Source organism: Amphibalanus amphitrite, unplaced genomic scaffold (assembly GCF_019059575.1).
Source record: "Amphibalanus amphitrite isolate SeventyFive unplaced genomic scaffold, NRLGWU_Aamphi_draft 001558F_arrow, whole genome shotgun sequence".
Taxonomy (NCBI): domain Eukaryota; kingdom Metazoa; phylum Arthropoda; class Thecostraca; order Balanomorpha; family Balanidae; genus Amphibalanus; species Amphibalanus amphitrite.
The window spans coordinates 70604-141382 of record NW_024883051.1 but is presented as its reverse complement, the minus strand read 5'-3'; the positions used below and the strand labels follow the sequence as shown (position 1 = coordinate 141382).

General features: G+C 52.7%; 4 protein-coding genes across 5 annotated transcripts in view; 3 read left to right on the top strand and 1 right to left on the bottom strand.

Annotated features, from left to right (window-relative positions):
- Positions 1 to 20294, bottom strand: part of LOC122373825 — a 20571-nt gene extending 277 nt beyond the window's left edge. The window contains exons 1-4 of one of the 2 annotated variants that reach the window (XM_043352196.1): positions 19995 to 20294; positions 11456 to 12038; positions 6327 to 6366; positions 1 to 1314 (exon numbers count right to left, since the gene is read on the bottom strand). The exon at positions 1 to 1314 is cut by the window's left edge and continues 277 nt beyond it. In XM_043352196.1, coding sequence (XP_043208131.1) covers positions 179 to 1314; positions 6327 to 6366; positions 11456 to 12028 — 1749 coding nt within the window. In that variant the 5' untranslated portion in view covers positions 12029 to 12038; positions 19995 to 20294 and the 3' untranslated portion in view covers positions 1 to 178. Of the gene's footprint in view, positions 1315 to 6326; positions 6367 to 11455; positions 12039 to 12860; positions 12968 to 19994 lie in introns of those variants that run through there. The other variant, XM_043352195.1, reaches the window with a different exon arrangement.
- LOC122373826 (ubiquitin carboxyl-terminal hydrolase 2-like) lies at positions 17964 to 19257 on the top strand. The gene has a single exon (XM_043352197.1). It carries the CDS (start codon positions 18038 to 18040, stop codon positions 19169 to 19171), a length of 1134 nt encoding a protein of 377 aa, XP_043208132.1. The 5' UTR covers positions 17964 to 18037; the 3' UTR covers positions 19172 to 19257.
- A 20-nt stretch (positions 20295 to 20314) lies between the features above and the next one.
- On the top strand, positions 20315 to 27342 carry LOC122373827 (protein FAM117B-like). Its single transcript, XM_043352198.1, has 8 exons — positions 20315 to 20343; positions 22177 to 22318; positions 22758 to 22921; positions 23248 to 23375; positions 23727 to 23970; positions 24441 to 24579; positions 24882 to 25017; positions 25265 to 27342. The coding sequence occupies exons 2-8, from the start codon at positions 22192 to 22194 to the stop codon at positions 25434 to 25436; spliced, it is 1110 nt and encodes a 369-aa protein (XP_043208133.1). The 5' UTR covers positions 20315 to 20343; positions 22177 to 22191; the 3' UTR covers positions 25437 to 27342.
- An 8145-nt stretch (positions 27343 to 35487) lies between these two features.
- LOC122373824 (ichor-like) lies at positions 35488 to 69942 on the top strand. Its single transcript, XM_043352194.1, has 2 exons — positions 35488 to 35966; positions 66545 to 69942. Coding segments are annotated over exons 1-2 (1497 nt in total). The 5' UTR covers positions 35488 to 35964; the 3' UTR covers positions 68040 to 69942.
- Positions 69943 to 70779: the final 837 nt, after the last annotated feature.

Below are 70779 nucleotides of genomic sequence, written 5' to 3'. Positions count from 1 at the left end.
CTTATATTTAGGTCACTCTTAAGCGTCTCTCTAAGGCACGTGATCAATCAAGGAATCAATGTCACTTTCACTCCTAAGCAACAGCTTTGAAAGACCGAACGACGGCAGGCGGAGACACATGAAGCCCCGACAACCAATTGTGGCAGCATGGAGAGCACAGTTGGCCATAAGCTCAGCGTCAGGCGCTTTCCATCAACGAGTGCGCCTGAATCAGATGCGCCGTCAGAGCGCTCCTCGGTCCGACGATCCGAGCCGGACACCGGCTGCACTGCCAGTCCGTGGCCGGGTCGTGCTGCCCGCTGTGCTCCATCAGGCGGTCCGCTGTGCCAAAGGAGCGCGGACAGAGGTGGCAGCAGTAGGGGCCGCTCTCGGCGCGACACTGTTGGAGTATGTGCTGCAGTAGCAGCTCCTTAGACGCCACGTCAATGCCGCACTGCGGGCAGATCCCCTCCCGGGCGACTGCGCCGACATTGCTTTCCACCAGTTCAGCACTGCACCGCCACGGCGAGACCGGCGTGGTTTCGCCGCCGGGGCCCTCCCGATGCGCTTCCCGCGAGTACATCGCACTCGATCGTGAGCCCGAGCCCGAGTGTGACTTCATGACGTGCTGACGGAGGTGGTTTTTGGTTTTCAATACCCGCGGGCACATAGAACACGCGAAGGCGACTGGACGCGGAGCCCCGCTGTGGTTTCCTGTGGCCTCTGCGAGTGCCGACGAGGACGACAGCAGCGAAGCTGTTGCCGTTCTCTGTACTGGCAGCACTTGCCGATCACGAGATGTCGGTGCCGCTGGCATCGGCGAATCTGGCTTGTCTGCACCACGACTACCAACAGCCGCTTGCGGCCCATCTGGGCACGCTTGTATTTTGACAAGCTTGTTTTTTGACACGCTTTGGGGGTTATGCACTTTCATGTGCTCGATCAGAAAGTGCAAGTCAACCACTGTGATGCTACAAATTCCGCAGCGGTAGAGAGTGGTGGCCACTGCGCGCGGAACAGAGCTATCGTTACCCTTCGGTGCTGTGACGATCCTTGCATGGTGAGTCCTAAATTGATCAACGTCTACAGCCTTATTTACATTTGTGACGTCGCCAGCAGCTCGCCTGATACTTGGCTGCGGCCGAGACGAGTCCTTCTTTGGCTTTTGCTGGGCGGTAGCACGGCCCGTCCGGCACCTCTTCCGGTCAAATTTGTGAACATGGGGAATGCAAACAGGACACTTCGGAAACGATAGTGTGCCGAAAATAGTGCCATGTAAGCCACGCGGCGTGCACTGGCAATGCAGTGTCTTGTAGCTAGTTCGACGTGAACAGTCTGAAAAGGAAACATTTGGTTACTTCAGACAACCAGAAGAGGCTTATCCCCCATCACATCTGCGGAATCAACAGTTGGATCGAAAAAAATGCAAATGGCATTCGAAAGGACTCAAGACGCACAAGATCGAGTATCCGTCAATTTTGACCTGTGATGTTACAGGGAGGTCAAAGAAGGTCAAATCTGTCAAATTTACAATAACGAGCAGCATTTCATTAAGACAAATATGGGTTTCTTAAATGAGTCTGGATATTATGTTTATCATAGATCTGACACGAGGGTAGTCATCTGAATGGATGATGACCTGTGATGTCACAATAGAGATCAGCCTCATCCAATCAAGACACTTTCGTGAATCGTTCGAAAGCCCTGTCAAATTTGTCGAAGGAAACCCAATTTCATTGACCTCGGGGTTACCGATGACGTCACAGGTCAAGTCAAATATAAATTATTTTGCCGTTCACGGGTCTTCTTGGGAATGCGCTATAACATCGAGTAAAACACATTTTATCGACAGTCAGCGATAGGGCGTCAGTTGCCTAGAACGTATGCTGCTATTAGAGGTCACTGATAATACCAGGTCAGGTTACAGGTCAGGTCACCAAGGGTCAGGACATTAACCCAATTTTACTGTGGCTGTGCGATGCATGTTTTATAGTCAATTTTTCATTTCCAACTCAATAGTATTGGTTTATGACCATCAGAAACGGTTTAGGTCACTTCCTGGTGGTCAGGTCAATGTCAGGTCAAATTTCAAAGTTGATATTTTGCATAAAATGGGTATCAATTCGATGCAGCTCGTCACGGCGAGTCTAATAGTGGTCTGTGTTTTGCGCTACGTGGACTAGAATTGCCAAAAGTTTAATTTTAGAAACTTTGACGTAATCATTTTTGAACGGTTTTTCGCTAAACTTGGCCAAAAAAAGAGATGATCTGAAATTTGGTATGTATATAGAACACGGTAGGTACTATAATATATATTCCGGTTTTTCCAAAATTCGAAAAAAAATTTTGGATTTTTTTGGCAAATATATCCAAAAATAGTTTTTTCATTTTTGGGGTCAAAACTCAAAAATTTCAAAAATCCAAGATTGCAGTTTTGTAGCCCTGTCAATTTTACCGCCTTTATGTCTTTACCATTTTTCTGTATCGTCAAAGCTATAGGCCTGACAGCTCTTCCCGCGAAACCCTTTTTTGGGGTCGAAAACGGCAGAACGTGAAGTCACTCTGACGTCATTTCCGGCCAACCAATCATAGCCTTTGGAATTTCTTTTTGGTCACAATATGTAAAATTGATGCCCGGGAGGGTACTGAAAATTTGGTGACGATCAGCGCAGCGGTTCTGGAGATATATCGAAAAGTCTGGAGGAGGGGGGGGGGGTCAAAAATAGCCCCCCCCACTATGGAGCGGGTTAAAGAATACATATAACCATCGCCGGACCTATTGGTTTTCTACATACGCACCGGGCGAGGGGGGGGGGCGGGTACGACCCCCCTCGCCGTTTCGCCCCTGGTGGAGCTAGCGTGTCGCGGAATAACAGGCGTATTCGCCGTTACGAAACGCAGAGATTGATACCCGATTTTAAGGTCCTAGGTCAACCGGTGACCTCTGAGGTCAGATCAAGTGCCTCAATGTACGGTTTCGTTTTTGGTAAATAACTTCGCAAAAAAGGCCGCAGAGCCGCGATTTTGGCAGTATCGTGTTCGCATCGCTCAGGCGCGTCGAATGATATACTTTTTGTTTGGGTGAGGTCAACTTAGGGTGTTGACCTCGAGTCACGGTCACGTCAGCGCCACTAGGTCACGAAGTTGGTCGAAAGAGGTCATGTCGCATATCATTCGATTCGGCAGGTCTTCCTGAGTCCATTGGTGGCTTCCCCGACTCGCTAGCTGTATTTGATCGGGAGTTATTGACGAAAAACTAATATGAACCTAATGACGTCATAAATGACGTCACGCAAGGTCAGCATGGCAAAAGTGACGCATCAAACCTTGCAAGGAGTGCATGAAATCACGATTTTGTGTTCTTGAGATAGTTGGAGATCGTTCACGGCGCCAGAATAGCAGTTTTCATTTTCCCCCATTGACATACCCTTCCAGGCGATGGGGGCATTTTTGCCCCCCTTTAGTTTTTTTTCGATATATCTCCAGAACCGCTGCGCCGATCGTCACCAAACTTTCAGTACCCTGCCGTGAATAGCTTTTACACATTGTGACCAAAATTTTTACCAAAATCTATGATAGGTTGGCCGCTAATACGTCGGAGTGACGTCATTTCTGCCATTCTCGACCCAAAAAGGTTTCGCGGGAAGAGCTGTCAGGCCTACAGCTTTAGAGATACAGAAAAATGTTTCGACATTTTAGGTGTACCTAGAATTAACAGGGCTACAATACTGCTATCTCGGATTTTTAAAACTTTTGGATTTGACCCCCAAAAAATAAAAAAAAAGATTTTTTGAATATAATAGCCGAAAAATCCAAAAACTTTTTTGAATTTCGAAAAAACGGAATATACCTATGTGATAGTCACTACCACCTTTTATCCACATGCCAAATTTGAGATCGATACCCCTGTTTTTGGCCAATTTATAGCGAAAAAAAAAACTGTTTAACCCGCGCCCCAGTGGCGGTCTCCGCCAACTTCGCCCTAGTGGGGGGGGGGGGATATGTTACCACCCACCTCTAACTCAAAAACTAAGAGGGCTAGAAAGACGCGGTAAAAAGCAGTCGATAGCTCTCAATGCGTACGTTTGAAAGTACTTCAGTCATTTTTCATCTTAGAGCAATATTGGGGTCACCAGAGGTCATCAAAGGTCAAAATTTGCCAATGGTCATTATATTTTTCAAAAAACATGCCGTTATCTCAGGAACTATGGTAGCTAGAAAAACGCATGGAAAAGCAATCGATAGCTCTTGAGCTCTTCTTTTGAAAAGGTCATTATCAAAATTGATCAGGTCACGGGTTTAGCCTCCAGAGGGCAAAAACTCCAAAAATAGCTGTTTTTACGAAAAGTGTTTTTCGACAATAACTTTCGACAACAAAAAGCCACGACATTTCTATTGCCAGAATCGTGTTCCTCTCGCCGAGACGCGTTGAATGAACTATAATTTGACCTTGAAAGGTCAACTTGAAAATTTGACCTCAGGTCAAGGTCATGACCTGACCGGAAAAGGTCATGTTGCATATCAGTCGATGCGTCTCGGGAAGACAAACACAATGAGACCATCCCCAGCGTTCTATCTCTTTCCAACCGCGAGTTATTGGCAAAAATTCGTTTGTAGCCTCAAATGACCTCGGATGACCTTTCTAGAGGCTATCAGCAAAAATGACACCCTGGTCATCACAGGTGGTCCAAATCATTGTGATTCTGAAATATTTGGACTGTTCCTATGCGTACACACGGATCTAGAGGCATTTTCATTTTTCTCCATTGACTTGTAATGGAAAGGTCACGCCACTGACCTGACCTTAGGTCACAGATATAAAAAATCCGAGATATACAAATTGTAGCCGCCCGTAACATCATGCAATCCACCAAGTTTAAAACCTTTCTGACAAACACTGCAGGCTGGACATGATTGCAAACTTTTTTTAGGCTTGGTCAGTTAACTTGACCTGGTGACCTGACCTGACATGACCTGGGGTCAAAAATTTCACACATTGTCCAAAATTGATGTACCAAAAGCTACCCCAAGCGGCGCGCGCGGTTTTTTATTTACACGCAAAAAACGCTACAGGGTGGTAACATATGCCCCCCCCCCCCACTGGTAACGATGAAGTCAAAATATTCAAACACAATTTCTAGCAATTCTAGACCACGTAGCGCAAAACAAAGAGCACCATTAAACTCCCCGTGACGAGCTGCATCGAATCAATACCCATTTTATGCAAAAAGTTATCAACTTTGAAATTTGACCTTTTTTACCCGACCTTGACCTGACCTCTACCAGAAAGTGACCACCTTAACCGTACCTGATGGTCTTATAACCAACACCATTGAGTTGAAAATGAAAAAATGGCCATAAAACATGCATCGCCACAACCTTAGTAAAGTTGGGATCATGTGCTGACCCTTGGTGACCGGACCTGTGACCTGACCTGGTATTATCAGTGACCTCTAATAGCAACATATGTACTAGGCAACTGACGCGCTATCGCTGATTTTCGACAAAATGCGTTTTACTCGATGTTATAGCGCATTCTCTAGAAGACCCGGAACGGTAAAACATTTGATCTTTGACCTGACCTGTGACGTCATCGGTGACCCCGAGGTCAATGAAATTTGTTTTTCTTCGACAAATTTGACAGGGCTATCGAACGCCGTTTGAATTTTACGGATCCGTCCAGCAGTTGCGGAGATACGGGGGGGGGGGGCAAAAAATGCCCCCTTCCCCCCACCGCGCGGAAGGTGGCCGGGAGGCCCACCGCCTGCCGGATTAAAATGGCGAGGCCACGAAAATGATCTGACCTCATATGACCTTTAGGAGAAATCCGAGAGATAAATTGTGAGACTCCTAATGGATACTAAGTCATTCAAGTTTTATTTCCCCATGAAAGCTTCTCTGGCAGTGAGGACGTTGCTAATTTGCTACATCTGAAGACCGTGCAGAGGTTCACTTATGACATCATAGGTCAGTGACCTGACCTGACCCGAAAATGCGGTTGGTGTCCGAAGATCCGGCTTGAATCAAAGGTCAGGTACGCCAAGTTTCAGCTCTCTATCGCCAGCGTGTTCGGAGCTATCGCGAAAAAAAACCCTATGCGGAGGAAGGGGAGGGGCGGCACCCCTCCGCGAGGTGTTTCCCTTCGGCCGGCGAGGGAAACACCAAAATAATTTGACAGACTTGGGGTTACATATTTGCAAACCCAGAGATCAATCTGAAAAATGACCATCCATATATAAAACAATTGCTTAGACAAAATACTTTCTATCATATCTTTTACGGAACAGCATAGGTAGGAAAACTATGTGATGTCAATTCAAAACAAAACGAAAACACAGGATACTTACTACTAAGACTGTCAGGCATCCGAGAGTGAATCTTGCTGGTCTGAAATAAAAAAGAGCTGGTAAATCGTAAGTGAACATGACGTGTAATTACAAAAAAAAAACATAAAAACGAAGAAGTGAGAGGAAGGAAAGGAGTGACCGAGACCATCGGCGCCACGAGATGCCACCATCGGCGACCCCTTCACGTGGGGGTGGCGTCTCCCTCGGGAGCCAAGTTCGCCGACACACATCCACACCCTCGAAGAAGACGACTACCACCGCCTGCCTCGCCGGACCGGCGCGGGCGGGTTTTTGGCGGCGGGACGAGGGCTGGCCCACCTCGCCCTGCTACTGATGCGGGCCGGGGACGTGGAGTCGAATCCAGGCCCCCCTCCGCGCTACCCGTGCGGAGTATGCGGCCGGGGAGTCGGCGGCTCATCGGTGCGCTGCGGCGGGTGCGCCCTCTGGCACCATGGTCGATGCGCCGGACTGAGGCCAACGGACATTACCCGACTCGCGCGCACACGCGACCTCTGGTGGTGCCCGAGCTGCATCGCGCCGCCGCCGCCGCCGCCGCCTCGGACGCCGCCGTCGGCGCCGCCGGCCCCGCCTGCGCCTGTCACGGTGCCGCCACCGCCCGCTCCTCCGCGGGCTGTGAGACCGGCGCCGGGAACCCCGCGCACCGGGCGGAACCCAAACCAGACAGGACCCACAGCCATCAGCGGCCTCCTCAAGATCCTGCAGTTCAACTGCAACAGTCTGAAGGCCAGGAAAACCGAACTGGACAAGAGAATTGAAGACGAGAAACCCGACGTCATCCTACTCCAAGAAACCAGACTCCTGGAAAGCGATGAAAACCCACGCTTCCCAGGCTACAACATAGCAGCGAGGCAAGACAGGCCACACCAGGCAAACCCGAGCCCGGCAACCACCGGAGCAGCCCGCCCCGCTGACAGTGGGCAGGGAGCACCGCCTGGACCGAGCTGGACCTGCAAGCGCCGCGGCCCGTCGGACCGCAACTCCTGGTGCGCGGGCTGCAAGAGCCGTAAGAAGTGTACGGCACGCGCCCCACCAGCGAGCGGGACCGGGCAGGCGGCCACCCAGCCCCAGCCCCCGACCGGCAACGACGGGACCCGCGGCGTGAAGGGTAAGGGAGGAGTCATGACCCTAGTGCGGGACCAACTACCGTACTCGCGGACCACGCCTCGGTATGCGCCAACTGAACCAGACGAAGAGACCTACATCACGGCCACAGAGCTTCACCCGCAGGGAACACCGTCAATAACCGTTATCAACCTGTACTCACCTCCAGCAAGGTGGGTGGCAGGGCAAGGCACCCAAGCTCAACCGTTCCAGCCTGCCCGCATCTCCCTTCCTCCGAGATGCGTCATCGCAGGCGACCTCAACGCTCACGCCCACGTATGGGACCCACACCAACCAGAAGACGCGATGGGCCACGAGGTCGAGGACTGGTCGATCGACGCCTCACTGACCATCCTGAACGACGGCTCGGCCACGCGCATCAACCCAGCCACGGGCGGCCTGTCGACGCCGGATGTTACCCTGGCGACCGCTGCCGTGGCGAGAGGAACAACCTGGGAGATCGGCGAGACGATGGGATCGGACCACCTCCCGATCACGACGAGCATCCCTGTAGCTCCACCGAAGCCGCAGCGCCGAGGGAGAGGCCGCCTGTCCCTGAGGAAGGCAGACTGGCAGGAGTACCGCAGGACCTTCGACGACATCACAGGCCGCTGGAACGACCACGGAGACCTGACGGCGAGAGAACTCGACAAACGACTCACCGCAGCCATCACCCCGCGCCGCGCGCCGCACCATCCCACACGGAAACGGCGGAAGGACCAGGGAGCCGTTCTGGAGCGAGGCGTGCGACGAAGCAATCGCGATCAGGAAAGAAGCTCGCGCTAAGGTGGCCGCGCCAAACCACACCGCCGAAGACGTCCGGGAATATCAACAAGCAAAGAAGAACGCGGACACGGTCCTGCGCGAGGAAAAGACAAGTTTCCTGCGCAAGCGCATCGCGGAACTGGGGCCCAACACCGACCTCTGGAGCCTCATCCGCACCCTGGACGGACGCAAACCACCGGCGAAACCAGCAGAGCCCCTCAACCGCGCTGGCCCACCTGGCCGCCCAGCTCGACCAGCAGTGACAGATAGGGAGAAGGCCAACGCCCTATGCCAGGCATATGCGGCAGTATCCCGGATCCCACACAACAAACAAGAGGATCGCGACATCAAGCTGGAGGCGCGCGCTGCAGTGAGTGCATGCGCATGCGACGCCCAACGCAGTGGACCGTGCGCGCCATTCACACCCGCCGAACTCGACGCAGCCCTGGACAAGCTCCAGAACGGGAAGAGCCCGGGACCGGACGGCGTACCCAACGAGCTGCTGAAGCAGATAAGCCCAACAGGCAAGACTCTCCTCCTGGCCCTGATCAACAAGTCCTGGACAGCAGCGGACGTCCCAGCCTGGAGAACAGCAGAAATCGTAGCCATCCCCAAGAAAGGCAAGCCGCCGTCAGAGCTGTCCAGTTATCGCCCGATCAGCCTGCTCTCCACCACAAGCAAGCTCGCAGAGCGGATGATCCAGGCCCGGCTGCAGCACTGGCTCGAGACGAGAGGGAAGCTCAACCCCAACCAAGCCGGTTTCCGCAGAGGTCGCTCCACCATGGACCAGCTCGGCCGAATATCCCAACAGATATTCGACGCGTTCGAGGAGAAGAAACCTCACCGGGCGGTCATGGTACTGGACTTCGCGAGAGCCTACGACCGAGTCTGGAGGGCCGCCCTGCTCTGCAAGATGGCTCGGCTGGGAGTCCCCGGCTGCTTCATCAAGTGGCTGAGGGCCTTCCTGTCGGACAGGCGCGCCCGCGTCCGCTGGGGCGCTGCCCGCTCAGACCTCAGGGTCTTCCAGGAGGGCCTCCCCAGGGCAGCGTGCTGGCGCCGCTCCTATGGCTGGTCTACGTCAATGACATCGACGTAGCAATGCCGGAGCACGTCTCGCGGTCCCTGTTCGCGGACGACGTGGCGCTGCTGGCATGCGCCCCCACTGCCAGAGAGTGCGACGCCCTCCTCCAGCCCTGCCTGGACGCGGTGGACACGTGGCTGCGACGCTGGAAAGTCATGCCCAGCGTGACGAAGTGCACCGCCACCCTGTTCACTCTCGACCCAAGAGAGAGCGGAGGGAAGGTCAAGCCGCACCTGACGCTGCGCGGAGAGGAGCTGCCCTACTCCCGCAACCCGACCTTCCTGGGCATTAAGTTTGACCCCCAACTCACCTTCGCGGACCACATCGACGACCTGAAAGCCAAGATGTCTCGACGGAGGCGATGCCTACAGGCACTGGCCGGAAAGACCTGGGGAAGCCACCGCCGAACCATCAGAGCGGCCTACATCGGCTATATCCGGGCCCTATTCGACTACGGCGCCGCCGTCTTCGGGACATACGCCGCCCCGTCGGTAAGAGGACGCCTCGAAGCCGAGCAAAACAAGTGCGCCCGCGTCATCACCGGCTGCCTACGTGCGACCCGGAAGGACGCCCTCCTGGCCGAGGCTGGCCTCCCGACACTCTCGCTTCGGGCCCTACAGCTGGCAGGCACGGAGTACCAGCGTGTAATCCGGCTGCCCCCGAGCGACCCGGGCAAGTCCCTCTTCCGAAAGGAGGTACAGCCGCGCCTCCAACACCGAGCCTACAAGGCATGGCAAAGAACATGCAACGACGCCACCGCCGCGGGAAGACCACCGCCCAAGCCTCCAGACGAGACTGCAGCACTCCCTCACCGACCGTGCCTCAGGAGGGTCGGCAAGTGGCTCGCCGAGGAGGCAGGAATCGAGGAGCTCCCGGTGGAGCCCATGGCGTTCTACAGCTGCGACCCGCCATGGCTGGGCCACCGCGGCGGCACCACCTTCAGGGTAGACCTGCCCGTGGCCACCCGCCGGTCGGACCCGCCTGCAGTCCGCAGGGAAGCTGCCCTGCGAGCCATTGCAGAGCTCCCGCAACCGGATATTACTATCTGGTCGGACGGCTCGGCTCGCGGCGGGATGGAACAGGGCGGCGCAGGCGCGCTGATCCAGTTTCACCACCTCAACAATGAAGAAACCGTGCGCGCTCCTGCAGGGGCGGTCTGCTCCAGCTTGAGAGCAGAGCTGACCGCCATGCGCGAGGCGCTCGCGGCTGTGGCCGGTCTGGAGGAAGGGGAGCTGGCATCAATCAAGTCGGTCCGCCTCCTCACCGACTCAAGGTCTGGGCTACAACTACTCGGCCGCGGCCCAGCTAGCCAGACCATGGCTCTGGCCGCCGAGGTCTGGAGGCTGCTGAACACCCTCGCCGAGAACGGCACCGAGACGGTGCTCCAGTGGGTGCCAGGCCATGCCGGGCTGGACGGCAACGAGACCGCCGAGCCTGGCTGCCGAGGCCGCGGCGGGCGACCAAGATAGCGCACCAATTGACCTATCGAGTGCGCGGGCCGCCGTCACGCGCCATGTCCGGGAGCTGTCGCGACGGAGGACAACCGCTGCCCACCCGCACCCGGACCCCACGCCTGGCCACGACTCCCTGGCGCGCTGGGGGTCGGTGACGCTGTCCCAGCTGAGGACCGGCACATCACCGCTGACGCGCGACACGCTCTACAAGATTGGCCTGGCAGCCAACGACGAATGCCCCGCGTGCGGGGAGCCCGACAGCGTGACGCACCTGCTGACCGATTGTCCGGCCTATGAGGCGGCCCGCCGCCGCCGCTGGGGTGTCGACCCTCGCCTGGTCGACGTCCTCGGCGGCCCGGCGGCGAGGGTCGTCGACTTCATCGAGGGTGTCGGGCGGACCGAGCCGCCGCTCGACCCGCCTGCGCCGCCGCCCCCCTGAGCGGGCTGGCGGCGGGATGCAGAAGAAGAAGAAGAAGAAGAAGTGACCGAGAGAGCGAGAGGAAGCTGCAAAGATAATTTTAAAATGGAGCATATCACAGACATTTTAAATTAAACCTGCATAGAGGCATGAAGCTAGAAAATACATAACACATATATTAAGGCCAGTGCATTCCATGGCGCCTTCTCGAAATGTCACACACCTGAAAATCACATGGATCTTACAGGATTAAGTGACGTCGATTGCAGCACGGTGCCCCATTGCCTACCTGTGGGCTGCTGGCCGATGAAGGACGACTAGCGAACGCATCATCCAGCTGCTGCCTCACGTTGTGGTAGGCGTCCATGACACGGTTTTGGTCCTGGCACCCGGCGCAGCAGATGCGGCAGTTCCAGCCGCGGCGCCGGTACTGACGCCGAGTCGGGCCCGGTCCCGGTGTCTGCGCCGCCTCCCCCGTCCTCCTCACTTGCTCCGACATGCCGATGGTTACATGCCGCGCCGCGGTGGTGGTGCCGTTGCGGGGGTCGGAGCTGGCGGCGCCCGCGGGCCGACTGTCGGCGGCCGGCGGGGGCGCGGGCAGCACGCGCGCCGCCCACTGGTCCAGCTCCGTCTCGGCGGCCGACAGCAGGGTGGCGTTGAGCAGCCGCTCGCGGCGCGCCAGCAGCGCGGCGCAGTTGGAACAGAGCCGGTTCTGGTCGCCGGGGCGCAGCGGACGCTCATGGTGCACGACCGCCGCCGCCAGATGACCGCCCAGCAGCCGCACGTCAAACAGGTCGGCGCGCTCCAGGCCAGAGCCGACGGCCACGGCGCCGCCGCACACCACGCACGGGCTCTGCGACATCGCCCACTGTCTGAAACGGAACCCGGCAGTGATACTCGAGGCACTCATGATAGGTGGGTGCTTTCTGGCAGCAAAGCATTGCAATTGATAAGCCACTAGCATTGGCAATTTACTGCTGATATGATACAACTTTGCAGCAGAAGCCTATTTATAGTCACCATGCGCAAGCCTTTGACATCAGAACAAAATAAAGAAACAGGCTGATTATTTCATTAGTTATCAAACCAAGTGCACTAATGAACAGTGAACACTTAATTAGGCCTAACCACAGCACTGGCCACTGCCATTTAACATGACAAGAGGCTTTCATTTAATCATGACATATTGACACAAGGGAGGTTTGACATTCCTTCCCTATTGCACAGCTTTTGAAACATAAAAACACAGGTAAGTAATTTCATTCTTTTATTTACCAAGGCCCCTTTTAATAGGTATAAAAATGCTGAATGCCATCATTTCATTTCTTAAAGTCTATCATAAATTTATCAAACCACATGGCTGGCAAAATTATGGATTAAATTTGTTATAAAAATAACCACAGTCCACAGCCAGACATATTCCTGTTACAGACGTAGTCAGTCAGTTGTAACTTGTAAGAGATATATTTTGTGATTCTGACATTGACATTCTTTGTCAGATTAGCTGATTGCATTTGCAAGTGATTGCATGGATATACATAAAAATGAGACAGCTTTATTCAATGCATAATTTGAGGATGAGTTCCAATTTATTTCAGCCCTCACCAGTGTTCACACTTCACATTGCAACATCCGACATCACAATTGGTTGGCACTGAGGTTCAACCATGCCACTTGGTATTTTGTTGCCTTACCTCAGACATATTCAAATTAGATATTACAGCATGTCCTTAAAAAAGGCTAATCCAAGTTGCAACCTTTGCATTTTATTTGCGTGTGTGTCAGGTGTGTATCATTATGATAGGTAGGTACCCACTTAACAACCATCGTCACATCTTATTTCCTTCAACCATACATGTTGATGTGCCTCATAGCATGAAATAAATGGAATGAAAAAATGAAAAGAAGGTTAATTAAAGATGCACTGACTTAACTAGCGACTTAACTCCAGAAGCCAAGGCATCGCACGCTTAAACGAAATATGCTTTTTTCATCAAGAGTCATTTAACAGTGGAACAAGTTGCCCGAAGAAGTCGTTACCAGTAAAATATAATAATAATAATAATAATAATCCATTTATTTCGCACCGATATTTCACGGTACATATCGCCCCGATCGCCGAACACCAAAGGGACCGCCTTCTGCTCGAAGCCAACCAATTCGACCGCGCTCGTATCCTAGGCGCAGCGACGCCTGAAAGCGGAGCATGGCTCAGAGCTCTCCCGTCTTCTAGTCTGGGAACCCACCTGGACAACGAGACAGTGAGAATCGCAGTCGCTCTACGTGTCGGCGCCGATGTTTGCAGCGGCGTCCACGCCTGCAGGTGCGGCTCGCCTGCCGACGTCAAGGGACACCACGCTCTCACCTGTCAGTTCAGTGCTGGAAGATTACCGCGCCACACAGCACTGAACAACATAGTCAGACGTGCTCTGTCGACTGCAGGCATACCAGCTCAGCTCGAGCCGTATGGTGTAGACCGGGCGACGGAAAGAGGCCAGACGGCATGACCATCTACCCATTCTCGCATGGCCGTTGCCTAGTTTGGGATGCGACATGCGTCAATACATTCGCACTCAAGACTGGGAGGTGCCGCGCTGAAGCCTGGGGCGGCGGCCAAGAAAGCAGAAGACGAGAAGCGCCGAAAGTACGCCCAGCTCACCCAGCGTTTCAGGTTCGAGCCAGTTGCATTTGAAACAGTGGTCCTACGAAACAGTGCCTGTGGTCCTACGACCAAAGCCTTCCTCCAAGAACTTGGTGCTAAAATGGCGGCGGTCAGCGGCGACCAGCGAGAGATGGAGTGGCTTTGGCAGCGACTCTCCATCGCCATTGTGAGAGGTAACGCCGCTTCAGTTCTCTTGGAGTGTGCCACTGACCCGTCCCAACAACACCTCAGCGCCGAGCGCCCCAACAGGGAGAGCGCTGAGCAACAGCTGGCGACGGCGGCCGGCTCGAGGCGGTCTGGCTGCTCGGGTGGTTCCCGGTTAGTGGCAAGCCAGCACAGGTGGTCGCCGCCGTCGCCGAGAAGTTGGAGGAGGAGAGCAGGGCGCTGCAGCTGTACGGCGGCAAGGCGCACACGGCTGTTGTTGTTGTTGTTGGTCTCCCCGGGTCGGCTCACGGCCGACCGTAGCCCAACGGCTCTTGGTGACTGAGGTAGCCGCGGCTCAAGGCCGCCACGGCCCCGCCGTCCCGAAGCTGCGTAGGGTCCGGTCTGATATTGCCGAGTAGGCGGAGCCTCGCGCCAGCCAAGCACGGGCACCTCAGCAGCACGTGCTCCGGCGTGTCTGGGCCCTCGCGACACACCAGGCAGCGCGCCGCCGGGCAGGCCAGATCACTGCACTGTGGGCAGTCGCGCTCGGGGCGGCGTCCGATTCTGTGAAGGTAGCTCTGCGAGCGGCTCCAGTGTCCCGCCCGCAGCTGGTGGACGTTGACCGCCTCGTCGCGAGACTCCAGGAGCACCGGCATCGGCATCCGGTCTCCCATGATGGTTTTGAAGAAGCTGTCTGGCCAGCTGCGACGCCATGCCTTGGTGGCGGAGCGGCCGACTGCCTTCACCATCGAGCGGACGTCCGTTGGGACGGCGTCTTGCGACAGGCTGGATGCCTCTTTAGCCAGCACGTCCGCTCTCTCATTGCCGGGTATTCCGCAGTGCGCTGGGATCCACTGCATGAAGACTCGACGTCCTCCGTCCGTGAGCGCCAGGAGCAGTCGCCATACGGCGGCGCCGAGTGCTGTCGCCTGGCTCCCAGCCCCACTCGCCAGTGTGGCGAGCGCCGCTGCGAGTCGGCGCAGACGATGACCGGGCTCTCCGCCAGGCCGCCCTCCAGCCGCAGCAGCATCTCCAGTGCCCCGCGGATCGCCACCAATTCGGCGCGGGTGCTGCTGCATATCCTGCCCGCAGGGGCTCGGAGCTCGTGTTCCTCGCCTGAGGGGAGGATTATCAGCGCTCCACTCCCTCCGGCTGAGACACCTCCCTCCGCCGAGCCGTCGCTCCACACCCATACGGCGTCGTCTGGGAGGGTGGCCAGATGCTCCTCCGCTCTCTCCCGCCGGACGTCGGGTGGTGCTGTGCGGCTGATGTGGTTGCCGATGTCAAGTCTAAACTGGACCCTGGTGTCATCGATCCACGGCGGGATGGTGACGTGCAGGCGCTCCTCCACAGGTACATCTCGCACGCCCGCGCTCACCAGGGCGCGCGCTCCCGTGTCGCGCCAGCCGGTGGTGGTGCGGAGCCGCCGTGGGGCCGTTGCTTCGGCCACCGCGCGCAGTGGGTCGCCGCTTCTTTGTGAGGCTGCCAGACAGCTCAGTCTGGCAGCGAGCAGGTCCCGGCGTGCTCTCACGGGAACCAGACCGGCTTCCGCGAGGAGCGGGTCCCTCGGCGTGCTCACGGGGCACCCGGTGATAACGCGGGCTGCGGCGCGCATCTCAATCTCCAGTAGCTCTACGTGGGACTCGGACGCCGCAGGGAGCCATGCAGCCGCCGCGTATTCCAGGGCACCGCGGATGTAGCCGTTGGCTACTACTCGCAGCTGTGGCTCCCGCAGACCCCAGGAACGCCCGGTCATCTTACGGAGCTGTGCGATCCTCGGCTTGGTCTTCTTCCGGACGCGCGCGCAGTGCTCGCCCATGTGAAGTTGCCGGTCCAGGGTTACACCGAGAAGGTGAAGGTGTCTCCCAGCGTCCACTCGTGCCCCGTCTACGTGGATGTACTGGTCCCGGGCGTCGACGTAGTGCTGCGACAGGGCTAAAACTTGCGTCTTGCTTCCTGCCAGCCGCATCTTCCAGTCGCGGGCCCATTTCGCTATGGCATCCGCCGCTTGTTGAGCCCGGTCCCTGGCTTCCGCTATCGTACCGCCGGAACACAGTGTTGCGGTGTCATCGGCGTACAGGAAGACAGAGGTGCCCGGGATCCGCTTCAGCGCCGCCACGAGGTCCGCCGACCACAGCGTGAACAGGGTCGGTGCGAGGACGGACCCCTGCGGCAGGCCAGCTCGGAATGGGCGGTTCCGGCTCCGTGACCCATTGACCTCCGCGCAGGCGCGTCGGTCTCGGAGGAAGTGGTGAATCCACGTGACAAGGCACCGTGGAAGGTGATGGGACATCTTCAGTCGCAGCATTTGATGGTCAATTACATCGTAGGCGCGGGAGAAGTCATAGGCCGTCAACACGAACCTGGCGGCGGTCTTGCCGTCAGACGGGCGTCCCTTCGGTGGCGGCCGGTTCCACCCGTCCTGGACTTCTTGTATGAGTCGTCCCAGGTTCTCCTCTGCAGAGCGGCCGCGGCGAAAACCGACCTGCTCTGCGGGGATAATGTTGTCTCGCTCCAGTAGGTGCGTGAGCCTAGCTGCCACCATCCGCTCCATCAGCTTGGCGACGTGGCTGGTGAGCGATATCGGACGGTAGCTAGTGACCTCTTGAGGGTCCTTCCCGGCCTTAGGGATCGGTATGATGATTGCTCTCCTCCATACCGAGGGGACTTCAGCGGAGCTCCACGACTTGTTGATGACGTGCAGTAGCGCGGCCTGGGCCACCGGCCCGAGGTGCTTGAGGTGTTCCGCACATACATCGTCAGCGCCGGGAGCCTTCTTCATTTTCAGCTTGCTCAGCTGGGTCCTCATCTCTTGTCTGGAGAAGGGCTGGCAGGCACCATCGCGCTGTCCAGCACATGAGCAGGGGCGCGTCTTCACCACCCTCAGATCAGCCTTCACTGATCGATCACGCCTCCTGTGACGGGTGTGGCTGCTGACGTTTGCGTAGGTGCGGACAAACGCCTCGGCCTTGGCCCGGTCCTCCGCGACGAGTTGGCCGCGGTCCCCGTTGATGGCCTGGCCGGGGCAGGTGTCCGTCACCGCACCCTCCATCTTGCGCAGGATCTTTGTGACGCGGCCCAAGGCCGCGCGGCGGTTCAATTCGGTAGACGCGAAGTCCTGGAACGCGCGGCGCCTGGCGTCAGCCTCGACATCTGCAGCGTGCCTCTTCTTCTCTTTCCAGCGCGTCTGGTTTTCCGGGGACGGGTCCTCTTGGACGGCTGCTCTTGCCGCTTTCCGTTCCTCCACCGCACGCACCAGCTCCGGGTCGAGCGCCCACGGCTTGGGGTCCGCCCGGGCGCCCCGGGGAACGCACCGCACGCTCGCCTCGATGATAGCATCGTTGAAACGCGCGGCGAGTCTCTCCACCGAGGTCTCTCCCAGCGTCAGGTCAGCCATCGTCTCCTCGCAGCGGGCCGTGAAAGCCGTCCAATCGGCTTTATGGAAGGCCCAGCGCGTCTTCCTGATGCGACGAGGCCGGTGTCCCGAGGTGGTGACCGCGACCAGCTGCGGGAGGTGGTCGCTCCCCAGATCGGTGCCGACCTCCCACGTGCAGCGCCGGGCCAGGTCACTGTGCGCCAGAGTGACGTCAGGAGCTGAGAGGCGGGCGTCCTCCCCGTAGCCGGCCCGTGTGGGGGTCCCGGAGTTGAGCACCTGCCAGTCGTGGCGGGCCGTCCACTCATAGATGGAGTCACCGACCCTGTCCGGTTTGAACAAGAAACATCCCAGACAGGGTGGTGGCTGTTGAGATCTCCCGTGATGATAGTGGCATCATTGCTCGGGAATGCATCCAGGCTGAAGAAGTCGACCCGCTCGTCCTGGGCGGATGTTCGGATGGGCGGGCGGTACACATTGTAGATGTCGAGGTGTCTGGAGTGTTGTCTTGCTGTGCTCAAGATGACACGGATGGCACAGCACTCGGTGGTGTCGTCTTGAGGCTGAAGGGGGAGCTCCTGACGGCTCGCGAGCTACAGCTGACCACAGCCGCAGACCCCGACAAACACGGCAACGATCCGCTCTACACCGGACTTCCCAATTACGGTAACTCGTGTTACCAGAACGCCACAATGTACGTTGTGTCTCACCGCTCACTGCCCGGCAACCCCAGCGAAGACGGCGGCGGGACTGGCAGTCAATCTGACGGCAGACCGCTCGGTCTCACCGGCCTCAGGAACACGGGCAACACCTGCTTCCTGAACACAGTCGTCCAGTGCCTGAGCAACACACGCGCTCTCCACGATTACATCCTGCGCGATGGACGCTCCTCAGATGCCAGCATGCCTGCCGCCGCTACGAAGGGGTCCCTCATGAACACATTCTGCGCTCTGATACGCGACATGTGGACATCCTCGGGCGAAACGGAGCGGGTGCTCACCACCGCACCACTCAAGTCGATGATCCAACGGCTCGCGCCGCGCTTCATGGGCTCCCAGCAGCAGGACGCGCAGGAATTCCTCAAATATCTGCTGGAGGGACTTCACGAGGACGTGAACCGGGTGACGAGCCGGCCAAAGCCGATCACGACCGACATCGACGACTCAATGAACGCCAGTCAAAAGTCAATGGAGGCCTGGAAACGTTTCTTGCGCCTGGAAAACTCCAAGTTTGTTGACCTGTTCGTGGGCCAGCTCAAGGCTACCCTGCGGTGCACGGCATGTGGCCACGAATCGGTTACCTTCGACCCGTTCTGGGATCTGAGTCTGCCAATCCCGTCACGAAGTGGCCAGGTGCGCCTACAGGCCTGTTTTGACCTGTTCACCAAAGAGGAGGTGCTCGATGGCGACGAAAAACCGACCTGCTCAAAGTGCCAGAAGCGCCAAAAGTGCACCAGGAGCCTCTCGATCCAGAAGTTCCCGCGCATCCTCGTGGTGCACCTGAAGCGGTTCTCGCATCAGGAGAGGTTCGGCGGAAAGCTGAACACCACTGTCGACTTTTCGATGAACGGTCTGGACCTGTCGCCCTACTCGGCCGGACAGACGCCCTGCCGGTACAGCCTATACGGCGTGGCGAACCACTCTGGCACGCTGCTCTCAGGACATTACACCGCTTACTGCCGACACCCGTACACGGCAGAGTGGTACGAGTACAACGACTCGCGGGTCCACGTGATGGATCAGAGAAACGTCAACAGCGGAAAGGCATACGTGCTGTTCTTTGAGCTGGCCGGCTCGAAACACCGCTCCGGCTCGACCCACGTCTAGTCATCCAGTCACGGGAGAGGAGCCTGCGATCGTCACCCGCTCGGGCCCTGTGTAGTCACACCGGCCGGCGCACATTCTGCTCGGACAACTCTAGCTGGCCAGCGGCCTATCGTGATTTGTGATATTGGGTGTAAGGTGTTGTTAAAAACCAGAACGGTCTATTTTATCAGAACTGTTAACTGTCTCGCATAGCAATATACGCAAACACTTCAACACATAACAATACACACCAACACAACACATGAGCATGCAGACATAGCACAGCTACGTTTTACCCATTAAGTCAGACATCTGGGTCATAAGATCTAGGTGGTCCCGCCTTGGTCCCGCCTCATCATGCGTTCATTGACTATACGCTCAATGTTCGACATAAATATGTTTTGTAAGTCAATTGGAGTTATGACGCTGAAATCCAAGCCTAGTAGGTCGTAGGTAGCGTCTCCGAATTGCGAGGCTAGCTTTCGCAGATAATCCATTACGGCCTATTACACTATTTCTAATACACTGGACAATACCATTACATTACTGCTTTGATTGATGCGACGGTGAAACATGAGCTGTCTTTTAGCCAGAAGCATAGGACAAGTAAGTAATTGGACTCGATGACACAGTTCATGATTTCTGGTTCCAAGGGGCAAATTCATAAGCTTTTTGTTAATGTTAACAAAAAGCTAACAAAAGTTAACAAAAATGTTAACATATTCAAGAACAAAGACGACAAGCACATCAAGAAGACTACGGAGAGAGGCAGCATCCTATGAGCATCCTGCTCCCTTGCCTCTTGCAGATCTACTTGGTAAGACCTTTGGGTCAGGTCACCAACCTGTTTGTGTTGGCCGTTGCAAGGCCGTTGGATTTTGCTTTTGTCCCAATGTCTAATGGTCCAAAATTCACAGTACAACGTGGTACAACGAGTACAACTACTACTCGTAAGGTGCTCGTAAGACCGTGCGCTCGTAAGTTGCTCGTAAGTACACACGGCAAAATATGTGTTCAGATTGCTGCTTGCAAAAGGATATTATAAAGTTTGATGACGTTAAGCAATTACTCAAAGCCTTTTTCGCTTGTGCTCACTTACGAAGGCATCAGCTACTGAACACAGTTCCAAGTAAAGAATTACCCATTCCTTTGCCACGGCTGTGATCGAAAGTGCTGCTCAGCTGATAGCCTTTGTAAGATTCGTAAGATTGAACACAACTTTGAAAAATGATTGTTTTTTATTATTAAATAGTCAGCTAATCGATAGAACAGATATCAAACTTTTGTATTAATGTGCTTGGTACCAAATATGAAGAGCTTGTTGCTGAGAATAACTTTTTACAGTGGTTTTGGTTAAATAGCCAAACGGTTGTCATTCATCAGCTGTATGCGTGCCTTTGTTTACATTCCATAAATAAAGCAGTTTTTGACCTTCTCTTACGCTTGACGTGGGGCTGTTGTCGCCCCTACCTCGATTCATATTTTGATTTAGGCCCGTTTCTTACCTATTTTCGGAAAATCGGAAGTAAGGTTAGCTTTGCATAGCGTGTCGTCGTTTCCTGATAAATGTTTTTGTCCTTCGCTAAGCTTAAAAAGCTCATTTATGCATGAACAAGTAAATGCACTGTTTTCAATTTTTTTTTAAAATAAATTTAGTCCAAACCTTTTGATAGGAGGGATTCACAAGGACAGAGCCACGGCTAAGCGAAGCTTGTTGCGGTGGCCCTGCCCTCTACCCTCCAATTGCGGAATTCCAGTTCTATGACAGAATTTAGAGTCCAAAGTTAAACGTGCGCTCACAGCCGCGCACGGCCAGTCCTGAGTCCCGTCACTGACTTTGCCTGGCTATGGCCTGCCACCGACTGCAACCATACCTGTCAGGACAGGAGGGCAATGTCAAGCGCCTGTTGTGCTTCAAACCTGGACTGTTATAACCGGGAGTGCATGCTCTCGCCACGCAGAGTCCAATGCTCTACCATACCAACTGAGCTATGGGACCGGCGTTTAAATGGAACTCATATTGAGAATCAGCCACTAATCCATCTCCATTTGTTATTTGCTTTGCTGTGTATTTGTAGGTAATTATGACCAGTAGCAGTCTATGCCTTTGCTGCTAAAACCAAGTCCAATTGTGTGACACCAGGAATATTATGAGCTGCTCTAGGGTGCTGACTGCTGGCCACTGGGTGCATGAGTTATTTTGGGATATTTGCAGTTTGCTAGTATTAAAGGGACCCTCCCACCTTAACATTAGTTTTGAGTTGAGATAGCCAAGTTTGCGGCCAGGCTCAGAAACCACCATTTATCCTGGTCGCAACCCCCGCAGCTTTATGGTGTTCAAGAAATTTCTTCCCTTTACTTGCAGGGTGGGACCAGCGTGGTCCCTATCTCTTAACCATTACGGGAGTCTGATGACGTCATCAGGCTTTCGAACGTCCGTTAAATGTTTGACTAAAACGTTTTGTAGCACGCGGTGGTAAAGGTATGCTGCTTTGCGCGCAACAAATGCCGCACTTTCAAATAAAGTCGCTAGGAACAGCGGAAATCCCAAAAAGTAAACAAAAGTAAAAGGCTAATATCTTGAAAACCGGTGAATATTTTTCGATGAAATTTGGTAGATATTCGTTTTTGCTCTTTCTGAACCGAGCGACATCACTTTCATGCCAATTCATTAACTTTTTTGAAGGTGGGAGGGTCCCTTTAAGATCATGTATTAACACCTACTTGAATGCTGGTATATTATATACCCATGCATTTCTAGTTTTTATTATTTACAGCAGACTTTAAGTTCCAAAATGGTACAAACATAATATTGCTGAGCTAAAACTGTTTTATTCTAACACATTCTTAAATAAGGTTATTAGGAAGTAGGAATTTTACCATAGCTCTCTGGAAAATGCCTCATCCTGATCCTATTCCTACATACCTTTTTGATGCAAAAGTACATAAGAATGCTGTTCAATGCAGCCATCCTTTTAGTTTTAGTTTGTGGGCAGTTTCATACACACCACTGTTTGTCTTTTCAGGCTGTGAACGACACGATGCCACGAGCGTTTATCCGAAGCGTGTCTCCGTCAATGCTGGTGTGCCATGGCCGCAAATCGGGCTCACCCAGTGTGCAACTGAGGGATAGCGGTCAGCAGACGGAGCGACCCGGAGACCTGAGCGGTACGTACAGAGGGGTGGGGTGGGGCCTGGGAGAGGGGGTGAAGCTTAGGGACAGCGGTCAGGAAACGGAGGGCCCCGGCGACTCGGGCGGTACGCAGGGTGGAGAAGGAGCGGGGAGGAGGTATACTATCGTCACCAGCCGAACGGGACAATGACTGGGGATGAAATGGTGGCGAATCTGTCGTGTGGAAGTTTTGGTGACTGTTCTTTGTTCTTCAAAAGGATCGACACGATTGCCTTTGCTGTTTTAAGTAGCTTGATTGCCTGTTCTCATTTCGTGAAGTGTACACCTCTACAGTGATGATATAGTTGAAAGTGTTATTTCTTATCAAGTATGTTTTGGTACACTCACGACAACTGTCAGCCGCTTCCCCATCCGTATCGTCAGTCCGTATGTTTGTTCTATCGACACTCACCACTGGCACCCGTCGCTCTGCAGCGGCGACGGGCGGCGCTCTGTCTCCCACCCAGCCGGGGGCCACCGTGCCCATCCGCCGGGCTCTCTCGCTGGACGCTATCTACCTGCTGGGACAGTGGCCCCGCGAGCGGCTGACGGCACCCAGCGCCGGAGCAGCCGGGGCAGGGGCAGACAAGGCGACGCAGGTGATCCGCGCCCAGCGGCTGGCTATAGGCCGCACTGAGTGGCATGGTAGTACGCTAGTTATGTTTGAGCTGTATGCTTATTTCCTGGTCAATCAGATCGCAGCCTGAATTTTGCTAGAGATATAGGGTGTTCCCAAAGACATATATTCAATGTAATGGACTGTTAGATGTATCTTTGCCTTTATATTTTTTCAAGCGCTTTCTACCATAGTACCATAAAGCAACTAATTTGACAACCTTACCCTGCTCGTCTGCATTATATTTTGCGTTCTCTGAGCATTGTTCAAGCTGGAACATCCTACGCTAACACTCTCTGCCGCTGACAGACCCCGGACGAGTGGGTGCCTCTGCGGTCTCACACCAGTCCCCTGGCCTGGGGCTCCGGTCTGGTGTCACCGGTCGGCTCCGGACCCGGCACCGCCGACTGCCTCGAGAAGAAACTCATCCGACAGAGGTGGGCGGGATGTTTTCTTATCATTTCACATTTTTTATTGCAGAATATCATGCAGAGATGATGCAGAGGTGAATATGCAGAGATCACGCAGAGATAGAGGTCATGGTCAACTGGTGTGGTTAAATTTGGCAAGCAGTACCTCGAAATCAATGTTTATGTCAATTGAACAGAAATGATATCCAGTCTGATACACACATGGCAGACCTTATAATCAAGGATGAGTGCTGACAGCTGTGCTCTCGCGGCCTATGCTGGGACAGACGGTCGTTCCCTCTCCACTCAGCGTTATCTAGGACGGTGGTGTAGTCACCTCACTCCCGGTGACCTCTCGCCCACCGCTGTCCACCACAGACTGCAGAGGAACACCAAGGAGCTCTCGTCTGCCCGCGGCTGGGGTCCGGGCGCGGTGCGGCAGTCACCGGTGCCGGCCGACCACTCGCTACTGGTACCGACCGGTGCGGCGCGTCCCATCACCATCCCGACGTCTGCGGCGGGCCGGCCGCCCACTACACCGCCCCGGTCGCGCAGCTCCGTGGAGGGACTGAACCAGGAGATTGAGAGACTGGTGCAGCAGCGCGTGCTCGCCTTCAGTCAGGTGAGAGGGCGGGGCAGACTAGGCAGAGGGAACAGAGGATATGTGCGGAGGGGAGGGAGTGCAAAGGTATGGAGACAGAGGGGGACGAGGCGCAGAGGGAGGAGTTGATGGGAGGAAGGGATGCAACGGGTGAGGGAGAGAGAAAGGAATGGCTTTAATCGCTCATCCCTCGAGAATAGTAGGTGGAGGTAGAACGTAGCAAGATGGGCTGTGTCGCTGGGAAACGGGACTAGTATGTAGTTGGCCTCTTTTGATGTATACCTGTCTTACATATGATGTAGCTTGAGTATTTATTTTGAAGGAAAATGACAGACCGTAGTACGTAAGTGGGTTATAGACGTTACTTGTGGCTATTCTGCTTATGATACCATCTCATGCTTCGCCGCGGTGGGCAGCTGATCCACGGGGCCGCTTCTATCCACTTATCTACTCTTGTGTCCACCTATTCCACCGCCCCGTTCCACCGCCAGTGTCCGGTGGACGGCCACCTGGCGCCGGTGGACGAACTTCTGCTCCGCTCGCGCCGCTCCGTCAACACCCAGACCCCGCTCGACGATCAGCTACTCTCGCCGACATTCTCCGGAGATATGGAGGCGCTCGGACTGGCAGGTACGGGGGCGGGACGGTGTGTGGGGACCGAGGATTGGATCCACGTCTAGTGATTGTGTTTATATAGCTCTGAGGGTTCAGGTGTGTTATTTGAGTCTCATCTATTTTGATGGTGTACGATATGCCATGGAAGATTATCCCACCATAAATAGTTGCCTTTAAATGCTTTGAATCAAGTTCCTTGGATGTTGTGTAGCTACTACAGTGAGGAGAATATCTAGTGATTTTTTTGTGTGTTTTAAGAAAGCTAGGCGCACACTCCGTTTCTCTTAACCTACCTCGACTGTCTCCTTTCTCGACAGACGACATCAGCAAGAGCTCCACGCCGGACCTGGAGCTCAGTCGGCTGGGCTCGTCGCCGCAGATTAACCGGTTCCTGGCGCGTGCGCCGCCAGATGGCTGTGAGCGCGTCTGCCTGAAGACGGTGGAGACGGTCAGGTGAGGTGGAGACGGTGCGGTAGAAAAGGAGGGAGGTGGGAGTGTCTGTGTGTTACAAGATTATGAGCAGGGCGTTAGCATGCTCGGTGTCGGTGGGACTGGTTTGTATGGTTTGTATGGTGTGGAATAACTCAGCCACGCCCAGGTAAAACAGCTCACATGCACAACAAGCTATGTATCGAGGAGCTGTGCGTTTCGACCCTTGACCACCGCACGGCTGACCCGTTTGCGCGACGTCTGTCCACAGGAAGAGCACTCCACCGGACCCGATCATCAAACCAGCCGTGTTCGAGTTGAAGCCCAGTCTCGGGTCCGCCTTCACGCGGCCCGCCTTCCGTAAGCGGGCTGACGATGCCTCAGGAAGTGTGCCAACGCCGACTAAGCCCGCCCTGCTCAAGGCTCCGCCCGTGCCGCTGTGAGGTCCGACGCAAGGTGATGTCACAAGCGGCTGATCTCAGCACAGACGAGTGTAGTATAGACGGCGCTAGGAGCGGTGTATAGATATCGCAGCGGGCGCCAAGCTGCAATGCCGTGGGAGAGAAGTTAAGTCCATTGTGATAGTTAGAGTGAGTTGATGTGCATGTGTGCGATGTTTCACGTCCTTTGACGCCTTATCTTTCGTTTCTGGGCTGTTGGAGGGTCGGCAGGTCTTTGTTGTTTTCTGAGTTGGGAGTGGGAGGGGGCAGAGGTGTTGCTGTTGCTTCATAGACTGTGCCGTGCTCTGGGCCGTGTTCTGTTGGTGGTACGGACGGCACGGGTCTGGCGTTCGCCGCTGGGTCTTTCTCCTACTCTGCTCGGTGTGGACCGTGCTGTGAGGTTTCTGGTGTACAAAAGACGCCACACGGGAAGGTGCCGGCGAGATATAACGGGAGATGATATTCTACCTGAGGAAGAGAAGGAGACAGACATAAGAGATAACTGCTGACAGCAGTAGAGGTGCCAAGACAGCTACCAGACGGGAAACAGTGCCATCACTCGTAAATGCCTGCGCATGGCCGCACGGAAGCCAAGTGTTTGGCTGCAGGTGGTGCTGGCTTTTCCAGTTGGTACATTGATTGCCGGAGAGTGTGCACTGGGCGATGCGCACGTGCACGACCGATTGAGGAAGAAGTGAGCCGATGATTTTAGGGGACGCCGGAGAGCGGAAAGACATTGAAGGAGGTTAAGAGTACTGAATCTGAGACTAGCAGCGCTTTTCTTTTAGTCCAGTTTGGAGATGTAGCAGTTTGAAGCTTTGAGACGGTTTGAATCAGCAATGGTGGTGAGAAGCTCTAACAGTGAAGTCGCACAGGAGAGTCGTACATAATCCAGGGCATTGTCTGTCCTCTTCGCATACCGCGGTTGGTATGACCCAGTGGGCATTGCTTGACCTCCCGGTGATTAGGCAGGGACTGGGGGTGACTCCTATACCAAATAACGCACAAAGATCAGGACCAGGCATTGGCACAACTCATAGGCGAGACGGCCTGGAAGGTGCGGCGAACGGGACTTTAATCACGTTATGGTCGTCCCCTTGTGTGTGAGATTCACCGACCGCTGTGTTTTGTTAACCAAGTGATATTCCAGCACCATTTATCAGTCCTGCGAGAGAGGTCTCTATTTTCTCTGATGTCATTCCGACCCACTTCATGTTACAGCTTTTCATGTAAGACACTAAATTATCTTGTGATATACAACATGCGCAGTGTAAATCGATAGCGAAATGTATCGTAGTAATATGTACTCTTGAGCGTGTATGCGTTAATTGTGCGGTAAAATGTCGCTTTTAGATAACGCCTATCTGGGCTTTTTGCTGATGACATTGCTCCAGTACCTTTCACGCTGAGACACTATGTAGTGCTGGTTCACACGGCAATAAATGTTACCATATTTTTAGACCCACAACTGCTGAGCCGACGTGTCATATGAACGAGCCGTGCCGGCGCTGGCCGAACCGAGAACAGGGATCAATGTGCGTTACAGTGTCCGCGTCCCCAGCGGCGGGGCAGCGGGGTGTTTATTGTAGCCAGCTCGTCTGTATCTGTGATTGCCAATACTAGCGACCGAGACGGACCGTCCCTCGCGACCCGGCACTCTCCGCCCGTCACTCGTCACTCTGTCACACCCGTCACATCTGTCACGCGACTACCTGCACCTGTCTGTCTCACACCCTGGCGCGTCTGAGGCGCGCGATTGTAATCCCGCTCTGTCGCTGCCAGTCGCGATCTGGTGTTCGTGTTCCATCGCTGCGATGTTCAGTGAAATGTTCCGCGAGCGACGCCTCGTGATTGTTGATTATTGGGATCTGTCTGCCTGCGGTTTTGTAAATAAATGTCCCATCGGACAGCCAGTTGTGTGAGCGCTGGTGAGCGATGAGAAATACGAGCATGTCAAGATAACGCCGAAACTCTGACCTTAATTGGGTCACTTGTCGCTTTTAGCCACTTTTCACGATGATGTATTGCGCGGCGGTGACACCTGATGCGCAGTGGCGCCTTATAAGGCGTGCACGCGCGATCATTGATCGTTGCAACATATCAGGTTCGATTGACAGGACCTCTGCACTCGGTGGCGGCAGAGAATGTGCCTGCTTTGGTCCCGATTTTTCAGTCAAACATGCGTCAGTCTTGTCAAAATATGTCAGTAGAATGGTCTACTAGGAGTTCAAACAACTGCTCATCGGATTGCAAGATAATGTGGCATTTTTCGTTACCGTATCTGTTCAAACGATCGATGTAGAGCAGAGGTTTGTGATCTGCACCAGATAGTATTTTACTGTGAGACCTGACATTTGGTATCCAGCCCACGTGTCAGTTTGCCCTTCCTTGTCAAGGTTTGTTTGAAGTTTGAACCCCACCCATTCTGATACTGAGATGTGACATTACGTCTTATTGAGACGCTAAATTTGTCCATAAGTGCGCTCTCCCACAAGTAACTTTATTTTTAATGTCATTTCTGTCAGTTCTGCTGCAACGAGACATTCAATCTGCCTTCGCATGTTTCATGTGCAGAAGCTGGTCAGTGGTCACCCCCTCCCTAAAACAGCAGCTGTCGCCGCCGCATATTTCCCCACGCTGGCGGTGACTTCACTACCATGTGAGTCATCGCTCCACCGTGCGGCCGCCGAGCTGCGTGGGCCGTGCGGTCCGGCGTGGTGGCAGCCGTTACCGCAAGCGCTAACTCATGACGCATCGTTCGCGACCTTCCAGACACCAGAAAACCCACATCTCCGGCATTGGTGTCATTTTTTCGCTCGTTCGCGTCCGCTAAAACTCCAGGACCGTCGGCTGCACCTCATGGTCTTCTCACGAAGACACGCTGCGTAATTTCATCAGATCCTCCGCCGCGGCGGTGCTCTAACTCTTCTGCTGAGTTTTACCAGCCGTTGCCGTGCTAACCCGGCCTGTCCGGCGAATTTTACCGATCGCACGGATGATTGCTGTGTCGCAATCGGCGGCGTCGACCGGCGTCGGCGTCTCCAGGTATGCAGCAGGACGCGTCATGGGCCCGCTGCGGCCGGCGCAGCTTTGGACGCTGGCCAGCGAAAGGAGGGCTGCTGGCCGTGGCAGCTCTCGCGGCTCAGCCAGCTCGGCGGCTGCACCTGCCCGGCTCGGCTGCGGACCGGCTGGGTCGGATGGTGGGGGTGCGGGGAGGGTTTTCGTGGGTCGATGTTAGGGGCTGGATGCAGGCTAGGTGGTCGTCCTCTCGCTAAGAACATCATTTATCGCCAATATTTGCCAAGCGGAGCTTGTGACGGGGGTATTTTCATGATGGGACTTCGGAACTGGGGGAACTGTTTTGTCCTTAAATTTGATCCCAATATCTCGTGATTAAATTCTCGATGCGTATGTGGTGCATGATACCTATCTCTCAAAAACTGCCGGAAACAAAAACAAAATTATGTTGGTACCTAAAATAGCATCGCACACCAAAATAAGTAACAAACTGTTACAGGTCTTCAGAGCTCATGTTTACACATTTACGTGCAAGTTGCAGCAAAAACGATCTTAAATTGATAAAAACTGTAATGATCTGCCATTGAATGCCCCATTGCCGGAATATGGCCGCACCTCGGAGACTGCATTTCAGCATATAGCAGTAGCACCGCGGAATGTCTTGGAGACTGCGAGGTAGCACAGGGCGCTAGCACTCAAACTACGTTTAGTAAAGAATGGGGATGGAGAGGTTCTTATCTGTTGGATGTTCAACGCAATGTACGCAATATACCCTCTTTGTTGATTCGGTTCTTTTTGTGGGGATTCGACGAAGGGAAGATATTTTAAGCTGTCTCAAATCCAGAAAACGGATACTTATGATGTTTGAATCTAGGCATATGCTTTTGGCATTTGCCGAACAGGACTCGTGACTTTGCCCTACATACTCACTTATGACGGAATTCAGAGGAAACTTCAGCTGTGCTTTCACACATTCAATCGTGTGTACTAATGCACTTAGGTCACAATGTCATGAGCCTCGCCTTATGTAGGTATACATACAGAGCTCCGCACCCTTTTGCCTCTTCAGACTGTAAAAATACATGCATTTAGTTGGTCTCCTGTATAACTGGCGTATCCGGCACAAATGCATGACCAGTTCCTACACCTCTGTCCTGCTTTCTCCGGCTTAAAGGGTGCCACAAACAAGATAACATAGTTTTTGCCAGCTAAACATAGCTTGCTAATCTACTTGGTATATCCTAATATCAAAGTCGTGCAGTGACCATTTTTATCACGGGAGTAGGCATACAGCATGAGCATTGCGAATGATTACTAAATAAACGACGACATACATTAGTCACAGGACTTCAAATGCATGTTAACTGTCATCTGGGGCGTTATACACATTTGCACATGAAGCAGAACCATGTTTGTCGTGCAAGCAAGATAACACATCAAAGCAGATGACATAAAAGTAGGTACTTGAACCGATAGAACAGGGCAGAGCAAAGTTCGTGGAAGACGAGGTGGATGCAGTGTTGGTAACAGGCTGATAAGATTAAGAAAGTCACTCGAGATGTCGTTAACCGGTCCTGATCCGGCCGATTTTCGATGAGTCGTTTCAGTCGCGAACTCATTGTTCCACTTGAGCAGCTGGTTCCGCGTTCCGATTCTGCCTCGAGCGCCATCGTCCTCATCAATGTCCGTCATTGTTGGAATTTTCAACAGCTGCAACCGAAGGACCTCAACGGGACACAAAGCTGCGAGCCTGAAAAGGCACGAGTGATTCATCGCAAGTACCGTTAGGACGAGGGAGTGGAATGACCCCATCTTTTCACCGATCAATGCATTGTTTTAATGCCTAAATACACCAAAAGAAATATGCGTTTAAAGCGACGAGCCCTTTGACTTTCAGTTCTTTGTAATCAGCTAAGACGGTGCAGTTTTTTCTTCATAACTAGGTTTTTCACCCACATTCTGTCCGTTGCTCACGCGTGTGTTCCTACATCCGGTCCACAAAGACTCTGAGTAGGACAGACGTGCCCTATCTGCCACACCACAACCCGTTGGCCGGCTCCTGTGCACCGGGTTTGCCGCGACCCGTCAACAGTCGAGGGGGAGGGGCGGATAACGGCACCGGGCCATGACATCAGTGACGTCTGACGCGCGTCAGTGACGCGCGCGGTACGTCCTGTCAGTCTCCGCCACCCTCTGTAGTCGGCCGAATGAACGCCGAGTCTGGCGGGCGCGGATTAGACGGCATAGACCGGGGCGCTGACGCATGGGGCAAGGTGTTGCCACGCGGCTGCCAGCCCGTTACGACGAGCTGCAGACCGGAATGAGAAAAGAACGGGAAATCGGACACGGTGTGTTCGCGTGTTGTAACGCGCAGAGCACGGGTAGGATCTAATCTGGCACAGTTATCGACTCGAGGCTGATCCAGTTTTGGCATACCACGGCGAATCTGGGAAGACAAGTGTTTGAATGTTGCAGCACTAAACGCTCCTTCGAGGGCTGCACCTAATTTGGTTGCACTGATCCTCAAAAAGTAAAACTATATAGCTGTAGCTTGTAATTGTGGTAGTGTTTATATTGTCTGAACAACCATACATGCGCTTTGGTTAGATTTTATGGAGCAATAAACAAACACTTGCGGTTGAGCTGCGCCCACGGCATTGTGACACAAATCAAAGACTGAGTGCATAAGAGACATATGAATAGCACCCGTTTTAGGTCCCGTCGTCTTCTCGATGACACGCACAATTTATCCACAGCCCCACGCTTGCCTCTGACGTCAGTTCACCGAAAGCGGGCCGCCGCGCCGTGGCGCGTCCGAATCACAAAGGCCCGGCCCTGCAGCCACCTGCCTCCGCGGGAATCGTGCACGACAGCGTGCAGATGCCTCGAATAGCGAGACGGAGAGAGAAACTGGTCAGGCGGGGCGCCGGTGATCTCCGGTAGCCACCCACTCATCCGCCGGGCGGCTCGGAGCCAGCCTCCACTTTCGAGCTACGGACGGGTAACGTGCTGCCCCGCGTGGCGGCCGGCGGGGGTAGTCGGCTGGCAGTGCGAGTGAGCCCCGTGCAGAGCTGTATGAAGATGGAGCGAGATGCGCCGCGTGTCTTTGGAGGGATAGAGAGAGAGAGAGAGAGAGAGAGAGAGAGAGAGAGAGAGAGAGAGAGAGAGAGAGAGAGAGAGAGAGAGAGAGAGAGAGAGAGAGAGAGAGAGACAGACAGACAGAGAGACAGAGAGACAGAGACAGAGACAGAGACAGAGACAGAGACAGAGACAGAGACAGAGACAGAGACAGAGACAGAGACAGAGACAGAGACAGAGACAGAGACAGAGACAGAGACAGAGACAGAGACAGAGACAGAGACAGAGACAGAGACAGAGACAGAGACAGAGACAGAGACAGAGACAGAGACAGGCAGGCAGACCGACAGACAGACAGACGGAGAGCAGGACTCAGGAGGAAGAGAAAAGTTAAGATTGCCGGAGCGTTGCAGAGTGCTGATGAAAATATGCTTTCCGCTCTTATCTCATTGATCATAAGATTGTGTGTCGGTTTTGTACGGCTGAGCGCAGAGATAAGATCACCTCCACGATACAGTCACATCTTGTGAAAACGGACATTGATCACTGCTCAGCATGGTGAAGTGTACCTATGCATGGGCGGCGTGCAAACATTGCAGCAAAAAGTGAGAGCTAATCGCTGCTGCGGATACGCTGTGCTATGTGTAAGGAGAAACACACAATTTCACAATAAAAGTAGGATCACCTAGGTATTGGGGACCATCCAGTTGTATTTGTCATTTTTGTCATTTTTCATTGCAACTTTTGATTTTTTACGACATTTAACTGCTTTGCTTATATCTTTAATAGGAGTGTTCAGTTCTCTATTTAATTGGCGTAGAAAATTGCAAGCTATGTTGGCTGCTCATTCAACCCGCGCCGGGCCGGGGGTGTTTGAACCAAGTTTGAACACCCCCCTGCGGTTTTTCGCAGATATCTAAAAAACGGCGGCGCCACCGTTTTTGGCACACCTATTTGTGCATCTTTTCCGCACATGTTGTGAAAATTTCAGACCCAGGTCGCCCTAGGTCAGGTCACCAGGTCACGCCAAGTGACCTCACCTCAGAAAAATAAGAATGCTCGTCATAGCTACACCGACTGATCGATTGCCTTGAAACTTTCAGCGATTGATAAGAGCAACATTGTATATAAAATGTATATCTCGGAATTATGATATCGGTGACCTAAGGTCAGGTCAATTTTGCGGCCTCTCCATTATAAGTCAATGGGAGAAAATTGAAAAGCGTCTGTTTTGCACGAACGCCATTCTAGACACTATCAAACATCGAGATGTAGGTGAAATTGACACACTGAACCGGAAAATGGCAACTGTGACCCCTCGGTATGTCCCTGAGGTCATCTCAGGTCACGAACAGAATCTAACAGTTTTTCGATAATAACTTCTGATAGAAGCGTCCTAGAGCGCTGAAAACGCCTTAGATGTGTTCGGCTCGACGTTGCGGATTGACTGATATGCAACATGACCTTTTCCGGTCAGATCATGACCGGAAAAGGCTAGGCGCCCGGCCGGCTAGGCGCCCGGCCTCGATGTGCGCGAAACAAGCCCAAGCCCCCGCCCCTATGACCCATCCGGGCCAACCCGGGACTGGTCCCTCCTGTGAGGGGCCGGTCGGCCGGCCGGGCGTGCGGAGCGCCGACCTAGACGGGTCGACGCTTCGCTCGCCCGGTCGGTGGTTAGGGGGCACCGTCCGGGGTTGCTTGCCGGGCGGTGCGGGCGGGGGCTGGCGGCCCGCCTGGAGCGCCGGGGAGGTAGCCATCAGATCTCCCCGGCTGGGGAAGCATCCCCCAGCTCTCCCCAGGGCCGTGGACGGCACCGTCCCGGCCTGGCCAGGCGGGCCGCCGATGGTGAGCAGTGGGGACAGTCGTTTGGGCGATCACACTGCCCCGGTGGTGGCGTGAGGGGGATGCGTGATTTCTCCTCAGCTTCATTCACTGTATGCACTGTGTGAATCTAATGGCGATGGCGCTGCTCTTACCTGCAACCTACTTAACTACTAACACTGACTGACCACTCTAACAATACTAGCATGTACATATCCTAAATCCAACCCCCTTCCACGAGCAGCGCCATCTATCTATTATAACTGCCATGTACGCCATCTGTTTTCTGTTCCATGGGCTGCTCTCACTCGCTTTCTTTGTACCTGTTCAAATATACCACCGGTGGGAACCGGAATAAAGACAAAAGACCTTGACCTGAGGTCAAATTTTCAAGTTGACCTTTTAAGGTCAAATTACAATTCATTCGACGCGTCTCGACGAGAGGAACACGATGCTGGCAAAAGTAATGTCATGGCTCTTTTTAGTTTGAGGAGTTTTTGCCCTCTGTAGGCTAAACCATTGACCTGAGGTCAAATCTGAGAACATTATTCAGAAAGGTCTGTAACAGAGCTATCGAATGCGCTTTTTTGCGGCGCTGTAGCTCTATCGGTTCCCGAGATAGCCGTTGGCAGTTTCCAAAATGTTGAAATAGTCAACATTTGACCTTTGGTGACCTCTGGTGACCTGACCTTTGACCTGACCCAAAAAATGACCAGTGTTTTCGTCCTTATTTTGGACGTTCTTTCGATTGCCGCTTACCGCGTATCGCTACGTGGCCCAGGAGTTGAGTTAGAAGGGGGGTGTTCAGACACCCCCGACCCGGCGCGGAATCTCGGAGCACCGGCCCGGCGCGGGTTAAGATGACGTCACAGTGACGTCATACAGTTTTGTTGTTTCCGATATGGAGCGTTTCTGATGTCATTGAGCATGAAACTCAACGGTAAATGAACTTCACTGCATCTGCTGTCATCCTGACACATCCAAGTACAATTTTAACTAGTTCCTGGCCAGGGAGCAGTCCCTTATATTCGGTCCCATATATCGGATAGGTATATCGCGAGGCAACTATGAGACGCAAATATATCATTGGACTTCTACCGTCACTGTGACGTCATTTCAAATGGGATCGACGCCAAATTTAGGCACAACTTTGGCTAGCTATTCAGAAAAACGTGTGCAAGGTTTCGCTTTGCTATCTCCTGGCGTTGCGACGGTATCGTTTGAGAAGTAAAGGGGGGGGCACTAGTTGCCCCCCCCCCAGCGGCCGACTAGTGGCATGGAGGCCCAGTGGCCGCCAGGTTAAGATATTTACAAATAAAGATGTTACGACCAAGATATTGATGATTTAATGTCAGTGGTCAGCTAAATATGCTTGGTTTGCCAATCAATTGAACATTTGGAAGGCATGTCTATTCGATGGCCGAGTACTGATGGCCTGAGTAGTACTTTCCAACAATAGAATTATGTCTATCCGCATCTGTCTGAAATTCAATTTAATGGTAATTACCAGCTTATAAATAAGCAATCAAAACATCAGTGGGTAAATCATGCGTCATGATCCTAGCATTTATTTTGCTTAGGATTTAATGTGCATGCATGTTGCCGGTATAATAGGGTGCAGCTATGTCCTATGATAAACCTCGAAAGTGGATGTTGGCTTGGTTGTACTGATATACCTACTGATAGGCCCGAGACATTGAGACAATGCAGGCAGGCCGTCAGAATATCACGCGTTTCAAAAGTAATTATCTCAAAAAGAGCCATGAAGAATATGTGTTTCCTTTTTCAAACGAATGATAAACGTGACGCTGTCCTTTGAACAAACAAGCCTATAAATGTCCAATTTGTAGGCAGTACCTGTTGGCTGCTACCATTTCTGCACCTATCCTGGTTCCATTCAGCCAGGGGCTCCAATTAGTCCGGGTAAAAATAAGCTGGCCGTGTTTTGGCCATGCGGCCCGGCGCGGAGGTTATTTTCCAGGGGCGACGGGCCAGTTATGCGTGCCTTTCTCGGATCCCTGCCCATTACTCGACTCCCGACAAACACGGGCGCACAAAACAGCGCCCTGTTTGCGCACCTGGGACTGTCCCGCGGACCGGCGCCGCCAGTAAGATGGCCGCCGGCGGTCACAAAGGACCACGCCGGGCACCAAGACGGCCTAAAGGGACGGACGGCTGCGGGTGCTGCCGGCGCGGCGCCGCCCATTCGGGCCAGTTTTCACTTTCCACAGGTGGTCTGTGCGCGGCGGCAGCGGCGCAGCCACCAGCTTCGGCGCAGAGAGAGTGCAGCGCGGCTGGTGAGGGGAGCACCGCGACTCGGCTCCGTCTGCCGCGCTCCAGCCCACCGAGCCTGCCCCCAGCTGCCGCCGGGCCCGACCGAGTCGCCAGCGCGCGCGCGCGCCGCCGAGTGACCCACTTGGAGCAGAGGGGACAGCCGGGCGAAGGGGTGCAGTGCGCGCGGCGCGAGCAGTGACGGCGACCAGCGAGCGTCCCGTGCCACCGCCGGCGGACGGCGGACACCGAGAACGGTGGCGAGACGTGTGCTACTCGTGTGTGCGACTCGACTATGCTCCGTTGGTAAACGTGACACTCGGATTCAGCAACTGTAAACGTTATGTAAGTACCCGGGACAGAGGGCCAGTGTCCGTCTCCCCAACGAATGAAATTTGTGTTCTGCCATGTATGTAGACGCATGCTGTTTAATGATTGTGTCGCATTTGGGCTTAGACTTATGAATTCTGCATGAGGGACTTCCCACATCAACCAAAACTTATTCTGCCCATGGGTATTCAGATTTACCCCTAATCTAACTCGGCATGCTTTATTGGCATTGCCTGCATGAGTTTAAGCATCGATTTCACTGGTGACAATTCCAAAGCAGGGGGTATTTTTCACTCTATAAGTCTTTGGCTCTATGTGAATTTACTACCTCATTAAACGCTAGAAAGACATCGTGCCTCGCTGGTAGGTATCTACTTGATAGTTGATGCATCAATATAAGTAAATATATAAATAAATATAAATATTATAATCGAGACGACCCTGCTGCTTACACTTTGAGGCTCAATTACAGACTACAAATCGTCTCATTGTTGTTTACAGCACCACATATACCCTTCAGCACATCATTAGCTGCTCTTCTTTCGTCTTCTTCGTGCCTCACCCTAGCATCTGGCCCTACTTAGCCGACATCGATGCTTATCTTTATCTCCTGGTTCGCTCTTCCCATAGGTAGATGCCGTCCTTCAGCCCTCATGGCCGGAGAGCTCGTGCCCCCAGAGATCCGTCTCAAACGGGACTCGATTGCCTTGGGACCGGTGCTGCCGCCTCAATCACGACTTTAGAGGCGTCCTCCGTGCCCCCTATCCCGGGGGTATCGTAAAACGGTCGGATGTCTGGGTACACACAACTTAGTGAAATAATAAACAATCAATCGTCGGAGAAAATATGGTATGTAAATTCAGCGACGGATGGAGAAATAACGGTCAGTAATGAGATTTACAGCCGCCATGAACTGCGGGATGCCTCTGAGGAGGTCTGGGCTGACTTGCGGAGTGCGACCTCTTCTCAAATCTCAACCCATTCTCTCGTGCGTCATGGCGCCGTCTTATTCTACTGTTCTTCCTCTCCGATCTCTCCTCTGTCCACCACTCATCTCTGCCTGGCGTTGAGTGGCTCCGGACCGAACGGCCTTGCCCGTTGGGCAACCGGCGCGGTTCGAGCATTAGCGCCCTGCCGATGGTCAGTGACATAACGGAGACGGTCCTAGCCGGCGGGAGGCCGCCGTTTGCTGACCGCAAAAACGGCCCGCCGACCGGCGCCGTATTACGGAGCTCGGTGGGTCGGCGGACTTCACAGAGGCGCTAACCAGCGGAGACGACGGCGGAGAGATGAGGGGATGAGAGGCAGATTGGGCTGAGGTGTGGTCTGAAGAAATATGTAGGATATTATCATTTGCAATTGCTCCCTACTCGTAGTACGGTAGTTTACATAGTGGAGTCGCCATCGGAAGCAGCTTACAATGCAAAATGGTTCTTACATTCAAGTTTGGCTTTGTCTTGTAGCCAAGCTGAATGGTTGGAGTATAAGCTGCGCGTGTACTTAATTGTTCGCATACTTTTCAACCCATTAAACAGGGCTAATCTTTTCTCCGAATGACGGACAGATGACACTCGCTCATTCGCAGCGTGACCCAATTCCAAAGGAACGTGTTGAAAATCAGATAAACCCGATCTGGACGCGGCCGGCCGTCACCAAATTTCTCCCGCATTTCCTGGTCGGTTTGGTAAAAACGTGCACTTTTTCCAGGCGATATCATCGCTCCACCGATCCTCCCCCACGTTGCAAACTGGGCCGCGCGCCGGCGGCGGCGACCGTGCGCGTGACGCGTCGCGTCCAAGCACGACGCGTCGCGACCGGCGGGGAGGGTGTGGTTATGTCGGGTCTGATCGCGACCCCAACGGACCACACCGTCGGCAGCCGCACTTCCCTGCCGGCTGACCGACCGGTCACGCCACGAGGAGGCAGCGCCGACGGCGGGGTCACCGCAGGTCGTCAGCCCCCCTGCCGAGGGTGTCGCAACACCCCGTCCGGCCGGCGGCGGCGGCGGCCAGACACGCTGTGTGGCCGTCCGGTCCAGAGGGGGCCGAATAGAGACAGCTGAGGCACAGTGGAGATAGAGGCGCCGGCTGAGCTCCGAGATGCTGGCTGGACCAGCGACATCCTTCGAATATGAAAACTGACTCCATTAGGCAGCCCTTTGACCTATGGAGGCACCAAGGTGCGCCCTGTCAGCTTGAGAGTAGCCCTCCTGAACCCACAAACCGCTTGGCGGGCAAGTCGCCCCCGGCCGGTGAGTCGTCTAGTCGAGTCGTCCGGTCGAGCGTCGGTCGAGCCGCGCCAACTCTGAAGAAAAGTGAAACTCGCCGGCGCCGGTCGGCCGACTAGCTGGGAGCGCTTACGGAGCGGCCCGGCAATGGCGGCACGGCAGCGCCGCGGAGCGCTGAGAGGCCGGGAGCTAGGCCGGGCGGACGCCACTCTCCCTTTTCTCGCCTGGAAACAGCGCCACTTGGCTGCCGCAGACAGCGGAAGTGATGCCACGAGTTCTGGGAGCGGAAAATGGGGCGTCATGTTCCGCTTGTTTGTTGTCGGGAGTTGGAGAGTGGGTCACCCATATCATGGGACGATGAAGAGCTCATGGAATGAGCGGTGACATTGTTTTCTTACTTTGTCAATCGATTGCATTCTTTGTCAAATTTGGCCTTTTCCATATCGATTCAAGCATGTGTTTTCTACTTCCTGACTCGTGTAATGACTGGTGCGCCTATCAAAATCGTGAGGCAATGCACGTGCGAGTTGTGTCTTTTCCCGAGGGATCGCAGTAGTAACAAGATCTATCCGGTACTGAAATGACCCGTTACAGCCATGATTATCGTGTTCTGACACCACTTCGTGGTAGCGCCGATGGTGCAAAACTTCTGGGTAGTACACGATGTCCGTATATCGTCCATTATGATTCTGATCAAGTGATTCAAGTAGGTAATGTCCAAATCCACAGTCATCCTACCGGTTTCCAGTGAGGTTCACGCTCAAACATGTGTTCTCCACATACTTCAGTTTGGTTCGCAGCTGTTCTTTACAGCTACTACACGATTGCTAGCTTTTCGACACCTTCAGGACAAAATACAGTCATAAATAAATATTCCTTTTTATTTCGCATGCAAAACATTTCCCATATAAGATCAGCCGGCCTTTCATGGTCATGATTCCAGCTTCAGTTTGGCTACCGCATCTTTATAAGTCACACTTCTGCTCAGCATATCATCCCAGCTCATTTTAACTGGGTCTCTCGGGTCAGCCATCTCCTGTCAGCGAGATCAGCTCAGGTCACACAGGGCACGTGTGAAGTCTCTCGGGCCCACGATCCTCTCCGGGTCACCAGAGTCTCTACGTCCCTGTAGGGTCACCATCGGGTCACCCAGGTCACCTCTGAGACCCCGGCTGGCGGCTGGGTCACGTCCAGTGCCGTGACGATAATGCTGCGGGCCGGTGCCGTCGGCGCTGCCGGCCCCGGCACAAGGAAGTGGGCCAGCGCGGGGCCCGCCGCCCCCCGGGCACTCCCGGCCACTTTCTCCACCGCCCGCCCGCCGCCGCGCCTCCCGCTGCCAAGCCCACGGGCCGGGCCAGGGGGCGGCGCTCGAGCACGTGTTTGAATCAAGATCGTGATTCGTGGCTTGACTCGTGAATTGGAGCTGAGGCGGGAGGCTGGTCAATGTTCAAGCACAGAAACAAACTGGAGAATGGTATTTGAGACCCACAAGCGAAAGCGGCATATAAAAGGTGGATCAAACAATGGGTGGTCCCTGGATAATACCGCTTGACCTATGTCTACCGAGAATCGATCGGTAGAAACGTGGGCTCATATTTCAGTGACAACAAAGAGGCTCAGTAATGAGTAAACAGGGAAGTCACGAACCGTCGGGCCGCACGGGGCGTTCCAAACAAACTACACACAAACGCTGTCTCCAGTTTTTGTCGTGTCCAGGAACGGCCATCTTTCTACAAGCAGCTCTTTCCGAGAAGGTTATCGAGATACCGCCAGAAAGCCGGACCAAACCGAGTGACTGGAAATGCCATCTGTGTCCACCTCACGTCGAAGGCACGCGGCCCCACGTGAGATGGACAGTCCAGTACCCCGTGAAACGGAAACAAGGACCGGCTCAAACTCAGGTCGGCTTGCATGCGACGACTTGATAGCCGGTCTAAAAATGAGGATGTGATGTATGCCGTCCAAATGTACATGACTGTTGGATATTTCCTGGTACTCTTGACCTCTTGACATCGCTCTACCGGCCCCAGCTAGTATAGCTGTTTAAAAAGTGATAACGGCCCACGCCCAAAGCACTTCGTGAAGCGCGTGATCTCATGGGCTATGGCCATATGCCTCCGTCATGCAATGAACTGCACTAGTGATTACTGATTAAATATCGATAATCGTATTGTTTAAGAATAGATCCGGGGACATATTGTAAATCGTATACCATGCCTAGCCACACGAGTCGTATAGCTTCCGGTAATTGACATAACTTGCGTAAATGACGGGACATTTTTATAGAAATTCTTACTGTACCGTACGGTGTATCTTTTTGCTTGTCGATTAGCTATGCCCGCCCCGCTTTCTGCTTAACTATCTCTCAAATTTATATTTAATCCTCAAAACTAGGTCAACCCAAAGCGGACGGGTACTACACCAAACGCACTGCAGATCACGTTTCATGTCCGCATTTTAGTTCCGACTTTCGCCCGATGGTCAAATCCTGCTCTATCGTTTCATCTCATGTCCTATATCTGGTGGTTCTCGCTCGTGACGGCACCGTTAGCGCCCACCGCATCGAGCCATGTCCTGTTCGACCATATCCGGCCGTCCAGCTGTTCGGCTGTTCAACTGTCCCACCGTTTGTCTGTGCAACGCCACGTCTCCTAGTCCTCACAGTCATCATTCCTCACAAGTCATAACACACAGTGATTGCATTGTGCACTGTGCAGTCCAGCAGTTACACACGAGGCCCCCTGCCGGGCACACAGCTCGACTAGCTCCACGAGGTTCCTGCTCCGCTACCTCGTGTGACGCAGGACATGCATCACGCGCCCACGCGAAATCGTGCCGGTTGGCTTTGGCCGGAACGACATGGCACGAGTTTGAGTCTCAGCCTGACACTGAATCTGACTCTGAGCTTAAAGCTGAGATTCAGGATGCGAACCTGTCGGAGGCGGCTCATTATTGTATGAGAGGCAAGTATGAGGGCTCATTATATTCTGAAGTTGAGTTCGATCCTAAGTCTGAACCTATGAGTTGGTGTCTGGGCCTGTCCCCACGTCCTCAAAGTCGTATAGGGCGGGTTGTGCGCCGCCCACCAGCCATCAGCTCTCATTCCATTGTACCGAGCAGCTAGCATTGTCCGCTGACTTTACGGCGTGCTCAGAGCGACGTACTGCCGGCGTGTTGTCCGTCTGCCGGGAGACCCTTCCTGGTGCCCTGCAAACTTGGCTCCGCTGGCTGCACAGTGCACATGTAAGATAGGTCCCGACAGTGCAGCTGCCGGTGCAGGGCTGCACGGGAGATGGGTTTGATCGATCGCTCGCTCGGAGTTTTATTTTTAGGTCGATGTTGTATATTTGGAAATGAGCCAGTGAAGGAGAGGATGTAGGGAAACGAGGTGTCCGAAATGACTTTGTCTGACGTGAACACCACTTTAGGGCGGCTGTGTGGGATACTGAAGTTGCATATAGTGTAGCGAATGTCCGGATAGAACATGTTTTGGCTTTTTAGCTAGAGGTGTGTGATAACTATTAAACATTCCCGAACAGATCGTGGTCGCGGCGCAAAAACTTTGCCCCAGATCATGTCCGTACTTCAAGTGGTCCGCCTGGCCCACATTTGTCGCGGCCGACCCGTGACGGGCGGGCTCGTCACGGCGCGCCCGTTACGCCGTCCGGCGTCACGGGTGTGACGGCATAACTGGCCCATTGTGTGGCGGTCGTGGCCGCCGCCGTCAATGGTAATTAGGCGGCGTTTCTCCGGCCGGCCGAGACGGACGGTTTCACTCTCAGCGCCAGAGCGGCGACGGTCGGACTGGGATGGCGGTCCGGCCAGGGAGTCCGCCGTCCGCCCGCCGCCCGCCGCCCGGCGCCCGGCGTCCGCTGCCCGCCCGCCGAGGTCCGCCGCTGAGGTCCAGCGCTCGCTGTCCGCCGTCCTCCGTTTTTCAACCTATTGTTCTTTGAATGCAGTCCAATGACCAACTACCAACATAGTTAAGTAATATTCTTAGAGGAGGTTATTTATGGAATTCGTGGTGTCCTGGGACGTTCCACGCTCGGCTTAGGTACTTGCTGCTGGTGTTTTGAATTGTGTCGCAATGCTGTTGGGCAATGGTTCTTAGCTCAGCATGGGACAAATATAATGATGGATAAGCATCTGGGGTTACTGGGCGTACCAAACGAGGCCTCCAGCCGCAACAGAAATCGACAGGGGTCAGAATAGTAACGAATGTACGATAATCTCTGTGTGGTTTTCACGACCGAGCAACAACTAAGTCACAATCAATCGATCGATCGGTTGGATGGTGGAATTTAAATTACATTTCTGTTTGCACGGCCATGCAATCAGCGAATAAACTTAGATAATAAACGACTGTAAATTAGGCAGTCCCAACGTCCTGAGACTTCAAGCAAAAAGAAAACAAACATTTCTTTTTAGATGATGCTGACCTATAGTTCCAAGAAGGTTCTGTGGGAAATGTCCGGAGGGATGGGGAGGAACGACAAGTTTATCGCTACAAGGATGGTTCAGTCTTGCTACCAGTCCGTCTCGCGTCAAAACCGAATGGCTACAGGCTGACGTCCACCCTGACCGGATCTCCGCTTTTGGATACATTATTCTTGCAGAAAGGGCGATTGCGAATCATCATGGGTGTGGCCAGTAGCATTACGTAGCTTTGACCCATTTAAAGGTCCTTTGCGAAGCCGTGCATTCGCTCGATTTCACCCTTTAGGCCTCATGAATATAACAAGTAAAGATGGGAGTGTTACATTTGAGACAGATTTATGGGACAATCATTTTCCATTAGGCTGGACACTTCTGTACAAACATGTCATTAACTTCCGTTTCATTCAATGAGTGACACAATGCACTCGGAGTATCATAGTCATATAACTCAAGCCCTCGGGCGGAATCACTGTCGACCCCAAACCCTTATCACCAGGGATCGCTCCAACTCCTTCCACGCTCAGTTGCGGCGGCGGCTTAAGGCCGTCGTCAAGCGGACGAAACTGAAATGGCCCGAGATGTGGGACAGTGACGCCAACCGGGTCAGATTTTCACTTTTAGCTGCGGCCGGCGCGGCGTAAACGACGAGTCACTGCTGCTGACTCTACGGTGGCGCCATCTGGAGGGGATGACGTCACATGAAGTTGCTGGGAGTGACGTCAGTCGTAGAGGCAGTCGTAGACTGGCAGCGGAGCTAAATGCCGGAGCAGCTCCCGGCTTTGTTTTTATTTTTTGATGAGATGGGCGCTGTCCCTTCAACCAATTCAGGACCGTGAAATGAGAGAATAAGGGAAGAGAGTAGAGACCGGGTGGATTAGATTTTACCACTGCACCGGCTGAGCTCGGGACAAGTGAGCCCCGTTGGGATAGGTCACCCAGTCGCTCAAAAGGTCACCGGGAGGAATATGTTCCTGTAGGAGCTGCCATCGGCCCCGGTATGGTGACCGGCGTCCTTGGACAGGGGAGCATAATCAAGAATGACGATGGATTGATCCCGAGGATAACAAGGAGGGATGCATTCCTTTAGGTACATGTCACCGGCTGGCGGCTACCGTGTTCCGATATTCAGTTGGACGTCACTTCACTTTAGGATAAATGTGCATTCGTTATCAAATCCATACGGGATAATGCTCATGTTTTTATCGGAAATGTTGAGTGGAATTGCAGAAGTAAATTATATCCGAGGAAATGGATTGCTATCACGCGGTTGCGTTGAAACAAAATGTTTAATGAATGTTTTTGCTGGTTACTAGCTTAGCGTTTAAGACTTTGCAGACTTTTATCTAAAGTGCATCTCAATTTGTGACAGAATTTTCGCTGGTAGGTAATAGCTTAAAAAATGCGTATTGCCCTTTAATATCCACAATCCATGCAGATAAACGGGTTCATTATAATTTGTTACATAAGTGACCTCGCTAAGATATCTCTGCGACCATCGAAATGATAAAAATGAAGCTTACCAAAGCTTACCCAATCTTAATTTGACATTTTTCTTGAGTTAACTTGTCCTGTATCAACTATTGGCACTGCCAACGAGATTTAAAAAAAAAAACAACTCCTGGGTGGTCACAATAGATTGCCGCTATAACCGACGACTTCGAGCATTTCTTACGCCAGACTCAGTGCGTGATGTTTATTAGTCGCCAGACTGAATTGCTTCTAGGCTGAAAACACGTAGGCAAGGAACGTTTCACTTTGCCGGTTACTGACCTATATTTGACGTCACCAGCCTTATTCAACAGGCTGATGAGCTATGCACCTTGCAAGGCAGCATACTTTCAATGTTGCAATATTCACTGAGGTGCTTCCAGGAATTGTGTGGCGCACATTTTAAATACGCATTGGTTCGAGATTTCCTGTGATCCATGCAGAAATATGTATGTAGACATAGATGACCCACTGAGGACTCGCCTTACTGTATGATAGCCAATGCATCAGAGACTCATGGGAGATCGCTAGCGTCACTTATCCCTGCAGCAAATAATGAGTCGCTAATTTTTATCCTGTGTCCTGTGCAGTGTGCAGATGGCTATCATTCGTCCGCAGTGGAACGGTGACCTACATTTTGTCATTACGCAACCGACGACATATGATCTGTGTTCCACGCTCCTCACGAGTGCGTCATGCTTGATTGAGCTTAAGATTAGAGCTCTGCACCGTCGGAACGCCGTCTTGTGCCGTCGTTAGCAGTGGCGGATCCAGGGGAGGGCAAAATGGGCATTTGCCCTCCCCAAAGCTAAATCATGTGGGCAAGACTGTCCTTTTGCCCCTCCCAAAGCATATAGAGATGATAAAATTGAATGCGGCGTCGAGGACTATCTGGACGAAAAGCAGGACTTTCGGTGACGGCCATTCCGAAGGAAGGAGCTGGACGCTCGCTGCTGATGATTTATGCCAGAATGCTGTTTATAGATCGAACTCCCTGAACTGATTGTATGTAGATAGTGTGGCGTTGTAAAGTCGTTTGGTCATCTCGGTGCTCAAGGGCAGCGGAAATCCGGATAGAGGGTGCAGGGGTTTCAGCTCCAGACCCATGGAAAACATTGGAGTGCAAACATAGCTTTTTGCACCCTCCAAAAGCCGTATAAGGGGCCTGTCACACCACCAAATACATTTTATCTTAAAAACCAGCGATCAGGAAACGAACGATCATGTGGGATCACCGATCATCAGACGTCCAGTTGTTGGTCAGGAGCGCCCTATGCTGGTCTTTGGGGCCCTCACCGGCTAGGAGTGTCCCGAACCGCGTTTGGTGCCCCATGACGGCATCTGAGGACCCCACGGAGACTCCAGGGGTTACGCTGCCTCTGAGGGCCCCCACGGCGGTCTCTGAGGGCCCTCGTGACACGGTCCTAGACCCATCTCAGGTCTGAGTGCCCATCGGGCTTTAGACGGCCCACGACGGCCTCTGGGGGCCCCAACACAACCAGGCTGCAGGGGTTATGCTGGCATCTGAGGAACCTGTGACGGTCTCTTGACCGCCATAACGATGGACTCTGATGTCCTTACCACAGCCTCTGAGGGCCTTGCAAAGATACCTGAGGGCCCAGGGCCTATGAAGACCGTCATGATGGCCAAGGATCTTTATGATGACCTCTGATGGTCCTCTTGAAGGCTTCTAAGGGCCCTCACAACGATTTCCACAGTGATTCCACCCGAGACGGTCCCTGAGGGCCCTCACGACGACCTCTATCATCTATGGGCCCTCACAACGACCTCTAGGACCCAATGCAAGCTTCAAATGCCCACGCTGGCGTCTGAGGGCCCCACGACGGCCTCTGATCTGGCCTCAACGCAGGCAGACAGCAGGGGTCATGCTGACCTCTGAGAGTCCTGTAACGAAGGCTCCAAGGGCCCACGCTGGCCTATGAAGAACCCTACGACGGCCTCTGGAGGGCCTTAACGCAGGCAGGGGACATGCTGGCCTCGGGGCTCCGCGAAGATTTCAGATTCAGAGGCCCTTCACAACGACCTTTGAGGGCCTTACAAAGGTCTCTGAGGGCTTACGCAGGCTCGTGGGATTCCACACTGATTGTCAGGTCCCATGTAGGCTTGTTGAGACACTGTATCCGCTCCTGGTGCCTCTTCGCCGGCCTCTGAGAGTCTCAACGCCGGAACTTCTTGGCCCTACACCGGCTTTTAGGACCATTACATCGATCTTGGTATCCACGACCCATCAAATATGTGTCCAAGCAGCTTCTAAGAATCCCCATGCATGTTCCACCGACATGAAGCCGAATTTTTGGGCTCACACGCGAGCTCTTGGGACCCCATGCACGCTCCAGGGACCTACCTGCCTCCAAGAGCCTCACACATACTTTTGGGGCCCTAACGCTTGCCCCTGAAGGCCCCACTCAGACTCCTACCCTTTTCTCCACACCGATTCTTTAGGCTAAACATCAGCTCCTTAGTACTTTGGCCTCTATCCCGGTTTTTGAGGGCCTCCATGCAGGCTTTTTGGGTCCGATGCCGGTCTTTGAGAACTCTCCAGACTCTCGAGCCTACGCTGCTTTCTGAAACCCTTCAGCACCTTCTGAGGAACCGACCCTGGTCGGGGACTCATTCAATCTGAGAAGTCGTGAAGGCTTCTGGAGGAGCCTCCATTGAGTCATTCAGTTTCCAGAGGTTTTTTAACGGTCTTGTAAGAGCGGACCCGTAGGGCTCTCAAAGGTCCACTGCGGATCCAGAAAAGTGGTTTGAGGCTTGCGGGTGGTGGCTAGCATAAGAAAAGTCACCCAGTAAAAAAAAACTTCTTGCATTTCACTTATTTAGGTATGCTGTGATTTTGTTAGGTTTACTGAAATATGCAAACTTTTTGGATAACTTCCTGTATGGATTGTTTCCTTAACTTTTGGTTTTCATAAATCGATGATTGACAGCTTGAAAAGTAAAGGGGTCCAAAACCTTCAGTGGAGCCCCTTGAGAAAATTTTGCATCCCCATCCAAAATTTATCTTACCTTCCTCCCAGTGCGGGGGCGGATAGGGGTCGTCGGATAGGTCGGAAAATTTTGCCCTCCCCAAACGGATCGGCTGGATCCGCCCCTGGTCGTTAGTGCAATTATCCTGGTCTGCTGAATGCGTTATATCCGCAAGGCATAATTTTCTGAATATGAACAGAGCGCTATATGTGAGAGAAGCGATCCATCACCATTCTTGTCCGCGTAAGCCGACCAAATATTCCTGTATCCATGGTGTCTAGCCATGCTAACACACCACCTTCAATTCATGTTCGTCACTCACATGAGCAGCACTTCCGCTGTACTATTTCGGACCATCCCCTCCCCTCCCCGCCCGGGCCAGACGGGACCGTCCCGGTGCGCCGGAACAAAGCTTCCTTTGTTCCTGGCCGACAAGGTAGTCCGGCGGCCGCCACCGGCCCAGCGCCAGCTCCCGGCCCAGCCATATGCCCGAGAGTGAAACCGCACCACTTTCCCTGCTCTGCGCGACGCTCCCGCGGGCACTGCCGCTGCGACGCTACCGCGCGGGGCTGCAGGTCAGTAGAGGGCTTACGTCTGTGTTCGTGATTGGTGCGATAGATTCTACGGTGGATTTGGGGGATGGCAGAGCGTTGACCATTGAATATTTATGTAATACCTACGTGGTAACATTAGAATGCTCATCATGACAGCTTGTGAGGGAGCATTGCTATTGGATCATTAGAGAAACATGAACACGTCCATCAAACCAGGCTTAACAACATTCTTGAAGACAGGTTTAAAGGGCCAGAGCTGTCCAATTTCTCTCCACCCCGTCCAATAAAGAAGCGAGCCCCAGGGAAATGGAGCAGCCTGCTCCAGTTCGACCATGAATCAGTGGCGGCCCACGCGGTCCCATTTATATTCAAAGTGGGCCATTGTACGTGGACCGACCCGTTTCTATACAGCAGAGTACGCTGTGAAAGTGCTGCGCCGCCCGTACGGTCGAGACGTCCGTCGCCCAGTAAAGAGATGTCGGCTCTGTGAACAGAGGGTTGTAGACGGACAGCAAAGGTGCGTGATGGGCAGGGGCAGTCAGCTGGTCCAAATTGGACTGATGACGTGATGTGTCAGCTGGTCTAAATTGGACTGATGACATGATGTGTCAGCTGGTCTAAATTGGACTGATGACGTGATGTGTCAGCTGGTCCAAATTGGACTGATGACGTGATGTGTCAGCTGGTCCAAATTGGACTGATGACGTGAGTCAGATGGTCTGTGTTGGACTGATGACGTCATGTGTCAGCTGGTCCAAATTGAACTGATGACGTCATGTGTCAGCTGGTCTGTGTTGGACTGATGACGTGTGTCAGCTGGTCTGTGTTGGACTGATGACGTGATGTGTCAGCTGGTCTGTGTTGGACTGATGACGTGATGTGTCAGCTGGTCTGTGTTGGACTGATGACGTGATGTGTCAGCTGGTCTGTGTTGGACTGATGACGTGATGTGTCAGCTGGTCTTTATTGGACTGATGACGTGTGACGATGGTCTGTGTTGGACTGATGACGTGTGACGATGGTCTGTGTTGGACTGATGACGTGTGTCAGATGGTCTGTGTTGGACTGGCCATGTGATGTGTCAGCTAGTCTCGACTGTGAAAACGGTCAACGAGATATATGTATGCATATGCATATGGCAACATAGCTGCATCAGTGACAAAATTTTGCAAAGAACAAAGGCGTTATCATTACATAATTTTTGCCTAGCTATCTGATAGGATCTGACAAATCTGCACTCATTTGGAATATCTCTAATCTCTATTCTCCATCTAGTTCTGCCCTTCGGTCGGTGACATACTTATGCTTTTACCGACAGTTTTAATTGATTTCACTTTTGCCCTCCGTTTCTAATCGTGGCGTGCAAGGCTGCATGTCTTTAATCAGATTCACCAAAGCCTATTTTTGGACTATATCAGACTTTAGCATTTGGCGGACTGTGGTAGCATTGTTTCGAAATAGTATTTCAAGAGAATTTGACGTCACTAACTGGGAAATTCAGGCCAAGTAAGACGAACAGTGGTCGGTTTCCTCTTAGGATAATTTCAGAACGTTTGATCTGATCTGCATCCGGCTGGAATTTCTCATAATTCTACCATTTGTCAGCGCATCAGCAGGTGGCATCTTGAAATGTTCGGCGTCGGTGCGGCAAAAAGCTGCCAATCTAGTTTAGCATTCTGTCCAGAAATCCCAACTACCACTGGAAAGCACAGTGATTTCAGTACCTATATCATTGGTAGACGACCGAGCAGCAATGTCCTCTGTTGTCCTGGACTGTTTGCCAGGCCGTTCCTTATCAAGCTCGGTCGCTGGAATAATCCGACCGCGGTAACTCGTTTTCCCTCTTCGCTGGGCATTTCCAGCTCGCGGCCGAAACTGTAAACAGGGCGGGCGTGCTCCGCCTAACAGGTCTGTCACTCAAAACTCGGCAAAACAGTCGGACGGACGGATTTCGTTCAGAGGAATGCAGGACTCTCGTAATGCCGGGGTCTCGACCCACTGAGGACGGGTCGAGATGAAACGCCTGTTGCTAGGGCTTTTGTGATTTGGTGCTGCTAGTTAATGCAGATCCACAAATTGACAATGGCCTGCCTCGTCCCTGAACGGCCAACCAGCATGCCGCAGTGGCAGAATAGCCTGGAGACGAGCGCCCACTGTGCAGCGACAGCGGCGTACTGCACAAACCGAGCGGCGGAAACGGCACGGCAGACGAACATACCCCAAGAACAATAACCTGGCCGGCAGTCCGCACGTCAATCTGTTTGTTATTGTCGAGACGTCGGAGGGCCGGCCGCTGCGCGCACAGCCCGACAAATAAAGGCGGCCATCACGCCGCCGAAGCGGCACTGTTTGCGCGCAGAAATATGCTTCCATCGATCAAAGCGGCTGGGCTCTGTCGAGCCGGCGTCAGTCCAGATATGTGCAATATGTGCGGCATGCGGGGCTGTGAAAAGCTGCGGCCGCTAGCCGTCTGCAGAGATTGCTTCCAATCGGCATCTCCATTTCAGCAGCACGCACCGTGTGCGGCGTGATTCGCTAAGAACTGCAAAATCTGACCAATCCTGTGGCTCTATCGACAAACAAACTGTTTTTATCTCAGCTTCACTGCTGGTGGCTGAACGGTTCACTGTCGTTGACGGCTGGCGCTTCTGGGGCGTTTAAAGCTACACCAGAAACGCTTCTATGTACACACGGTATGCTTCACAACGAAACTCTCGGAAAACTTTGTCTTGCTGTAAGACGTCAGCCACTCCAGCGGGTCATCCCATGAGGTAAACTGACGCCCTGGTGCCCTGGTCACGTGTACGATGTACGGTACTCCACGCGCGTCCACGTGACAGGAAAACGACTGGCGCGCTTCCAGTTCCGCGCGCTAAATAAGTGGTCGACGCCGGCATAAGGAAGTCGCGTATTGAACCGCTAGCGCGGCCGATTTTTACACATATCCCTACGTGGTAATGCTATTAGTGTCCATGCCACCACGTTGGTAATGCCATGCTTCCGTTGCGGCTAGCCAGGACACAGGAAAGGGCAATACTTGCTCAGCGTGCTGCATTGATTAAGTTCACTGACATGGGTGCAGGTTGAGCAAAACAAAGCTCCAGTGCATAGCCATTGATCGGCAGAAATATGTGAAAATATTTAAAAACACAGTCCCGACCCGACTTTATGTTGTAGTACTTCATCATGCTGGCATTCTAATGGAGCTTGGGGTGACTTTCCTGAATACGGTAAATGCTATCGCAGTCATCGGTCAGAAAAGGCTAAATAATCCAGACAGCTTACCTGATCAACCTGCATAATTCAAACACCGGGTATTTTTGGTGTCTCACGTATCTAAGTTTAGTTATCTAGCGTTTAAAATCGAAAATTATATGTTGTCTTTCTTAGGGTCTCTTCAAGGAGAGCTGCTGTCCATATTTGAATACAAGGCAATGCACGTGTTGCTCTATTTTCATTATAATGTTGAACTGCATTCAGCTTTCAGTTTCATTCCCTTGCCTGTTCCTTTGTCTGTTCCACCGTCCCTCCTCCATTCATTTCTCCCCTTCAGGACAATGCAGGCCGGGTAGAGCGGATCCAGCTCAGCCCACTCCGACCCAGTTCTCACGCGGGTCGCGTTTTGAACCCGTCCTCGGCTGATTGCTCTGGGGAGTGCCAGTGACCGCCAGCGACAGGTGGGATCCCTTCATCCCGGTCCCTTCCTACCCTCCATCAGAGTCTGGTAAACACCGCCCGCCAGCCGCCTGGCCGGCGCGCCGCCCGCCGTCCGGCGTCCGCCTATCCGCCGCCCGCCGCCCTCCAGCCCTCCCCCGCCTGTCGTCAGAGCCGCCTGGATCGACCGTCCGTCCGGCCGCACTCGGCCCGTCCGGCCCGAGAGAAATCGAAAGTGAAACGTAGCGCCGTGCACGGATGAGCGGCCGGCCGGCACTGGCCCGCTGACGGAGCTTGAAGCGGTCCGCGGCGGTCCCCGACCGGTGGGAGGGGACCGCCGCGGCGGTGCCAAGTGCGGACAGTCACGCGGTACGGTGGGAACTGGTCCGTCGACTCGGACCCCTCGACCTGGCCCGCCGGGCGTCACGGGGATGATAACTAGGCCGTATTTGGCTCAGAATGGGCGTCTGTTGTTGCCCAGTAGCTGTGGTTCCGTGCGGTGAGGGCGTTGACTCAGACAGGGTGAGTCAAATGTCTGATGTGAGTCAGGGAACGATACGATCGGCATGTTTTTTTTTTTGGGACTTGTGGGGGCTCGTCCATTCGTGTATGGGGATACTTTGTCAAATTTCCCTGTCGTGACGAATGACGATAGTGAAGCCAGTCGCATGCTTCTTTCACGTTTCCCAAGCATGCCTGGAAGTAATTTTGGGGTTATTCCATTTCCTCATTCATATATAACTGCCTACGTATTTGAAAATTTCGGAGACAGTTGTCGCAATTTATTTCCATTCTGAAGCGCTTATCTGTTTCCCTATACCATGTATGCTATGCAGTTGGCTGAAAACATCATCAGATATGCTTAATTCTGAGCACAGCTGGTTTGGTGACTTGCCAGAGTCTTTGTTTTTATCGCAGCTGGTCCCCCTAGATTGAAACTCCGATAACCTATTTGTGGTTTCTTCGCTGCAGTCGAAAACATTTACCATGACGCTATGGACTGAATATAAAAACGCCATACCAGGAAATGCGCAAAATTTTACCTATGTAGCTTCCACGAGTACATAGATGACTACTTAGTACTTTGCTTTGGAGCCCTATACAGCTTGAAAAAGCATGCTATTTAAGCAATTGTTTTCACGTCTGGGACTCTGGAAGGCAAGTCATACCTAGTTATCAATCTACACTGTAATAAATAATGAATTATTTAAGACTGAATGCCAATACCGTTGCGGACTATACTCACTCATTGGGATTTTCCAATCAATGAGGCTTCCCTCAAAGAAACCTGCAGAAGCCCGCGTGCTCTGCTGTCCGGAACACTGATCCGTTGATCAAAACACCAAGTCTGACGTGTTCAGTAGCACGGACATTTGCTGTCTCATCCAGGTTCAGCAGGATATGATCCTAGCTAAGGCTCATTGCACCAGCGGCGGTCAGCCCCAATCTGACAGATCCACCACGAAGACACGAGCGAACAGGGCACGGATTCGCTGTAGCCCGCTCCTGGCTCCTGACTGATGCTGCCGCGCGCCAGGGGCGCCAGGAGCCTGGGGTGCCGGGAGCCCGGGGCGCCGTGAGCTCTGGGCGCCGCGAGCCGAGACGCCGCGAGCCGGTGGCGCCTCGGACACGTCATCGTACGTCGCTGAAATTCGCCCGATTTAGCCTCCCAGACGAACTAGTCGGCCGACGGGAGCACTGCGCGCGCGCGCGTGTCGGACTTTCGCCTGACTTGCAGATCACCGGTGCGCGGCTTCCGTGTTGCGCAATGCTCATGGCCCCGGTGGGCGCTGGCGGCGGACATGCAGGCTCATCTGGTCACGCTCGATTATCAGGAGCTCAGCAGGGGCCGCTGGGCGACCAGCAACACCGCACGACGTAACGCTGCTTCAGTCGGAGACTTCGAGAAAGTCGGTGGGAGAGCGAACTTTAGCAGTTGGCGCTGTTTCGAGGCAGACTATTGCATCAGATAGTATTATTTGGTGACTCGCAGACGCTTCAGTGAGCTTCACGGTGTATGCAAACAAATTATATAATTCTGTCAGCATGGCGGTGGCCTTGGCGAGGTCGCGAATGAGTCAAAATAATTCGCTACAATGTTTTTTATCATAAAACAAAAGTGCATATTGACGAAACAAATAGTTGTAGCCCGGCCTTACTTGCTACCTGCAACACTCATGACTCACGCAGCCCTACATCTCCAAGCAAGCATATCTCCAAGCAAGTCCTCGCCAGCTAACGTTGTCATACGCACTCGCCAGCCAGACGGCTACATCAAACAGCTTGTCATGAGCAGTGACAAATAAGAGTAGTCGACTGCTGCGTTGTCTTTTCGACAATGGTCTCTGCCTGTCCGACAATGGTCTCTGGTGGTCTGACAATGGTCTCTGGCGGTCCGTTATAACACCACGTTCGTCTCGCCCCGCGGTTACCAGCCGCCGGCCCCAAATGACCCGCCAGCGGCGGCGGCGGCGGCGGCCTTGTCAAAGTCATTTGACATCCGCGCTCGGGCCGGACCATGTGTAACCACCGGTCACGCTTTCAATACTGAGTTTCCCAGCGCGACCGGCGCCGTACCACCACAATAGGAGCCAGGTCAGGGCCTGCGGGTACAATTAGGCTGACCCAGTACCAGGCAACATCGAGCACTGGTCGATCGATTTCTATTGGGGCTTACATGGCAATAGTCCGAACTCCATCCTTTGAGAGTATTGTTAGCACTGTCTGCAACTTTTTCTGTCTACAACTCGCGAAATTCCTCTTTTGAATCTAATAGTACTGAAGGAACCTCTTGACACCGTCCCCTTGTATAAAAACGCTATTTCTTTTGTACCATTTCCACACCGGATCGCGTCTCCGCACCTGTATCCTCGGTCACTCCCCCTTCACCCCCGTACCGCACTGACTCGGCACCATTCAGTGATACTCTGTGAGCGTCCTTGGACGGCGCCCGGCACAGCTGTTCTGCCGAGACTCGGCCTTGGCGGTGGTCCTCGAGTACTACCTCCGTTCCAGTAATATACATCCCGCCGCGGTGGCAACGTCCTTGCGAAGGCCGGCACGACTGCGGCCGAGAGTTACCGTTAGCTGCAGGAATGAGGAAGATAAAGGGCGAAGGGATAGTTTCCTGTGCTGGGATGAAGTCTCCGCCAGATGAGGATAGTGTCTTGTGTGAGGACGCAGTCGCCCAGGGACTGGTGCTACTGTTATGTGCCGGCGCGCAGTCTCCCAGTGGCAGTGGGGATACCGTCTTGTGCGCATCTGCAGTCTCCATTGGTGGGTTACTGTCCTATGCCGCTCTGCAGTCTCCACGTTCGCCACGCGGCGAGCGGGTGGCTTTACAGAGCTGGTACACACAGCAAGGCTTTCGGGGTTCGTTCGTGACTGCCACAGCGCAGCCGCTCCGCTGTGATAGTCCGCTCATAACCCGGCAAAGGCAGCGGTATGGCGCGTTTGGCAACGGTCACTGAGGTAAACATTGAGGCTTTACCGGGAGACGCACGAACGGTCACTGAGGTAAACATTGAGGCTTTACCGGGAGACGCCACCGCATCACGTGTCAGCGGATGCTACTTTGCTCTGTTTCTAACGAATCCATGAGAAACAAACAATCGGATCACAAAATGCTACCAAAACTGACTTCTAAATTTTACAAAAAGGCATTTGGGTGCTGGGAAGGCTATATAACTGGTGCTGGTATGGCCGGTTTGGGGAAATAACTGTCATTATTTAGCGCCTTTTCGGTAATGAAAACCGCACTAAGTGGTATTTATAACAACTCTAATTAACACGATAAAGACGGATATTTTTCGCGTCACAATGAGCTGCAACATTTTCCGGCACCTTCCGATGCCTGCCAGTCCCTCCTGACGGCGCTCTCGCTCGGACACGACCCGTTGTGTGGGCGCCGCTCGGTTTTTGGGTCAAGTATTTGGTCCGTGACCCGTTGCCGGCGGGCCCGTAACAGCTGGGTCGTGAGACCGGCACCGATACAGAACTCTGGCGAGTCAGCGTGTCGCCGATATCGGCCCTTATAATGACCAGTTAATGGACCGGTCAAAAGGCCAGCTGGGGATTATGTGGGCTCGGCGGGGACGGTTGCACGCGGTAGTGAATAAATGCTAGATTGGTCGAGACTCCAATGGAATATAGCTTTGTAGAATTGTTGATTGAAGGAATGAAATAGATATGTTTTGGCAGTAATGGATTTTCAACCATTGTTTTGTATAAGTGGGCAATTATTTGCCAAAGGAAGCGTTGCATGCCTGAAAATGCATTGCTGAATAGTGAATGGTGTTTTAACCAACTTAGCCTCCATAAAAGCCAATTGGTTTTGGTATGAAAAACAATAGTGACTGCATCCTTTCTATTCAACACAATGCATTCGATATGAATATCAGATCTAGGAACGAAAGGGAAAACGATTTAGAAATTCAACTCAAATCTAGAAAGTGTCACAGCTCATCAGTGATATCAAAGTCATCTACTGAATCTCGGAGACCATTCAAACAAAACACCATTATCGAATCTATCCAGTGAGGCGGCGCGGGACCCCGGCGGGTAGTCTCAGATCTCTCTGATGGTCCGAGGGGGCAGAGCGATGGCTCTCTGCAGACGTCAGAGGCGCTCTGTACCGTACCGAGACTCGGCGGCCGCTGACGGGGAGGGGGGGAGGAGGGCCAGTCAAGGCCGCCGGCGCGCCGCCGCCGCCGCCGCCGCCGCGGCAGTGGGGCAGAGTGCCGGCGGAGTGTGTCGGCAGAGCACGGGTGTCCGCCTGTCCGCGTGTCCACCGGTCGGTGTCCGCGTGCCCGAGGTGATCTGGAGACATGTGCAGCGCTATGGTGATGCCCTCGCTGGCGATGGATTGTTTCAGGTGGGTGGGTACTGTGATGGTGCCACGGAGTTGGGTGGGTGGAACTGCTGGTAAACTAGTGGAGATAGAGTACATACGTGCATACGTATGTACGTATGTGCGGAGTTATTGGGGCGGCTAGTGACTGCCAGTGGGACTGTGCAGCGTGCAATGGTGTTAACAGGTGTTGGTATACTCCGGAACCTATACAGTACCCCGACCCAGATTGCTAAAGGTCCAGACTCCAGATTGACAGCCACCGACCTCTACAGACGGATGATGACCGACATCACCGGCAAAACCGACAGACCATGCAAACCTTTTTTACCGGCAGTAATTAGAAACATTTTCATGGTTTATCGTTACGAAATGGCAATCAAAGTTTTCAATGGTAGAGCCGACAGACCATGCGAACATTTTTTGCCATCGGTAATTAGGAACATTGTCATGATTTATAGTCATTGAACTGTAATCGAAGTTTTGATCTAAATTGTTTTACAATTCATGTAATATTAATTGTTTCATTTTATGCAATAAATATATTTCACTTTCAAAAGGTTTCTTCAATATGAATAGTGGGAAGTATGTAACATACGCTAAATAACAAAAACATACCGTTATTGCTCTCCTTTTGATATGCCGCTCACGTAATGCCTTCAACTTGCTTTTAACATTGAACTGCAATTGATAATCGCATACAGACTACATAAATGGCAGTCTCGCTAGATAAATCGATATTGGTCGAATCCTTGTTATTGAAATGGATTGGAGGGACGGAGTACATACATTAAAACAAAATAGCGAGTATCAGCAATTCGCTCGTAGTGAATATCTGCCGCCGCCCTGTCGATAAAATGGATTCAAAACTACAAAACAAAACTTGATGGTTTTTCAGCCTTTCTAGGTTCAGCCTGATATACCTAAACGATATTTCCGTTATAGACGTTTGAGTAAGCATTCCGGACGGATATTCCACAGTCCTGCCGTTCTCTGGAAAGCCGCCGCCTCCTTCTGGTTACCTGTGACCGTGTGATTTCCTGACAGTCCCCGGACGGCGGGTCGCCGCTTCTCATTATCCCCGCGGTGAAAATACGTGGCCGCTGCACGCGTGGCCTCCCCGGCGGAGCAGCGGTGCGGTCCGGCGCTGCGTGGGCGACCTTCTGCACGGCCCGTGCCGCCGCCAACACGGCGGAAGTGGCCGTTTTTGTGTGTCGGTGCTGTTGTTTGGATCGGTGTCTCGCGAGTCTCTCGGTCGGCTTCGGCCGCCGGGTGTTGCCGGTGCGTGACTCAGAGGGTCTCGCAATGGCCGGACGGACGGGTGGGATGGTGCAGAATGGCAGGGTAGCAGTTTATGGCCTCAGTGGTAGTGTAGTAGCGATTGATGACTGAAGTAAAATTGAAATAAAACCTGACAGGTCATAAATAGGCAGAAAAGAACACAGGTTCAAAAGATACACCTAGTGTGTCGAGCTTGGTGTCTATTGTAGCCAGAAAAAGGGCTTTCTGGAAAGCAGCCTGGCAATAGCGTGCCGTGAAGCATTTTATAGACACCATATAGCATAACCAGACCTATGGCGACATAAGGGCGTGGGAAAGCTAGTGACACGCCATGTTGTTTGTGGCTGCAGCACAATTCTTTTATGCCTATCTTGTAGCATATTTCATGAATAACCCTGCGACCTGTTGAGCAGTACCACTAACCTCCTTTTAAGTCCAATTACAACTGAAAAATGTCCAGAACAATGTATCTCACGCCCCCTTTGTTTATGTTTAATGCAACTATTGTTACATCTACGAACATGAGGTGCCGGCTTTATTACGTACAAACAAGTAGAACACAGTAGAATTACCTATGATAGGAGGAATTAGATGTATCTTGGCCAAAGTCGCATACGAATGCTTAACTAGAAACAACATCTTACCAGGGGGAGGCACTCGCCTTGGCCGTATATGGGCCAGAATGTCTAACGATTTCCGCCATGTTGTGTATACCAAAGTCTTGAAAAGTTGATCACTGCAATCAAACTGCAAGCATGAAGCAGCAGCACTTTTGAGTAGTGTACCTCTCACTAAACTGCACCTCTGCTACCGTACATGCAATTTATATGTCTGGTATACACAACATGGCGGAAATCGATAGACAAAAACAAGTCACCAATGCTCCTTCCAGTATATATTAGAGTTCAGTGCATCTTACATACAGGGTGACACAAAAAAAAAACGGTCATCACCAAAATTCGAATAACTTCGGAAGTTTTATTCAAATCATCACCAAACTTCGGCCACTTTAGGTCACACCTATGTAGCAGACATCCACCAAGTTTCAAGTCTTCATTACGAACACTTTTAGTACAGTGTGTGTTTTACGGACGCTCCACAATGTGCTCCAGGTGAGCGCCCCGGCGCTGCAGGGCGTAGGCACACCTGCATCCGGCGGGCAAAGTTGTCGATAACCCGATAAGAATAACGTTTCAGGGGTAGCACACCCCCTGAGCACTGTCTCCAGAGGCCATTGCACTCTGTAAAGTGCACAGCCATCGGGTTATCGACAACTTTGCCCGCCGGATGCAAGTGTGCCTACGCCCTGCAACGCCGTGGCGCTCACCTGGATGGAGCACATTGTGGAGCGTCAGTAAAACACACACTGTACTAAAAGTAACCGTAGTGAAGACTTGAAACTTGGTGGATGTATGCTACATAGGTGTGACCTTAAGTGGCCGAAGTTTGGTGATGATCTGAATAAAACTTCCGAAGTTAGGTATTCGAAATTTGGTGATGACCGTTTTTTTTTTTGTGTCACCCTGTATGTAGCACATGTAGATAATATAATGCCCGTCTTGCTCCAATGAACTGTTGCACATTTCTGTGTGAAGCAATGTTGCCGTTAGAGGTCAGTGGGTACAGGTAATGTCCCATCGTTCGCCAACAATGTACGACCTCCATATGTACGGCTCCATCGGTATGCGTCATAGTTCGTGTAAGTCTCGTTTTCATGTCGATTACACATAGATTCGAGACGCTACCAGAAATACAATCTAAGCCGCACTGATCATCCTCGCCTCAACCTGATAAGCATTCCATTGCATCCATTGTCGATCTAATCCGGCTGCCGTATTGCGTGGGGCCACATCTCTGGGTATTTTTCCCGGTCCGGAGGCGGTCGTAAACCGGTAGCCTGTCGGGGCCGGGCCCAGACCGGGATTCGGCTACCCCAACAGACCCGCCCCGCCCCGCCCCGCCCCGCTCCGACCCGCCGGACAAGATCGACTCACTCACAGATGGCAGCGATTTCGCTTTCGTCGAAGCCGCGCCGGCGGTTGTCTCCGCGGGTGTCGCGAGACGCCGCTGAGGTGACTGTGGATGGGGACGGCTGGAATTCCTCTTCGTTCGACATTCCTCTCCTTGGGGCCTCTGTTGAGGCCGGCGGGGTGACGACTAACCGACGCCGGAGGGGGGGGGGGTCGTCAAGGCCCCTCCTCGGTCCCTCTGGTGTTCCCGACCGCTATTAGAGTGTGACGGCACGCGACATGAAGACAGTGGTCGAATGGGGACAGCACATGGAGGCGGTGATTGAGGCCCCTATGTTGTCCACGGGTCTTTAATTCACAGAGCGGTACAAAAAGGTTCCGCCGGGAACCTGCACAGTGCACATTAAAGTGGCGCCGCAATGTAAGGACCCGGGACAATCCATACAATGTGCTGCTTAAATATTAAAATGATCACCAGAACAGCATTTTGACACACGCAACTATTGTTCCTGCGCTTTCTAGTCGTTAGGAAAAGCACACCGCACATGGCTTGGATAGCCACGTGCATACCGGGTTAAATTGTATACGGTCGAGCCTGGCATGGCTGTTGAACAAGTGCGTTATTCTTCCTGTTATCAGCTTAGGCGAGCGAAATTTATTGTGAAACGGGGAGTACCACAAAGCAGTGACTTGCATCAATGAATGACAAATATCCGCTTGTTTGTGGCGTAACTCACACAGAGTCTTTACATTGGTGAAGAACCTGACGCTTTTACACCTGCGTAATGGGGTTTCATGGTTTTAATTTGAACGGTTTAGTATCAACCGTGAGAGGACCTCATCCATGTCTCAGAAATTTGATGCCGGACATGCTTCTTAAATAGATGTCGATAGATGTCGGATTAGACACAATATCATTCATTAATCATCACATATCGCATCACAAACGACAGTTAAGAGGCCGTGCTGTTTCGAGCAGTAGCTTTTAGGGAACCTTAACTATTTTCGTGCAGCGTGGTCAGTTCTTGAAGCAAACCAGCTTGTCATGCTCCACATTACTTAGCCTGAAACGAAGAACCCGGACCTTTCTCTTGTCACATATGAATAAACGAAGAGAAGAAGTACATAAAACGCTAAGTAGTATCTAAGCCTGCTTTATTATCTCACCTCTTAACCATCTTTACCCAGAATTCCACAAGTCAGATTTGTTCTCATCCTCTGAAAGTCTGTCGCGACCCGCCTTCACATCATTCAGACGGCCACTCCCCGCTCCTCACCCGGAGATAGGGCACACATCCTGTCTGGGGCAGGGGAGGACCGTAAACCAGTCCGAATAGCGCCCGATCTCAGCTGTATAACGGCGGCGACACTCCTCGGCAGCTTCCTGTCCCGGGGACACACTTCCCGAGGCCTTCTGCGTCACGACTCCGGTGACTCGGAGTCGAACTGGGTCACTGTGACGACTGTCCGTCGCGCTCGCGCCCCGCCCCTGATGACTCACTCGAGTCCAGGCGGCGGGGTTGGGCCGAGATGACTCCCCTTGGTACGGCTGGCGTACGATCGGCCCCGCGCGTGGCAATAAAGGCGGCATCAATGACGCACTGTCTCTGATCGCGGTGTGAGGATCGGAATCCAGAGGGTATGACTACCGCAGAGGCGTAGCCAGGCATGACATTGGGGAGGACGAATGATGGATACATGCGAGATGATAAAGCTGACGGAGATGTTGGCATTAGGCGTAGAGAAAGACTGAAAAATAATCAGGATGAATGCAATTAGAAAGATGAGGAATATTCCATGAAAAAAGGTAAATTTAGTGGTCGGTGCCGTATAATGTTATCCGTTTCTTGTTGATATTTTCATGCTAATAGTCAGAAACAGATATATTTAAGCATGAACCAAATGACCGCTGAAAAAGAGTTCTCGGAAACGATAAGACGCCACTAATCGAACATGACGTGTAACATCCAGTTAATTGATGTTTCCGGTGTGGTTAAGCACATGTTCGTGCATACAGCACTGGTCATTGCATCTGCTTCACAGGAAGGCGGGGGTGCTCCTGGGCTCAAACAACGCTAAAGCTCACATCACGGCAATTTTTGAGAATAGATATCAGTTGACATACATGCTAGACATGCATAGCATTGCTTTGCTCACAAATAAGGCTGCTCAGGTCAGGGAAAACTGACACAAACACCCCGTCTGAATGTGAAGTCACAAGACACGCTACCGCTGAGCAGACAGTTTTCCGTCGACGTGAACCGATTTATTCGTGATAGTTGCAACATTGTTTGCGGTAATGGCATTTGATCTCACTTGCCATTGTGTTAGGATATAACTCTCGAATTGAATCGCTGCATTTGAACTAATTATACATTTATCCAGTATTTCTGTAATTAGTTGACCTTTCCTCACCGGTCACCAATCTTACATCCTGGCGTCATGCATTAAAAACGCACTGCACAGCTGAATGTCAAACTCTAAGCTGCTCCAGGAAGTAAAAATAAAAAATAAAAAACGTTTGTCACGATCATGCAGTGACAGTTAACTTGATAATCGATTAAGATAAGCAATATTATGTAAGCATAAGGTCACACGAAGGACGAATAGAGCTTCAAAAGCGCTGCCAGAAGAAGCTTTAAAGCTTCAAATGTTTTAAAGGGATAATAAATGGAAAAGATTGGAAGATAACGGGAGTTAAGTGTGACGTTCTCGTAATTGAGTATGCAGTCACCAGGCGAAAAGGGAATGACACAAATAAAGCACGACAAACCATTTACAGTTTTTGCCCATGTTACGTCGCGTTCGAGTTCTCAGAACGTTAAGGTTTGGGTTGCCTAATCGTCCCCAATTCTGTTACGCTTTCTCAACACTACACGTCCTTGCCAATAAATCCTTACTACCCACACAAGTGCTACACGGTAAACTTAATATGTGAATTTGCCAAATGTGCCTCATCTAATGACGCTAAGTGACGCATGAAACCTTGCAAAGCATCATGTAAAGCGCATGCATCTTCATTTGGCAATGATTCCTCATGCAATTGTCACCACTGAACCCCACCAGGCGAGACAAGTAGGCAATCATATACACCAGCGGACCTCATCCCCCACTAACACACTCCAGACTCTGCGCAGCTCCCCAGTTGACCTCCCACCCCTCTCCCTACCGCGTCGGATCCCGTGCCAGCCGCCCCCAGGCACCGTCGCCGGCTTCCCGACCCTCCTCCATCGACAGGAACGAAAAGTGAAATCGCATTCCTGGCTCGGAGCCAGCTGGGCCAGCGGGCCGCCTCTGCTCGGCCGGCCGGCCGGACGGTCGGTCGGCTCGTTAAAAGTGAGAGTCGGCGCAGGGAGCCGGCGGAGGGCCACGTGCCGCCACAGGCACGTGACGCAGTGTGACGTGACGCGGCCGGCAGCGGTTCGTTACGGCATGATGCACTGTGACGTGTCGGTCGACGGCGTCCAGCAGAGCGATGCAGAGTGAGGAGAACTACGATAATACGAGTACTTGATCTAATTTGAGAACTACCGTCAACCGTGATTGTACTGTCGGACGCTTTGGACGGTGTTGGTTGCTGAGGAGCCACTGTGGTATAGACCGTTGGTTATCTCGTAATCTGGGCTGTAGCGGTATTCGCGCTGAGCTGAGATTACTACCATCCGGGACCACCATGCCGCAAGGGCTTTTGACCTTTGAACGTATCCACACAGCAGATCGTTTGGTTGTAATGCCATGCAATCCAAACGGTACCTGACTTTGAAAAGAACGCGAGTGGGAGGAGAACATCCAAAGCCTCTTATGATCATAGTCCATAGCTGAATAACGGAATACTATACAGTATTTATAGCTACATAACGGGATATTGTTTCTGGGTGGAGCCGTCTCGTCTCCACCTTGCTATTTTTACCCAATCTCGCCATCATTACTGAACTCAAAATGGCATGCATGACCACATTTTTTTACTGGAAAACTTCGTGAAATAGGAGCTACTTAATAGACAAAACCCAAAAGCAGCGTTTGCCATTTCAAATGCTCGATAATCTTGCTCTCACGCGCCTGTCTGCGAAGTTTACAGGCCAAACACGATCCGATTCCTTTACGAATATGGAAAATGCCACCCAGCTTCGTTGGGGCTTAAAATATACTGGACGGTTTCGAATTATGTATTTCCTAGTAATGAACTCACCGGCAGGCAGTATCAATCTATCTAGTGGCTTGTGGTGGCTATATCCATATTTAGACAAAAAATGCGTCCGGTATTGGACAGTCCGGTTCGAAGCGAAAGTTTGGTGAGTGGGTGGCATCAAGCACAGAAAGTCTTTTGGCTGTGCCGGTATCACCCGTTTGCCGGATTCTTGTGGTGAGCTTACAGTTATAAGCACAAAACCAAATCGACAGCCTATCGGCTATCGTACAGACACAAGTCTCGAATTATTCGCAATACAAGAGTTGCTACATGCATGATATTTCTTTCGATGATGAGAGTTATTACATAACACTTTGGCTACGCTCAGAATCTGTTTTGCTCCCAGCAGAAACGTTTTTGCTTTTTAGCATAACGTAACGTCACAGGCGATTCAGAGATTTCGGCGTCGGTGGCTCGTAGTTTTTGCTCGTCCAGCCTTCAGACACGCTGCGCACTTTTTGCAATCAGTTGTGGGCCGGCGCGCAGGCCTGTTATCTGCGAGCTCAGCTGACCCGGCGGCTCCCCAGAGGTCATTAGTCATGGTCTATATGGGTCAGCCCGTTACCTCAACGCGCGCGGTGCTGTCGGCGGGGCCGGGCGCTGTCGGCAGCCTCACGACCGACGGCGGTCCGTCGGTGCCGCCCCACCCACACCCCTCCCTGGCCCCTGAGCCACGCCCGCGCGGCCGGAGGCTGCGGCGGCTGGGTACCGCCGCCCGGCCTTGGTAACACTCTGTGCCGGCGCCGGGACGATCCCCGCGCGCCGCTGGACCGGCCGGCCCGCCGCCGACGTCGGGCGTCGCTGCTCGGCGTATCGATGGCTGCAGATAGTCGTCGGCGGTCGGAAAGGGTTACATCCGGTCGGCCGGGCTGATACGCAAGCCTCGTCAGCCTCTTACTGGGCGGAGGGCCGTGTGGAGTGCCTCGAGTGGACGCTTGTCTGGCAGGGCTGGTACTCAGGTTACTCAGCTAACTCGGCCTGTCAACGACATGTTGAACAGATGTCGGGGCCTCATGAGCCGCATATGGTCACGTTCTGTGCGGACGTGACGAAACCCTTGTCGACGCAGACATGTGACGCTCGCTGTCGTCGTGACAGGCCTGTCAGCTGCCGAGTGCTTCAGCTAATGTAGAGTCCAATGTGCAGTGCAACAGGCCGATAATTGAATTTTGTGACTCGTTGACTCCTGCTCAAAACTTTCACATGTTGTTTTATGGAGCCTTGTTTGCCTTATATAAAGCCTTACTCATATGTACAGCCCTCTGCAAACTGCGTGGTAGGTATTCTTTTTTCGACAAAACCGTGAATAACGCGAATAATATGCAAACGGTCACTCGGAAATCGTAACAGCAGGACGCGCGAGACTCCGCACCTTAGATTGGGCTTATTTTTGTATACATTTTCCATCTAGTTTGGCAACAACACACGCAAGTTTATATTTGCCCCCAAAACAAACTTTTGCATTTTGTAGCTACACTAGGCGTATACTTTGTTCAGTGATAGAACCAATCGAAGGATTGGAGCATGGCGCATGTGTATGCAATGAGATCCAACCGACTGATAACATAGCCTTTGAGTTATTATCGGTTTTGTCGAAAAAAGAATACCTACCACGCAGTTTGCAGAGGGCTGTACGTTTGAAATTGTCTGATTACCTATCGCGTAATGCGTGGCTTCTTGCTCTGGTAGAGATCATGAACAAACTGCTGTCATTTTGAACTGACGGGATCTGTCAGATACATGACGTATCCTTCTGTCCATTCGCAGTTTTTTTCCTGTCCATCCATTTGTCGTGTGTCCATCTATCCGTCTGTCCGTCTCGGTACGTCAATTCGTCGATCCATCTAAAAACAGACCGCTCCTCACCCAGGAGACCCGTTAGGCGGTCTAAACCAGGACCCGTTCGTAAAACACGGGTGAAAAGAATGGCGACACGTCCCGCTACGAGTTATGACCGCCATGCCTCTGATCCGATGCCGGCCGGTTTAATTGGCGGCGATGCACCCGTTGGGACCTACGTGCGAGCACCTGCATGTCAAACCCAGTGGAAGTTATCGCCGGTCAGATCATATGAAAAGTCACGACTCGTCCCCGACAAAAACGAGCTCTTCCGTCATGGAAGAGATTCGCGTGATGGGGAAAGTGAGTGCCCCAGGCTTCCGGCCGGGGCGGTCGATAACAATAACAGTGGGCGCTGCCCGAAATGCCTGCGGGGGTCAGCCCTCAGCACCCCATCACGATAGACGTTAATCGACTCGAACCTTGGACAGTTGAGTAAGACTGATATCCGTCTTTGGCCAATGTCACTCAGCTGATCGATGACAGTCAGCTGATAGATTTGCGCTGCAGTTATTCGATGAAGTAATGACAAAGGCATGCTAGCTGGGATTGAACTTGGCGCCTGCCACTTTCACAACTATTTATATCTTATTATGAACGATAAAAATAAGAAAACAAATGACTTCATTTGAACCATCAGCAAAGAGTATCCTGAAAAAAAGTTTCCGATATACACTCAGCATTAATGCAGTATGTTACTATCTGCAGAATAACATTTAACGACCACAGCCAAAACATTTCAATAGGATAACATGCCTTACTTCTGGCAGAGCATACTTTGGGTTAAAGCTATGTGAAACACTTAAAACTTTTTTTTTTCAGGCGTCCCCTGGTGCAAGGCGTCCCAGTGCGGTTCTCAGAGGGAACGGTTTATTCGAACGGTGCATTGACGTCAATACCGTTGCTGACGATGACATGACTTCAGCGAATGACTCAAACGATTGTTCAACGGGCTTCTTACCTCACCACAATTAGCTTATTGCATCTGCAGTTCTCTCTGCATGCGGCTACTGTTCTCACATATTTAATTTCCTTTAGCTCTATTCTTCAGTACTGTGTGGGCTTTCAGAGCCGAACGGATTTCTAACAATCCTTCTCTCTTTTTCTCTGGCAGGAAAAACGAAGTCGAGCTGTCCAACTCTGTAGTCACGTCCAGCGTTCCATCCGAGCTGCTGCCGGTCAAGGTGGAGGATCCGCACGACTTCTTCGACCTGTGCTCTCTCAATAATGACATAGAGAACGACATGGACGTTTCGTCTGATCTGGGCAACTGGATCAACTCACTGGTGAACAAGACGCAGCCGGCCGGCGGCGGCGGCAGCGGCGGTGGTGATGGGGTCATGTGGGACCGTGATGGTGGCGGGCCGGTCACCACACGAGAGGTCAAGGAGTGGCTGTACGAGAACAAGGAAAAGACGTGTGACCCGCTCTGGGGCAGCGACACACAGCAGGTGAAGCAGGTGACTACCACAGACACCGGCAACCGCTCCCCGGACAGTTTCAGCAGTCCCGACACACTGCTCTTCACCTCAATGATCTCGGACGAGGCCATCAAGCCGGTGAACCCGTCGGACGTCATCAGCTCGTCTGATGACCTCATCACGCTGCAGCCGCTGCAGCCGCTGCAGCCCATGAACCCGGTGCACACGCTCAACGGCTTCCACTCGGACGTCATGATGGGCGACATCAGCGACCCCAAGCAGGTCAACGAGGTCGACCTCGACAAGATGGTGCAGGACTATCTGTATGACGAGGAGCCGGCGCCGCCGCAGACCAAGCTGGAGGAGATGCCGGCGACGACCATCATAGGAGCTGGTGGAACACCTATACGGATATGCGGTCTGCCGCCATCCAGTATGAGCACATTCCCAGCCACTTCTGTGGCGCAAAACGGTGGATTCAAGATTGCTGTTGGCACTCTGCCGCCGGGTTCGCCCGAGAAACCGACCGAGAAGAGTGGCCTGGAGGAGAAGTGGGGCAGCAACCGCTCCGACAACGCCTCCATCCTGGAGAGTGCACTTCGGGGAAACATCACCTCCGGTCAGCGGAACAGCAATACCAACAACCCGCAGAAGCGCGCAGGAAGCACCGACCTGAAGGAGATTCAGCTCTCGTTCCCGGTCGGCGGCTTCCAGACGTTTCAGCGGAGCATGATGGAGAACAGCGGCAGCAGTAACGCCGTCACCTCCTCTCCGTACACGTGTGAGACCAACCAGGCGACGAGCTCCTGCAGTCCCAACAAGCCGGACAAGGTGCTCTCCTCGGCCGACACGTCGCACGATCTCTACGTCAACACCATCGACATCGGCATGTCCAACGGCCACGTCGTCATGGGTCAGAAGAAGGACCAGCCGCGTAAACGCAAGTACTCAAAGCGCACCACTGCCGATGGGGAGGCGCCACCGTCCCGGGGGCGTCTCCTCCACTTCTGCCACATCTGCAACAAGGGATTCAAGGACAAGTACTCTGTGACCGTGCACATCCGCACCCACACCGGCGAGAAGCCCTTCCAGTGTGACCTGTGCAACAAGTGCTTCCGTCAGAAGGCCCACCTCGCCAAACACATACAGATTCATACCACACCCAAGCCAGCGCCGGCCAAAAGGTAAACAGCGCAACGAAGAGAGGATTCCGATCTGGTTACCAAGGTGATGAGTTACCGTTACCATGGTGATGAGTTACCATAAACCCAAGTGCTACCGTAGTGCAGCCAGCTCAGGAACTTTGCGCTGCCCTAGAACTGTGATGTTGTTATCTTCCAGGAGAAAGAATCATCTCCTTGTAATCGTTCTTTTGTTCTTGTTATGAATGAGTGCGGTCGTGTTGGTTTTCATATTCTCAAAGTGAGGTTCTCAGCGAATCGGCTATCGTAGTTCGAGCGATCATGAGGACAGTGGTGAAGAGTGAAAGGATGTTGCGGCTCTCAACATCTCAGACGTGCAGGGGAGCATCTTCAGACATCGGCACGTTACAGACACCTGCGTTCTTCTTAGTTTGTTCGGCGAAGTGCGGCACAGTGCGGTCTGCCCTCCCCGTCAAGGTTTCGGGGGTCGTGAGCACACTGTTCACCCGCAGTCGTCTCGGATGTGTGGCACCGGGGTCCGCCAGAGTGAGCACCTTCAACTGAATCACGGTGTGCACCGGCGGAGCGGATAGTACAAACCCGGAGACAGGCAGGCGGATCGTTATCCTATTTATTTCGCCTCTCCAGTGACGGTGAGGTCGGCGTAGTGCACCGAGACGGCCGGGTGGCGGAGCTACCGACCCGGTCTGTTCTCTTGCGTCCGACCCCGCCGCTCCGTGCTGGCAGGCGGGTTGTGGGCCGTTCTCGGCAGTTGTGATTCAGGTGCGGAGAAGAGGCGCGCACGTGCGATGGTGCGCTGGTGTTTTTCTGATCTGCTAAGCGAGTGAAGCAGGAGAGTGTGCACGGCTGTTTTGAGTGGTTGTCGCAAGGTGATGGTGGATATTTATATCAGCAGCGTGTCCGGCCGTTTTTACCCTGTAAATTATTAGATGTTTCTGTCTCAAAGTAGTAAAATATGTGTGTGCCTTACTGTTGAGCGGTTTCTATTGCTGTTGTGAGCACGGACAGATCGAGAGTGGAACATTAATGTGTGTACATATGACGAACTCTTCCCTGAAATGTGCAATAAGACTACATACTTTTTTCGTGTACATGCAGCTTTTTGCTGATCATTCCTAATTTTGACAATTCCATTATCTTCTTGTTCCTGTTAAGTTCCATTAACTGTTACAGATAACACGCTAATGCTCCCGTAGCTGTGTGGTTCTACGCATGTGTTGTGATGTGTCCTGGTTCTTGTATGTTGTGTGATTATTTTGTCTGAAGTGTCGTCTCAGACAGCGTACTCTGCCGGCTCGCAGACACCTATCAGACGCCGTGCGGTGTCTGCTGAGAAAGTCGGAAACGTTACCATTATTGTACAGTTGTTGTGTGCTGCGGTAGCTGATACTCCGAGTTGTGTTGTTGTACGTTCACACCAGTGATCCTTTATCCCGTTGAATGACCGAGGCGCCTTTATCATTACTCTAACGACGTCGCTGCAGGAGAAAAGGCTGGTACCCTACTTTAGGTATGGATATGACGGACAACCTTAGCTTTTTTTTTACTTTTTCCCCCACAATCCTGTGACACCAGTCCGCTACGTAGAGTTGACTGTCCTTTTAAATTTTAAATGACCTCTATTGTTTGATGTGGCCTGTGCGTACCCGGATATTATTTAATTGTGCGGCGTGCACATTTTCAATGTTACCAGCCGTTTCATACACTGGTCAAGTCGACCAGTCCTGTTATATAGGTAGTAGTCAACCTGCTCGTTATTGGCGTAACAGTTAGCTTGAGCTTTCCGTGCAACATCCAGTGCATTTCCAGGCGCCTCGCCGGAGCGAAGGCTTAGCGTGAAGTGCGTATCCTTACGACTCTCTCTCTGGAATTCGTGTGTTACGTCCACATCGCACCATGTTACGACTTCGAATAAACCATGAGCAAACTGTTTCTGTTTATGAAATAAGTAATGCAACAAATGTATCACGAAGCATCCAATTAAGGACGTACACCGCTGCAACGAAAGTAAGCCTCACATTTTTAATTGCAAGTGAAACGTTGATTTATTACTATAGCAGCACCCAGCGCTTACATAACAACAGGCCCTACTAATTTAACCCGCGCACCGACGGGGGGGCGGATATCCGCCCCCCCCCCTGAGGTTTTTCGCGAATAGCGGGAAAACCGCGGCGCGTAGCGCCGCGAAATTTGGTATGACTATTCCCTTATCAATTTTACACATGGTGTGCAAGTTTGAACCTCCTACCTTTCAAGGTCAGGTCACCAGGTCACTTTGAATGACCCAACCTCAAGTCACTTTTTTGCAACTTTGTCACCGTGCCAGAGCTACAGTAGATGTCGGAGGCCTTTGAAAATCGCAGGATGTTATTAGGTCATTAGTAGCTACAATTTGTATATCTCGGAATTTTGATATCGGTGACCTAAGGTCAGGTCAATTTCGCGACCTCCCCATTATAAGTCAATGGGGAAAAATCAACTCCCTGTTTTTACCACTAAAACGGGTCGGAATGGCCCCATATACCATACCGTAAACCGGGGTGAGTTGATATGGATTTTGAGGTTATTCTAGATTTCTTTAAAAGCCACATTCATTTACGGAATTCTTTTTGTGCCAGTTTCATGGCACATGCCTTGGGGAGGCAATCAGCAAAAATGAATAAAAAATTTATATATTAAGCCCCTTTTTTAAAACGCCAAAGTTCATATCAACTCACCACCCCCCAGGGGGTGAGTTGATATGATTTTGGATTTTTCAAAATTTC

Excerpts from the sequence above, each read along its gene's own strand:
- LOC122373826 (XM_043352197.1), top strand. The coding sequence starts at position 18,038 with ATGTACGTTGTGTCTCACCGCTCACTGCCCGGCAACCCCAGCGAAGAC.
- LOC122373827 (XM_043352198.1), top strand. The coding sequence starts at position 22,192 with ATGCCACGAGCGTTTATCCGAAGCGTGTCTCCGTCAATGCTGGTGTGC. Across the intron at positions 23,376-23,726 it reads AAGAAACTCATCCGACAGAG|ACTGCAGAGGAACACCAAGG; the intron begins GTGGGCGGGATG and ends TGTCCACCACAG. Across the intron at positions 25,018-25,264 it reads AAGACGGTGGAGACGGTCAG|GAAGAGCACTCCACCGGACC; the intron begins GTGAGGTGGAGA and ends GTCTGTCCACAG.